Genomic DNA, 60,138 nt, shown 5'->3' on the forward strand with positions numbered 1-60,138 from the left:
CCTTCAGTATACAAATAATAAAGCAAATGCAGGCTCTCTTTCAAAATGCTTGATGACTAAGAACCATAATGAGGCAAATTTAGAATCCTTCAATCTTCCAGTGATGTCCAAGGGATCAAGAGGTTTTAAAGGCAAACTGTTGTATCCTGGGGCATCTTGAGTTACGGGATGACTCTCTAAAACTTGTTGATTTTATGCTTTTTTTTCCTCATCTAGCTTCTTTTTAAAAGAATCGGAGAGTGAGATAGAGGAGGTGACATGCTTGTTGGGACTTGCCGCTTCTGGAGAGGTACCGAACACAGCCTATACCGCTTGTCTCTGCATTCCTGGAGGGGGGAGAAGGGGGGAGAGATAATCTCTAGCTTTCAAAAAAAAAAGTGAGGGGAAAAGAAGAATTTGATTTACCTCTGTTACTGCTAAAAACCTTTTCAGAAAAGCCTTTACTCCTGTCACAGCAGGACACAGCCTGACGTGAGGTGACCAAGCCAACTACACAGCGCAGAGAGGAGGAGGCTGGAGAATGGGAAGGCAAAAGAGAAAGCAGTCAGTAGGCGGAAAAACTGAATTTTCAGTTACGGGAGATTACAGGGAGCAGAGATCAAATTCCAGATCCACTCCGGGGCCCGCGCTCTGCCCTCAGGTACAGGCAGGTGATTCCGCTCGGCGGGCGCGGACCCGGAGGGAACTGGCTGGGCTGGAGGGACGGTCTGAAGGGGAGAGGACGGAGCCGCGGCGCCTCCTCCCCCTCGTTCTCCTCCTCACGGACCCGCTGCCCCGCTTGTCCCCGTCCCTGTGGCCGCGGCCGCCCCCGTTCCCATCTCCCCGGCCCCCGGGCGTCCCCTCCGCCCGCCGCCCCCTCGGCCCCTCGGCCCGCTCCGCTCCCCCCAGCGCCCGCCGGGGGCCGGCGGGAGGCGGCGCCGGCCGGGGGAGGCGGTCCCTGCCCGGGAGGACGGGCCGAGCCGGGGAGTTTATCCCACTAGAAGGGAACAGTTTCTCCCGCTGAGACTTGACAGCGCCAGGTCAGTGCGGGCTGCGGGGACCGTCCCCCGAGGTGAGGGGCCGGCGGGGGCGCGAGGAGAGCGCCGGGCTAAGGGAGCCGCGGGCGGGGGCGGTGTGAGGGGCCGAGGGGCCGGGGGGCTGCCGGGCTCGGGGCGGGCAGAGCGCGGAGCCCCGGCCCGCCGGGGATGCTCGGAGGGCCGGGGCTGGACGGCGGCTCCGCGGGAGCGGGGCGGGGTTCGAGGCTGTTCCTGGAGCTGGAGGAGAACGGGGCGCTCGGCCCGGCCCGGGGGGAGCGGGACTGGCGGGGCCGCTGCGGAGCCCGCGGGGCGGTGCGGGAGGGGAGCGCGATGCGGGGCCCGGAGCACCCCCGGCTGCCTCCAGGTGCCTCTGCCGGAGCCTCCTGCCCGCGGGAGCGTGGGCGCTGTGTCCATGGTGCTGTACCGGGGCCGGCGCGGGCGCTCCCGGGGAGGATGCTCGGGGGCTGCGGGGGGGATTCCCCCGGGCAGGGGGAGCTGATGCGGCTCCGCGACCTCGGGGACAGGCACCCACAGGGCAGTGCTGGGCTCACCTGGCTCCTGCTCTTAATGAATGAACAGCCTTTTACTTATTTATTTATTTTAAATTTCTCAATCGCAGAAAGTCGGGGAGCCTTTCTGAGCCTGCAACAGCTAAGATGCTATGTTGAAATGTATTGTGTCTTGATGGCATGCCTCAGGTTCGCAGGAGCATTTTGTAATCTTCCTGGTGTCATTTCTCTCCAGGGTATTCTGCAGCTAGAGAGTGCAAGTTCCTGTGGTGTTGTAACTTTGAGGCACTGTGTACACACGAGAATACAATGCTGACTTAACAGGGATGCATTTATTAATATTAGTGATGTAAGGCTGGTATTTATTCTGATTGAAAGCTCAGGAAATTATCAATTTCTTCATGTACTGTGGAATCTAAGTTCCTTTAAATCAGATGGATCAACTATAATTCTTCTAGGTTTTGACATAACCTTGTATTTGTGACTCACTACCCCATCTCTGAATGAGCTTTTGATGTGGCACATGATTCCATTTAAAAATGTCTATTAAAATTTTCTTTTTCTGGTACCAATTAGTCTATAATTTAATAAGTAATTTACCTTTCAAAAGATTACTATGAGTTGTTACTAGTTAACTAAAAATTCCCAGTGTACACCAAGTGACTTTGACATACGATACTCAGCCCTCTCCTTTGAAAAGAAGTTGCAAATGTTGTGCTCTCATTAATATCAGAATTTGTTGCATGAAGTCATGTGTTTGACATCATTATTCTCTTTGGCTGTCACAAAAAAAATTGCTGCAGAAATTGCTTAGAGATTTAATTACGAGATTGTAAGGAATTGCTGTTAGCAGTGCGTTAAGACATGGCACAATATAAGCATGGACTTGTCAGGGGGAGAGAGAGTTGAAAAAACAGTTGGCATGGACTTTGATAACTAATCAGAAATATAATTTAATGGTATTTTACACAGGCAAGTTTTGAATTTTGATGTTCTTAGACATCAGTTTTTTAAAATACTCCACTAGCTGGTAGTGGTTCAGAGACTATACACTTGTAATTAGCCTTAAGATAGTGTGTGTTTCTTAGAAATGCTTCAATGTCAAATTCCTGGATAATACAATATATTAAACATCAGCATTCCATGAAACTTCCATTACAACATAGAATATATAAATAATTCTTGTTTTCCTCATTTATATTTCATATAATGAATTCTCAGAAAATTCTCACCAAAACAAGGTGGCAAAACATTAGAATTTAATTGAAAAATACTGAAGCTATGCCTTTTAACCTTCCTTATGGTACCTATAAAAACACCCACTATCAACACTGCTTCTAAATCTGACTCTATCGTGAACTTCTTTTCATAACCATAAGTCCATTTCTAAGTCAATAAAATAAATTTAGGTGGAGCTTCAATTACTGTCAGTAAAATTTTCTGCTTATAGCAATGGCTAATGAATTTTGAGAAAAGATGTATTGTAAAAACAAGGGAAAGTTTAAAAGTAGAAGAAAAACTCTATCTTGTACAAAGCCGGACTAAATAATGAAAAGGGCACTTGGTTGTTTCACCTTGATTTCTGAGACCCTTTTTTTTTACATATAATCTGTTCAGAATGGAGCTGGATATATTTACTGGGCATTTTTGTAGCCTAATTGTGCCTGTATTTGATATTCAGAATCTGCATTTCTTTTACAATCTTTTGTCGCAAGGATTATTCCCATGGCCACCAAAGTCATGCAGTAAAACAGTTTCCAGTGCAGTTTATTTCTCAAGAGAAATTATAATACAATTATAAAGTCTCCATGCTGGGTTCTTTTGGAGTCGTGGATACAATACTTCCCATTAGTTATTGCTACTGGTTTATTTCTTTAATCACTGATAGGCTTATTAAATGTAGGATATTAGATGATGAGTCCTAATCGTTCCAATCGTTTCCATAATGATGTATTTTTTTTAGCAGCAGGGATCTATTTTTCAGGTACTTTATGCCAAATGTTCTTTATGTGTCAGATAACTTTATGTGAGCTAACAAAAGAAGAAGTTAGAACCAGTCCAAAGCAAGAGAACATGGTTGTACTCAAGTCCTACACACCCATGACACAAACAGAAGTTGGGGTTTCCCATTAAGAGGTCTGTTCTCAAGGATTTGATTTAACTAGTACAGAGTACTTGGGGAAAAAATCTCCTCCTTGCCCCCATCTTTTTCCCTATGGAGATTTTTCCAAGGCAGAATGAAAAATGAAAGAGCCATAAGATTTGTCTCCAGATATTTTGATTCTCAGGAATATGAAATGTAAATTGATTCCTACATTAAATGGTAAAGCTTTTACGTTTCTTTTGTCTGTTCCCCCCTCCCCTTTTTATTTTATACAAAGGAAAGTCTGGGGCTTTTTTTCAGTCGTGCTTTTTTTAAATGTAGACTAGTCCATCTTTTCTCAGTTGTACCTGCTTTCAGGTTCCAGTGACAATGTAGAAAATGCTGGTGATGAGCAAATTGTCACCCCAGTATTAGAACCTGTGGTGAGTGGGGCTTGGGATACTCCACATCTTGCAGGTATAAGGAGATATATAAGGAGAAAATACACGTGGCAACCCTAGGAAAGACTGAGTTTCTACTTCAGCATCAGGTCTTCTACCGCAACGAGGAATTCTCTTCTGCCTGTCACTTGAAAGTTGTCAGCTCTTCTCACAAGGCAAAAGTAGAAGTAAATCTATCGTAGACTCTTGTACTTTAAATTTAGAGTGGGGAAAAAAAAAAAGCAAGGCCTGGTTTTCAGTCTTCATATCTGAAAACTTTCGCAGAACTAAAGTCAATTTGATAAGGTTCACATTTTTCTCCCACTCCACCCACACCTTCCATTACATTATTTGGCCTGTTTGCCCTCTCATAAACCAGTCTATAGAATTGAACTAAACAATGACATCATTCTCCAATTAAAATTCATGATATGCGAACTATATTTTTAATTACCTGTGTTGCAGTAGTACCCAGCAGCCTAGTCAAGATTGGGGCCATCTTGTTACTCACTCAAATGTAATAATTGCCCTTATCCTTAATACTATATGATCTATGACATGAGAATGCAAATAGTTACACATGGACACACAATATCGGGGTGCAATTGATGCAAAGAATTAAATTTAAAATTCCAGTGATTCATGCTTACAAAAGTAAATGATTCTTACAAAATTATGACAACTAAGTTACGTATATATGTAATAAATCCCCACATTTACAGCAAAAAACTCCTCAACTTCTAGGCAGTATCCTATTCTCTAAATAGAGCTGTTCTTACTTAGCAGTTTCACTAGCTTTCACTGCAAGTAGAGAAAATACCCTGCTTGGAAAGGGGAGGATAAGGCACTACCTCAGGAACTGGGCAGTGCATTTCTGGAATGGACTAGCAGGTGATGCTTTGTGGACTTGCATCAGCCACCCCCTTTCCTCATGACTAAGCAGATCGCCTCCATGCCATGCAGTCTGCACTTTGAGGACAAAGTCTAGGAATTCAAGTCTATGAATCCCAAAGTCTACTCTGCTGGTTGATAATTAGCAATTTAAAAAACACAAAGCTTACGTAGCTTTGTCGATGTATGTTCAGGCCCAAGTGGGCTCCATGCCTGCTGAGGTGAACGTATGTGTGTGGTTATGGACGTGCTTGTAGGGCATGTGTGTGTGTGTAGGGAGGGTATTAACCTATTATAGAAAGGCTTCCTACTTATCCCAGCAAGACTGAAAGGCTATATATAACTTCTGATAACACAGTATAATAAATATTGGGTAATATCCCAGTAGAAAAATATACAGAACACTCCACACTATTAAAGAAGGGTTGGTTTATTGGAAGGTGCACAGAGTATAGAAAAAAGATCCCAGCTTCTGTGAGGTCAGTGGTGGATCTGCTGTTTCAGTAGGGTCAGGTTTGCAATCTACGTTCAGTGATAGAAATTTTGTCCTATACACTGTTTGCTTCCACACAATTGCTACTGAATTACTACCCATGTGTGTGTTTAATATGCTGAAAATACGGGGTCTGACTCAAAAGGAATTGCTGTTTGCTCAGTGAGACTAAGGGCCTGAAATTAGATAACCATGAATATATATTATAGCAAAAGTCCTACCTATTTTTCTTTAAATTTTATAAGAAATGCCAGTGTAACAGGGGGAGTATATTTATCTGGAGTACTGGTGTTTGTGATCCATTTCTTTAAATGAAATATTACTGTTTAGATACGGACACTGAAGTTGGTGTTAGTTTATTCCAGACCTTCAAATTAGGCACTAGTTCTAGTTTTGGTCTTACAGCAGCTGTCATGGGAGGAAAACAGTGTACTTTGTGCTGCTTTATGAACTGTTGGAATTTCATGAGCTCCATGGAGACTCCAGTCTTTCCTCTTTATCAGAGATCTGATTGAGGCACATTTGAGATTCCCTTTTGTCTGAATCCTGTACTTTTTTATAGGCCTCCATCTGCGATTCCTCTAACTTACCCATACATATGTATAAAATTCTAAATATGTTTATTTTCATCCAAACACTTTTAGCTGTCATGGAACATTCATATAGGATAAGTTAGAGCAATGGAGGTTTTCTTATTGTATCCTGTGTTTTTCCGCTGGGTTAAAGCCTTTCTTTTCAGAGGATTTCGTATTTGCACAAAGTAGTCCTGCCCAGAATTATGATCTCGTCTTAAACTTTTTACACAATATGTGATTACACTGCATTGCATAAAGTGGAATTTTATGTTATAATATTGCATTATAAGTCCATAGTACTTGTGTGTTTGTTTAGATTTATTGAACACAGATGTTGTGTAACTGCTGTAACTATTTGTGGCTGTTAAACAGCAATTCTGAAGTTTGAGAGGCTTTGAACTTAGGTTGCTATCTATATACAAATAGACTGATGTAGATTTGCACTGTCTGTGCTAGGGCATTATTTTAATATTGCTGTGAAGTAAGTACTCAGGCATGGTGGCTTGAGAGATATGTCAGGCTACCAAAAGAGTCACTTTGTTACACCAAAAAAAAGGAACTATGAAAAGAAAAATGTTAATTACAGGCTTTAACACTCACACCAAGATCTTCTAGTAGGGGTGGTCAGAAAAACAGGTTTTACTACCTAAACCTGGTGCTTTGTGGTGCTATCTAATATGGGGGCTTGTGGAAAAATGCAACCACGTCTATTTACTGCCTTTCATAATGTACATATTTCCTCATGATAGGTTTAGGCACTGACTTTTTATGTCTACAGTAAACAAAGTAAATAAAACTGAGACTTTATCCTTTCATCTTGAATATGTTTTCCTTGGAGTTACTGTTCCCTACAGTGGTATTTAAGCTACAATATTTTGTGCTGAATCTCAGTTTTTAAGCTCAATAGAAGCATATTATTATGTGGTATATTGCTAAATTGATTTTTAATCCTACCTATGAATGTTAAAAAAAAAAAAAAAGGAAACCAAATTTTACTTTCAGTCACACTCAGAGAAATCTATAGTTAGTGTACTACAGAAGTACATGAGGGCAAAAAGTTATTTGCACAGAGTTTATCTGTATTCTCTAACCTTATTCGGGACCATATTTAATGGAATCATGAGAAGTTTGGAAGAGGCTACTGGCTGAGGGTCTCATTCTGAGGGTCTCATTCCCTTCAGAGTAAGGGAAATATATGTTATCTATTTGCTTTCTAGCTTGTAGCATGTCTAAAACAAGGTTCTTGCACTGCCCTAACGATGCAACCATTCCTCCGACCCTGCTAAAGTTAACCAGGAGAGTGGATGGATTTACTTCATTGAGTCCCCAAAGTTCTGCCAGGATTTTACTGCATTTTGCTGGATTTCTTCCCTATTGTCACTCCCAGATGCCATCATTTGCACTTAAACTGCATATCTGAGATGCCTGATTTGTACATCAAGGCATGCTGGTGTATCTGAGTTTTAAAATTATTAGAAATATTAAGAGAAGAGGCTGGTGTTTTATTTATTTTGAATATTCCGTAGTAATGGTCTACATAAATAGAGTGATAGATGAGTGCATGTTGCAAGATACCCATATAAAGGTATAGACTTTTTGAGTTTTGCTTAGAACATCATTAAAGAACGTGGAAACAAAAATTCTGCAAATATGCTTTCACTTTCAGAATTTCCAGCTGTTGCTGAAGATGGCTTGAGATGATAAACAAGATGAAATGTTGAGCTTTATTTAGAACAAAAGGGTTTCACATTAAAGTAGTTTTCTGAATGAAATAAGCACCATTTAGGTTTATTTTCCTGCTTTTTTTTTTTTTATACATTTACACTAAAGCTATTGCCAGAATTGCTAAATTGGCCTGGAGTAGAGAATTTAGTAAAGATCTCATCTGAGTTGTTATAATTAACTACAGAATAAGTTTCAAAATCAGTATTATAAAAGTTTATTATGACATGTCTTGAATTTAAAATAGGAAAAAAGCAAATATTCCAGAATTACTTGGAAAGGTTCAGGTTTTTAGCAGTGGCTTGAATGTATTTTTCGTTATTAAGGCAATGCAAAATAATTTCCAAAAATCCCCTGGAAGCTTAATTAGTTCCTATCTTGCCTTTTTCTTTTTTTTTTTTCTATAATTATTTAGGTGTTTGCATATAAGAAACGCTATTGGAAACAAATTCCACATTGCTCTCCAGGATTACCTTGCCAATGGATCTCGGGTGTGTTTTGCAAGCCCCTTGGAGTGTTTGCTGTGCTGTGAGCTCCCAATTGTCCTGAATTGGTTAATTGTTTTTGTGATGCAGAGAAGAACATTATGGCACATGAATAGGAGACCCAAGAGGGTTCCTTACACAGTTTCCTTTGGGCACTACCCAAAGACTTGTTCTCTGGGCCTGCCTCACGTGATCAGCCTGGACAACTTGACCAATTAAACTGGGTGCGGTAGATATTTATTATGTTCACAAGATCTTGTTTAGGGTCGGGATTTTTGCAGTAATCCAATCCCTTGTATAAAATATACACTTGGAATCGTTGCACTGGCTTAGGTTTTATCCTGGTTAGATGCGATAAAACATCAGGTTATGCAAGCTACATTCTGACACAGGTAATGACATTTGAGGAATTATTTTCTGAGATCAGGATTACTGATTTATTAAGAAATAGTCGTTACAGCACAGTTGGCGTAGGCAGGAATTCTTGACAGTGCTTGAAGTACTGGAAAACCCATCAGTATCTAGAACCCATTTTTTCTACAACAAAGATATTTTCTTGTAGACGTGTCTTCTTGAAAATTTTAAATCTTAATCCAAAAATAGAATGTTAAAGATATATTTTCCCACAAACGTACCTTCATGTTTTAATTTCTGTAACAAACCCGTTCACATGCTCATGCCAGAGTTCACAGGAGCAGCTCTCCTCATGGAATGAGTCTGCCTCTATCACTGTTTTCATTGTGCTGGTCACTGGGGGATCGTATCTGTCAAATTTTTAATGAGTCACAGTTTTGTTAAGGAGGGCATTTTCATGCAAGGGAAGAGTTGCAAGCAGTACAGTGGCTCTGAGCTGGACATAATATGCTGTTTCATCCTTCATGATGTAATACTGAGGATGTGGAAGTCATGTGCACTTCTTTCCATTCTTTTTCTGGGTCATGAGGGTGCCAATTCTAAGTAGGTGAGAGATCAAATAAAAACCCAGAAAACTGCTTTCTGTAGATTTTATCAATTCTGTTTTTCAAAGATGACAATATTATCAACAGTGTTCTGCTTCTTTACAAATGAAAATATTAATAAACCAAAATTTATGCAGAATAGGTGGAGTAATGTGCAATGTTAAGATTGACTCTGGCTTTTTAATCTTGTGAAATAGTGAGATTATCTTTAATCTTAATAGAGACTGCTGGTGTGCAGCGTGATTAGATTAATTGCAGTGGTGGATTAAGGCAGGGATCTAAGGCCGATGTGGGACTTTGGAGGCCCAGCAGAGAAGTGAGTTGGGAAAAAGGGAAAAAGCTGTCCGGAGTGAATATTAGGAAAGGAAATGAATTAATGAAATTAATTAATTAATGGAAGTTTCAAGAGAAGGCAGTGGGAAGATTGGCTATAACTGCTGTTTCTCTTTATTAATTTAGTCCTTTTTATGTTTGCCAAAGAAAGTATTCAAACTCAGGAAAATTCTTTTAAAAATACAACTGTTTGAATTTCTTTTTCAAAGTTTAAAGTTTACTGCTGGAACCTTCTTGATTTTGAATTCTTCTCTCTGGTCTCTTACGAGATTTTCAGCTTTTCTTGGTTTAAGATATGCTGACAATGCCATAACGTGGTCTTTCACTGTATTTTGGCATTCCTACTCATTGTTCTTTTTCTGCCCAAGTTTGCTCTGTTTTTTAAATCTAGCCTTATTTATTACTCCTTTGAGAACAGGAACTGTCTAATATGCTAACAACAAGTGACAGCTTTCCTGTCACTGAGGACAGGAGAACAGGCAGTGAATATTGCTGAAGCTGAGGTAAGTTTAGAATAACAATAACTTGTGCATCCCCTAAATTTGATATACTGTAGTGTGACCACGTTCTCTGACGCAGGCTGGGCAGCAGATTCCTGTCTCCTCCCCCAGCCACCAACAGGAAGGCACAGCACAATGTTAGACAGCATGTGGCAATTTTCAATTTCTGCTGAAGGCTGACCCTTAGACAGAAGGGTGATTCTTTTGTTGGCACTAATGAAATGCTGCGAGTCTCCATAGAGTGTCAGAATAAATGCACTTAAATTAAAAAAACAAAACCACAACAAATTAGTAGACATTAAAACAGTGAGACAGTAAGATTGTTTCTTCCTTTCCTCCCCAAATTTGCCTTTTGAAGGGAAGAGTAAAGGGAGGAAAAGGTTTGAGGTGAATAAGGTGAGAGGCACAGTGTAAGAGGAGAGATAAAGCAGAGAGAAACTCTAATTGTCCTGCAGGAAAGCAGAAAAAAAGCAAGAAGGAAGAAGAAATTGATGCAGGTATGGTTGCCACTTTTGCTGACAATTACTCCAGGAAGGGCTAATTAATGTAGTAATTATACCTGACACTCTGTGGAGGAAAGGAATTCTCTGGAGTTCAAACCAGTAGGAGTTATAGAGCCTCCATTCAGCCATGAATATGGAAATTAAAGAAAGACAGTGTAGACTAAATACTAAATGGCACTGTTTTCTGATTCCAGGGCTATATAAACTGTTGTATAGCTCCTCAAAGAAAACACCTTCTAAATAACAATTTCTGAAATTAAATCAGAGAAAAAAAATATTGGAAAGTCTCCTGCAGAGATGAGTGTTGCACTGGGACGAGTTCCTGACAGCCCCCAGGGGACATTTCCCTCCCTTCATCTTCCAGGAGCCTCACTGAGAACAGGTTCCCATGTGCCCTTTGGTGCTGGGCAGTCCATCTGCTGAACAGTAAGTTTTCCTCTACATCCCTAGGGCATGTGGATTATCTTAACTCCTAGAAGCCAGGAGTGACTTATTGTATCTTGTTAATTTTTCTCAGAGCAGAAGATGAGATAAATAACTAGCAGTGTCCAGCTTGCTGTAGTATTGACATCTTTATATTGTGGAGTCTCAAAGCAGCAAAGTATTTCTTCTGTTTTCATGAGACACAAAGATAGATGGGTAAATGCCCCTGCTAGATATCAGTTATAGGAATTGGATCATTTTACTTGCCTTGTCTGACTGAGTGTCAAGAATGGAACTTGTATCTTAGAGGTTTCCATCTCTGCAGGGGTTTTTGCACACGAGTGCTGAACACTGTCAGAGCTCCATGCCTCCCCTTTCTAAAATCTGAGTACCCACTACAGGTCTTGCCAGGCAGAAGCTGGGGCCACATTTAGGAAGGAAAGGTTATTCACAATTAAATAACTGTGTGAATTCGAGGAAAAACAAAACAAACCCCTGAGCAATTATATTCCCTGGTCTCAGAGAAGCCTAATTGAACCAGTAAATCAAAAAGTGCTGTAACTTGGGCACAGGAAGTGGATGGGGAAATTGTTAAGTTCTTAGAATTGTCCCTGGTCCAGTTTTAGCTCATCCAATTAAGAACCATTCAATAACTTCCCAGAAATACTTTGGGGGTCAGCATGGGCCATGGACCATTTGCAGCAGGCCATTTACGTGTTGCCACCCAGTTTTGACAACTGGGAGAGTCTGATCATGAGTGGAACAGGTATGGGCAGAGTGAGAGTCCTGCTGCTCCTCAGTTCATTGATATAACTAAAACGGAATCGGCTTAAATGCCTCTCAGATTTGTTACTATTTTCTTTTAAGTTTCTTCCTGCCTACAGAGCAAGATGATCTGTGCTTCATGTTCCATTCATAAATTTTTAGCTCTAAAAGATTAATGTTGTATAACCTGGAGATCTTTTTAAGTTTGAGAACTTCTGGCATACAAGAAAGAAGTGGAAGTTGTATATTTGGCAGAGTAGAGGTTGGAATTTTATGGAAACAAAAATCTCTATAAGTCATTTTAGTCTGTTCTCTGGTCATTTGACTGTCATGTAAATAAATCAAAGGACACATAACAAAAAGCCCCAAATCTTTTGAAATACTCCTAATTTCTTTTCTAACCACTGGTGAAGGAAGAAGGCATTAGTGTGGTAGAAAAATTCTTTCTCTATTTATACATCTGTCCTGAGCAGATGTTAGTAAAATACTTGTATATGATAAAGCTGTTGCTCTGAAAAATACTTTGAAATTTTTACTGACCTGCTGTCCATTCCAAGAACTTTAGACAACTAACATTGTAACTCACCTGTAAAGTATACATTACAACTTGTTTGCTCTGAAAATTCCTTTTGGCTCAAGTGAAAGCGCGCAGGGCAAACAAAGTTATGAAATGTGTACACAAGGTGTGAGAGGAGATGGTTACACTTGGGTATAATTTATGGTCCTGAGCCTTCAGGGTCGTCAGTGCAGTCTGACCTGTGCTCACCATCTCACTGGTTTGAGTGGGATCACAAATGAATATCAGGGCCAAGTCAGACTGACTGATTTGCCCCAAATAGTGTCAAAAAATAAATCATAGATTTTTAATTTTTCTCTTAATTAAATAGAAAGCCCAAAAGATGAACTCAATGATCCTTGTGGGTCCCTTCCAAATCAGAATATTCTGTGACTCTGATTTTAAGACTTGAAGATTTGAGATCTAAAATATTTGACAGTGTAGCCACTATTTTAAACTCCATTTCTGTTGTAAAAGTTGATAAATATTTTTACTGTTAAAATCCTTTCAGCCGTGTGATCATTGATTCAATTAAAGGAGCAGAAAATACCATGTTTTGTTGAGACTTAAAAAAGATACATCAAGAACCTTTGTAGGTATTTAAACAGGTGAAGCATTCAGGAAGAAATGTAAAGGAAGTTATAAGATTTTTCAAGAGAATGAGACACAGACTTCCTAATAAAAGTATGACAATTCAGAGACCCAAAGCACCATTGAAGACGAAAATTCTAATATTTTAATTTCAAATAACTGACCAGCAACCTCAGAAATAGTATAGAGAGAAGGACGTTGTCTTGAATATGGGAAACTGGAGATGGGGGAAAGCACTGCATGGTATTTATTTATATAGGAAAAATATCCCAGGGCTCCTCAATCCCTTTTGTTATTCTTAATTAAAGAGTAATTTTTAAAGGAATTTTTTTAAAACAAAGCGGTGTCATTTTTAACCTTCCTCACACTGGCTAAACTAAAAGTGGGTAGGTTTAGATTAGATATTAGGGACAAATTGTTGGCTGTGAGGATGGGGAGGCCCTGGCCCAGGTTGCCCAGAGAAGCTGTGGCTGCCCCATCCCTGGAAGTGTCCAAGGCCAGGTTGGACGGGGCTTGGAGCAACCTGGGCTAGTGGAAGGTGTCCCTGCCCATGGCAGGGGGTGGAACAAGACAGTCTTTGAGGTCCCTTCCAACCCAAACAGCTCCATGGCCCTGTGGAGGCAGCACGTTGCTCCATGTGGTGTGGGCAGCGCACGACGCAGCCAGGCCCCAACTGAGGAGTAACCCAGGAACGCAAAGTTCTGCAGGAGCATTTCCTGTCTGCTGAATCTTGAAGGCATATTTTTCAAAATTGCTCCACCTTGGAAAATCTTAGCTAAAACAGGGATTAAACCCTAACAAATGGGTATCCAGTGTGTTAATATCAAAGCCAATTTTTAAACAAACTTAAATGGTTTGTAACGAAGTAGGGGTAACACAGAAGGACAAATAAAGGAAGTAGTGTGTGAATCATCTTGCCTGTTAAAAAGTCTTGTTCTGTCCTTATACAAACAGTTCCTTGAACAGTAGATCCAATTAACTTAGTTGCCTATCGATATGTCCTTTTGGAATTTTGGAATTTTTCGTTTGGATTTGCTGATGTGTTTTACAAGGTGAGGTCAAACTCTCTCAGTGGTGACACCAACAACAATTTTGGCACATTGTGTTAAAACTCCTCTATACTGTAGTCAGTTCTGGCTGGAAAAAACCAATGTTTCCAAAAGCTCTTGGGATGAAGAGAAAGAGACCAACAAAGACACAAGAGGTAACAGTGAATATTATAAGCCTTGTTTCTTTAGAATTACATTATCAACTGAAAAATTAGTTTTTTAATGGGCATTATTTGAATCAATCTGCTAAATAAATATTGATATTTTATAATATCTTTCCAAATTTCAAGTATTCCACATACCTTTGGGATGTGCTGGCCAAATTTAGGAACCACTGAAATATAGAACTTCTTAGAAAGACCTTTCAGAATGAGGCTGTATCTTAATATTTTAATACAGGGAACCAGAAGCACGAGAAATCCCACAGGGAAATATGTTCCTTTTTGGTAAATTAATCACGGCTTCCAGAGCAGAAAGCCCAGAAAAGCATCTAAACATTTCCAGTTTAGTTTTAACTACTTTGTCAATCATTTAAATTTCCTTCCTCTGTATCTGAACCACGAACTGCTATTCAAAATGGTTTAAAATCATAAGTTCATATAGCCTGAAACTTTTTCAAGAAAATAAAAAAGCAGTTTGTGGCCTCTGGGAGAGTAAATTCCAGGGTTAATTTATAACTAAAGCAAATGTATCTATAAAAAGAAGAAAAGCTCCATAAGAAATATGTTAACAAATGACAAGAAAAAGGAGGCTCGATAAAAGATATCAGAACTTGTTTGGCACCAGTGATTTTATGACTGAGGAATTCAATTATAGGTGTGTTGGGAGTACCAAATCACAATTCTTTAAATCACTAATGGGAGACAAAGCTCTTTATCATGGTCAGAATGTGTTCGCATGAAATGTTCAGTCCTGCCCTCTGTAAATAAACTTTTAGTGCCCACACTCTGCATCTGCAGAGTCTGTGTCACACGGAGCAAAAGATACACAATTTCTGTTGAATCACTTGTCAGACACGCCTGCTGATACACTTTTATTAGAAATGATGGCAACCAAGACATTTCTTCCCCTAAGTTTGTAGTGCTCCTGTAAGTTTGTAAGTTGTTTCAGCTTGTAATTTTTCCCTTTCTGTATTAAGATTCTTCTAGAATCGTGGCATATTTGTTTTCAGGAAGGTTCAGTGTATGTGACATCAGTGTGCTCTGCAGCGATAGGCAGCAAATCGTATCAGCTTGGATTTGTTTACTCCTGTGGTAGATACATGAATGTCATAGAGGTCTTGGACCGGTGATGTAGATAATGACTTTGTACTTACCCCAGAGAGATGGATTAGCCTCGGATCAACGACAAATTAACTCCTGCGGTCTGCCTCGAACACTTGTTGTAGAGCAGTAAACCCCCGCCTCTTGTCAGCCACTAAAAGAGAAAGGGCTGTTTCTGGAACTGCAAATGTAACTCACGGGGAGATCCCCCTGTTAACAACTGTTGGGGGAAAATTGAAAGGACTCCCTTTTGTTTGCACGGCTGAGTTACAGCACACGGTGTGCATCGCTCCGGGAACCGCAGAGCCACAGCACACGGTGTGCATCGCTCCGGGAACCGCAGAGCCACAGCACACGGTGTGCATCGCTCCGGGAACCGCAGAGCCCGGGAACCGCAGAGCCACGCAACTCGTTAAGGTGGCGGGAGCTGATTTAAGAGTCCTTTGAATCTTTGTACAGTTTTGTTGGACGTGTCATCGCTGTGACCTTCCAGTATGATCACGCTGAATTACACTACACTGTACTCTTCCTGTGGCACCATTGTACAGATGTTATATGCACAATGCCTACCCAAACTACCAAGTCAGCAGACTACTTATAGGAAAAGTTTAACAAAAAGTTTTATTTTCATAAATTTCTTTTCTTCTTTTGGTATCTGTAGTTGAGCAGAAATGTCATTGCAAAGGCTTATGAGTAAGAATTTTACACCGAATATCCAAAATATTTAATTCCTTTCGATGATCTTTTTATTGACCTACTGATTTTACTTGTAGTGAGAAAATTATTCTCTCCTAAATAAAAACTTATTAACGACTGTTAGTTTTTACCATCTTGACCATTTGAATATTTTAAAATATAAGCAACATCATTCAGCTTCTACTTATTTAACTAATTATCTTTGTGGGCTTTATTGACATAGACTTAGTCATAAAGACTAAGAAGTGTTGGAACATCCCCATCTTAAACTATTAAGTGTTTACTATACCTAAGTATTTAAACACTGTGATTGGTAGGTGGTAATCACCCCATATCACGAAGATGGAGAATAGTTTAGAGCAAGAGGCTTCTTTAGCTGCTCTGAATCAGCCTCAGGAGGAGCCTCTCTCGCTGCCCACCAAGGAACCCAAGATACTATCCTCGTTAGCCATTTCCAATACTTGCCACACAGGAATATTCTGAGAACCGATTTTTCAACCTCCTGCTTTTAAATCAGCTTCCTGAGATCCAGGAAAAATTACTCTAATATAACAAGCATGGAAATGCAGATGTGTGCGAATTTGAGAGAGCAGATCTGTGTTGTGGAGCAGAAAAAGAGTGCTGGAGAGGTAGGAATTGCTCTCTCAAAGGAATAGGACTCTATTCCAGAAAGAAGCCCTTGTCTCACAGCCAGTGCTACCCTGATGCTCTGAATGCAGGGACTCCACAGACCTTAAAATTCCCTAAAGCTGACTCTCAGATGATGTTGAAAAAAGAAAAGGTGAAAGATTCAGGGAAATACCTTGGTTATGTTCCTGGGGTTTTTTTAGTTAACATACCACGTGCTTTTCCTCTCAACCTCTAGGAATGCCTTGGATGTCTGTCAAGACCACAAAGTTGTCCGTACTGTAGAAATGTATGAAAGTTGTCTCTAAACAGAGTTGCCGTTTCTCTTTTCCTTATCTGTGAAGGAAACACAGCAACTCCCACTGGGGAAATTTCATCTTAACTTGATCTTAAAATAAAAAATCAAGGGAAAGGTCATATCCTAATAAGCTGTGCAAATCTAAATTCCCAGGGAGCTTCAAAATGACATTGTATGACTAGGGCATTAACAATTTTCCAACAATGTATTTTTGAACTGCTTACAATAGTGGTTTTAACATGCGGGGGCAAATAGTAAAAGAAAAATACAACTGGCAAGATCCAAGACACAGCTGAGTGCTGTGATTCACAGCACCCCTTGATAATCCACGGGCTTTGCATCTGACAAACATCATGGAATGGGCAACTTTTCTGCTTTCATTGAGAAATCTTGGGAGGAAGCTATTTATTGCTCAGTTTATGTATTGTTGTGATCTCAGTATCGATAGTTTGTACTTTTTCCCTAACCTAGGATTATAAAGCAGTGATTTCCTCAGAATGTGCCTACTTAGTGTGATCTGTATGTTTGTCTTGGTAGAGATTTTGAGTTTGGTATGTTCATATTGACCAAGAGGTCCAGCATTCCTGTTCAAAATACATGCTGCCTTTGTTGTCCTGCAAAAGGTAAATTAAATAAACTGATTCAAATTTTACAGTCATTTTTAAAGGAGACAGTATTTGTCCCCAAATTATCTTGTCTGACTCAGTGACCATATACACGTGGAGCTCTAAAAAAATACTCCATACTTCCAAGATAAACTAAGTCCAGTACCAGTTTACGTCTGAAACAGTTTAGGAATTAGAATTAGACCACTGTCTAATTGTATTAGTTTTACACAGCATTCCATACAGGTTTTACCAGCCCACCCTTTGCATTGGGAAGGTGTGGCATGAGATTAACACTGTCTTCTCGGAGCCCAATGAATACCAGATTCTGCTTTTGCAAATAGTTTGGTGGTTTGCCTGTTTTGTGAAGCTCTAGTGATAGTAGAAAGTGACAGTGAGAGATCTAAACCAGGCTCTAAATCCACAATCTCTACTGGTTTAGATGGGTGAAATGGAATTAGATTATAGTTGTGCTTGGTTTCATCCTTGTCATATCCCTCTACACCAAGTATATCACTGGTGGTGATGGATCCCCTAAGCTACTGCAGACTTCTTTGTTAGTTTGTCCCGAGTGTAGTGATAAGCTTTAAAACAGACGTTCACACCTTTGTTCTGCAAAGCACAGGAACCACAGGCTGTGGGAAACCATTGGCTGCTGAAGACCCCTCCTGATCTTTTGGATTAGAGATGATTCAAAAGGTTTCAGTGGGAGTTTTCTCATAATAGTGTCTTATCCTGACATTCAGCACTACATTACACTGGATGTAATTCAGATGTCCCTTTAGAATTTTTTTTATCATAATCTCAGTAGTATTTTAATATCTTTTAAAATACAACTGAATCTTTGAAGAGGTTGACCATGTTGTGATCTTGCTTCAAAATCAGCATATAGAAATTTGCAACTGTTGATATGTGTTTAGAAGTTAAAAAAAATTAGAACAGTAAAAAGTGCCAATAGCTTATCCTCAGTACATACCAGAGCGACATGCTCAGTTGTTCACACGCCTGCTTGAGGGGTTACAAGAAGTCACAGCAATGACTTTTAGTTCCTCACACTAAACTTGCTTGCCTAGAAAAGGAATCTCCTTAAAAGAACAACGAGGTATGACAACAATAATTTATTGCAAGGTTAACTGTTGGTATTTATCTTCCAATGGAAGATAAATAGCTGATTTAAAAAGAAACCAATCAAGTTATCAAGTATCCCAGAGTATTGCAGTGTATGATTTGTGGTTTGTATGTGAAGATGACACATGTATTTAGATCAAAGAAACATAGTTACATATAATTATTCAAAATAACACTTTTCAGAAAGTTAATTAATATGGTTTTCAGTATAATATCTTATTCCATTAATGTTCTAGAAAAAATACAAGAAGTTACATAATTATATTATATAATATATATATTATATATTATCTATTATAGTATATATTATAAATAATGTATTATAAATATAAGTATTTAACTGTACATTTTTGTCTTGAATTGTGGCGTATTCCTCTATTTATTACAACAGGAAACTGAAAGGTTTGCTGTTAGCTGTCCTCTTAGACTACTTGCAGAAGAAGTTCTTACAGTATTTTAAATATAAAAAAAACCAAGACGATGACAAGAACACGTGACAGAGAAGGGAACTGAAATTTTCTCAATCTCTTTCTTCCCTTCTTTTTAAGGCTGTTAAAATTTAACATAGCTGCTTTGCTTGTCCCACTATTATTAATGTTGCATAACCCTATAATTATTAATCTGACTGAAACAGTGTTAGAACTTGATTATACACTTTTCTCCTCACTTGGAAGCAGAAAATTCTGTCAAAGACAGAAATGGAATGGCAGTTCAGATTTTTAAAGAAAGCAGGCAAGTTTACATGAACTGGGATCTCAAATCCCAAATCCAGTGGAGCAGAGGTGACTGGGGCACACCAAGATTTTCTAGCTTAGATCTGATAGACACTTCATACTCTCCACAGTACTTGTGTGCTAAATACAAAGTGCAATCAGAGTCTTTACTGATTTAGTAAAGCATTGGTAGATTCTTTACAGCTGGAAACACATTTACAAAAATGGCTGCTGAGGACTAGCTGTTAAAAATAGCAGAATTATGAAATTATACATAAATAACTTTTTCCTAACAGTAAATTTTTCTTAGCTGTGGATGCTCCACTTTCTGCTTGTGTCCTAAAATGATGTCATTTTAACTCTCAAACATTTCTTGTCAAAAATAGCAATGCCAGTTCCCATCTTCCTTTACCAGAATGCTCTGGACAGTTACACATCACTGGGAGATCAAACCCCTGCTGCCTTGGGCTGCCCACGTGTCCGACAAGGGTGACACATTCTGTGCGTGGGCACTCTGGGCCAAAGGTCACCAACACTACAAACTGCAGAATAACATCAAACACAACTTTGGAAATGTTTAATTTATTGCAGAGGCAAAGAACAGTAGCAAAAGCCATGGGATGCTAAAGGGGTGCTGTGTATTGCCAGACAGGTAATTTTGCTTAAATACAAACATCCCCTGCTTTTGAGAGGAATGACATTTACAGGACTGCTGTGGGACCTGTGGGAAATAATTTTCCACACCTTGGCAGCTCAAAATGTTTATTTCTTCATGGGGAAAGCAAGACAATTTCAACTGATGAATTGGAAAAACTTGTACTTCAAAAGAGAAAGGTTGACAAAAGTAGGGCCAAGTCAAAGCAGATGTATTCATAGGATATTAATAACACAGAGGAAGAATAACCCATTAGAAAGTAAGATCAAACAAATTTCAACCTTTTAATTTTCAGGCACATCGTAAAATCCAAACCTTGCCATATCGTTTATTAGAAAACACAGTAGATTTGTATCCCAGTAACAAGGTCAGGACTTTGGAGAAATTTACATTGCTGTATCATTGTGCAGGTTATATTTAAGTTATTTTTGAAAGGCATTAATGATTTCAAAATTAAATAGAAGATGAAATCGTGTTTTTTTCCCCACAAATATTTTGTGTATTTTTGCTCATAAAGAGGCTGTAGGGAGCATATTCATCTTTTCATTCAGGTTCAGACAGCACTTTCCCATTGTGTTTTTAGTAAGTTACTTCTGTGTTTTTAAGAGAATGGCATCTTTTATTTGGGTTTTTTTTTCCCTTGAAAATTACATTTGGAAAAGAATTAACTATCTCCATCAAATTCTGTGCTGCTCCCAAAGACTTTTGTCAGATTCTCAGTAAAATAGGGGGGGCCTCTTCTCAGAAAACTGTTAGGGGTGGGTTCAATAACCTTGTGTAACAGCTGAGCATGTGCCCTTCTTAATTATCAGATAATGTTGTGCTGATAATCCTTTATTGGGTGCATGTATTGGGGGATTTTCTTTCTCAGTGGTAGAAGGAGTTTTGCTTATTAGTATGAGATGGTAGGAATGACATAATTCAAAATAGTTTGATTTGTCTGATGTATTAACTGACATGCAGGCCTAGTTAGAGCTGGTTAGGGAAGCTGTTAGCCCATAAAACTTGCTATTTTAACCCATTCCATTTAGTTTAGAACACAAGACAATACAGTTCTGTTCTAGGGCTGTCTAGTATCACTTATTGCACAGTAACTCAGATCCTGGGTGCTGCATCTGAGGCTGTTTTGGGGTTTTTTTTCCCTTTGTTCACTACTTCCTATAGTTTTAAGCACCAGCCTGCAAGAAGTTTTTCTGAAGTGTGTGAACCAGAAAAATCCTGACGAAATTCCTGTATTTTTGGTTGAAAGTAAGAAATACAATAACACGAAAGGAGGTGTGTTGGTACTGACTTAATGCTGAGTTTTTATAGTTGATGTTTTAGTATTCTTTTTCTCAGGTTGCTATTATTTAGTCATACACAGGCTTTAAAATTAATATCTTATATCTAGCTCTTGCAGAGATTTTAATCAGAGAGTTTCCACTCGTTTTCCTTCTGGAATGAAACACTGAGCACAATGTTACTTTGGATTGTGTTTTATACTGACCCCCAAAAAACAAGAACAGGGAAGATTCTCCTGATGCTTGTAGCCCAGTAGAAGATTCAGAAGTGAAACTGTTCAAGGTACTTAAATTTAGAGCACAATTCAACATAAATTTGCTGGTGTTCGTTAAATACTTCTCACAGGGTTGCAATTGCAGTCACAAAAGCAAGCTCACCCTGCTTGTGCCCTGAATCCACACTCCCTGTGGAGGCAGCCTGAAGTCACCTCCACGGGAGAGTTTTAAAGCTACGTGGAAAAATTAATATTTCGAGAGATGGGAGTACATGAGATGCAAAGAACACTGATCTAAACATGTGATAAGTATCCAGCACTATTGAGAACAACAATTATCGAATCACATGTGAAAACATGTCAACATGGTTTAGCTGGGAATTTTTTGGAGGGTCAAAAGTGCAGCAGTCAGATGACAAGAGATTGCTCTGGTGCTGCAAAGTGGCTGAGCAGGTTGTGTGCTTTGCAGCTCATACAGTTGAGAAGGTTAATTTTTTTTTGCTCGTTTAAAAGATGAAAGATACATTTGTGCAACAGATGAGAGGTGTACAAAAGTTCATGTGTCTTTATTATTAAATGATTTAGCTGAGTACTCTTACTGTAGGCAGGCAGAAAGCTGCTGTTACATGGAATCAAATTGGGATACTCCTTTTTCTCTTGCCTGGTGTTTATCTTGCCAGAGCAATGGCAGCAATTGCAGTGGAGTAAAGAGCAGTGTCTTTCAGCTCTGCATTGGGCAGCACTGGGGTACTCTCCGAGCTTAGAAAGGTCTGGTAGAAGAATTTTAGCAGCTAATGAAAAAAACCCTTCAATAAATAAAAATTCAAATAATTTATTAAATTTTAATTTTTAAAAAACTGCATTCCCCACAAAATCCAAACATATTTTTGTTCTGATTAATTCAGGGGGCATTAAAAAGGGGAAAATGCTCAATGATAAACCCTCTTTGGTGCTATTTATCTGCTTTTTTGAGCTTTGATGTGTTCAAATTGTCTTGACATCACCAAGTTTAGTGACTGTACACACAGATAGAGTATTGTCTTGTACTTGGCATGTATCAGAAATGACATCTAGTTCTATATAGGGAAATGTATTTATTGTTAAACTGAGATATTCTCTGTATTTAATGCAGAAATTGTGCTAAGCATGTTTATGTTAATGAATGAGTTTTGCAACATGGTGCTTTTTAACTTTTACAACTTGGTGATTGTCCAAGAGATTAAAATATTTTGCCAAAAAATAGCACTCACTCAAATCATGTGAGCCCTGCATATAGTCTTACCACATCCAAACGCATTTTACATTTTTAGTATTTTGAAGATGACAGCTTTGGGATTGAAAACGACTCATCCTGATACGAGAGAAGCATTTTTATGGATAATTTTTTTCAATGTGTTTGACTGCCAGGAAAAACTTTAAAAGTGGGATTTAATTCAAGGAATGAGTTTAAACTCATGTGGCATTTTTTCCTCCTCCTCCTCTTCCTGTGGGAGTATTCAGTATTTTGCCATGGCAGGGAACTGCCTTTAGGATATTAAAGAATATATTTTACCCTATTACAGTTGTGTGTCTTATTAGCTCATCTCTTGGAAACTATGCTGAAGTTTACTGTCTTGTGAACATTAAAAAGCACTGACATGACAGAGTCTGAGGAGAGGAAAAAATCCCAGGCTTTTTACCAAGAGTATTCTGCATCCGTAAATTCTCTACTACTGCAAAGTGTATTGAGAAACCTTAATGTGGTTATTTAAGTATTAATGTTATAAAAATTCTTCAGTGTTAGCGTAAGATTTATTGCACCTACAATGTTTTAGATGAAAAATATTAACTGGATATTGTGCACATAACATACATTTGCTATTAAAGTTATTAACATTTCAAAAAGAATTATGAACTTGGTGTTCAGATCTGAATTTCATAAGGGAGTACAACTGTTCTAAAGTTTCTTGTTAAATTGGCACCTTACTTGATAATTATTGGCTAAGCACCATTTTCAAAGAATGGAGTCTATTATTAGTATATTAAAATACTTTAAGAGACATGGTGATAATGACCTAATGAAACCAGATAAGCAGTGGAGCATAAGATTGTATGGTAAATAGTTGCAGTGCTTACACATCTCTTGTGTATGTTTTGCCACATTACTGCTGAAAGTTTGATAATCTCACAAGGGTTTATGAAGCCACAGAACAACTGTTGGTATAATGCATCATGGGTGAGCACAGCATAAACTTATTGAACAACCTTTCTGCTGCCCCTGAATCCTGAACAACTTCAGCCAGTGCTGGTCCCTGCTGGAGCACGCAGCAGGGCCTGGCTGCACAGTGCCACTGCTGCTCCATCCCAGCTGGGGCTCTACTGTGGCAACTCTGGGCACAGTGCTTAGTGAGAAACAGGGATTTTACACAGGGCAGATGGCATTTTATGAGAATCTAATTTCTTATGGATCTCTATTGCAACATACATTGATTTATTTGTGTGTATGTATGTGTACAATGTGCAATTTAATCACACTTACGTATCTTCCTTAGCCAGGAACTGAGTTTTTAAAAATGCTTCGCTTCAAGCAAGTGTTTAAATACCATTAACACTAATGCACTATTCAAAATAAAGCATATAAATGAGTGTTTTGCTTAACTGTGGCCTAACCACTGAATTTCTATTGAAGCTGTAAAACTTTCTGTTGACTTCAGAGCGAGTTTGACCTCTGAAAGCACAGTCACAAGTTATGCATAGGTCTGCATATGAAACTTCTGAATGGGTAATTTGCTCTTACAATACTTTTAATGGCAAATTGAACACTTCTGAATGATATGAATTTCCTGTAGTGGGTACAACTTTTGCTAGACCCCAGCAATACAAAGTCTGCCCACTATAGTAATACCAGTTATTAAAGGTGTGGGTCAAGCGCAGTCCTGACAACGGTAGCGCTCTTGTCAATTGAACTGTGTTGTGTTGTTGTAGTTGATAAAGCTTTGCTATCTTGTGTCCCACACAGCATTTTTGATCTATTTTAAAATCGATTACTTCCTTCAGTGTTCGGAGGCACCTCCACGCCAAGAGCAGCCTTCCCCTCAACTGTCCTGCTCTGCCAGAGGGGGCAAAGGGCTCTCCCAAGAACCCAGCTTCTGCTGATTACAAAATGCCCCATGATTCATTGCCTATCTATCAGGATCCTATTTTAAATCACAATGATTCATAGAGAGCAACGCCTACATTTTATATAATGAGCTTGTTTTACAATACTGCCAGCGCCAGTTGGAAATGTGCTCTTTGGTTCTGCTTTCCTCAAATCCCTCAAGCCCAACATGAGCCAGGTTTAAGTTCTACTAAGGCAAGTAGGCATGTTGTAAATGCCGATGTATAGTCTTTGCCCACTAGAATTCTGGAGAGATTTATTCTGATTTTAAGTTACCAGTCAGATGATACCTTATTTTTCAGATTTTTATGCTTCTCAAGGTGATTTTTTTTTTTGTTCAAAGAAGTGGAATGACAATCATTTCTATTTCGAAGAGTGGGAGGTATTTTTAAGACATTTTTAAGCAAAAAGCATTGGAAGGTCTTTCATCAGGATTAATTTCAGTTTTAGTCCACGGTGCCTCACAAAGCCTGATTGCAGCTACCTGTAACTAGGAAAGTGCAGCTTTTCTGCTCAAGTATTTCTAAGAACAATTTGAGGATCCTTTCCCACAAACTTTCAATCTGATTTAGCAGAGCAGAACTGATCTCCTCAGCTCCATGTGCTGCCAGTCCTGTGCCAGTAGTAGAACACTTTTAATTCCCTAGTAGTCAGGCTTTTACCACAGGAAGTCCAACACACTGTCAGTTCCAGGATCTTGTAGTTATGCTTTCCATGATTTTGAAGGGCTGTTCCTCTTAAATCCGAGCCATCTTTCTATGAACTTTCCAGTTATATAAATCAGAGTTTCTTATACAGAAAATTTCCATTATCCAGTAGTCTCAATTCCTGTTTAAGCTATCTGAGCACAGCCTTGCAATCAGTTCTTTTATGTCCTGAAATAACTTGAAGTTTCATCAATATCTATCCAGTATTAGAATGCAACAAACCCTACATTAGCTACTTGAAATGGGATGGTAGAATTTGTAGTATATTTGAGTAGCCCATGGCATTTTTGAGCTTGTCTCTCATTTGCATTTATATTTGCAATGGTTTAGGTTGCTGTAAGGGTATAAAATGCTGCTATTTCAAATAAGAACCCAGGCCACTTACCATTTTGTGTGAATTACTTAGGCATAATATAGAAAATATGTTTAAAAGTAAACAGCTCTATTATTCCCTGAATGGGCTTTTCCCCCCCTGTTTCTATTAACAACTACCTCTTAAACATTGTAGTAAATTTTATGGCCTGTGTTTTTAATGAACACAGCCTGTAGTTATAATTCAGTTATAGGGATAAAATACCTTTCCCACTGATTTATGAGTTGGGGGTTTTTTGCCTTTTCAAGTGTTTGGATTTATATAGTTTCTCCTGATGTTTTACTGTGCAGCCTTGCTGACAGGATGAATGGGTTGAGTCCTCCCTTATTTTTCATTTGTCTTCCTGAAGGCTGTGGGTGTCACTGGTCTCTGCAGTCCTTGCACAGTGCACTGCCTGGATTCTCAGCCATGCAGCCTTCAATGCTCCTCTGGGACTGTGGAGATGAACAGAAATGTGCATCCTCTGGGGGGGTTTCAAGCTGTTTCTGGGAGTACCTGGTTTGTTGTGACCCCTTGAACATTGCACTTGTTGTTTCTCTTTCTACTCTCAGAATTTGGGCCCTGTGCTGGTTCTGCAGGTTGGTACAGTGGATGGAAAAGGAGACTTTCTCAAACTCATCCCCCTCCTACTCAGTGATTAACCCCTGAGGTGTGCCCTCGGCTGCACCCTGGCACAGCCCTGCTCCTCCTCTGCTTACAGAGCTGACCAACCCTCCTGGGCTAGAACCACTGAACTGGTTTTATATGGAACGTTTATTCCCTTTCTGTCAAAAGTATATTCTCTATGTGGCATTTTTTGGTATTTTCAGGTGTCTTTCCTAGCGGAAATGTTGATTTTTTTGGGCCACTTTTTGGTGGCTTGAGGGTTGGACCTGAGGAACAGTGGAGAAAATGTCATCTATTATCTTGATGTGCTCGGAGTCAGCAGTGCTTTTAACACCATCTCTGCTAAAAGGTGACCTTATCAGTCATCTGTGAACTTACTAAGCCACTTATGGAGCTGATTTTGAGCCTCAACATTTGCTAGAGACACTGAGTATTTTCTTTGTTTTTACAGGTAAATTATAGGCAGAGATCTTTAGTTTAGAGTTCTCTGATTGAAACAAATCCAGAGAAGTTTGGTTCTTTTGTTCTGCGGTGAGATCAGTTTTAATTCCTGTAAATATTTTTGATAAATTCATGCTTGAAAAGCAAAGCAGAAGATCTAGTGAGACAGTGGTACCCACAGGAGAGTGAATGAGAAGTGCTCTTCTTCCTGCCACGACACACAGTCCTGGGCTGGGAGCGCTGAAAGGCAACACTGAGGGTTTAAACCCATTTGAATTTACAATACAAACAACTGTCAATACTTACTCTATCAGTTGTCTAAGTAATCCCGGACCCTTTCCCCACTTTCATAGTGATTTCTACTGTGTAATTTGCTTGGAAAATGACTGATTTGCATAACTATTTTAAGTCCTACAAATATACTGCTGTTCAGTGTGTTTGTTCATCGTCACATAATTGAAACAATTTCTACCCTGAATTGTAAAAATGTTTTAAATATATGCATGGATAGAAAGAAAAAAAATTCTTTATGTCTCTGCTTCTTTTATAACAATAAAAATTCTGTAATGGATTTTTGGAGCAAGTCTTTATAGGTCTTTTGCCCTTTGTTTTTGCTGCTGCGGTTGGAAGCATTCTGATTTTGTCAAACACAGAATTGTGGGTATCAGCCAACAGGGCTCTTTTTATGTACTTTTTTTGCTTGTTTGTTTATTTAGGAGCATCACTGATTGTGTCAGCGGAGTTCTTGGAAAGAGGGGTTTTCTTAGTTATGCTGTGCTCCCTCTGCTGACTCTGCAGCAACAGAACACAGAAAGGTGCAGGTCCTGCCACGGGGAGTGGGGCAATATTTAGGAACCTGCAGGCCAGGAATGTATTAAACGACTGTGGGCAAGAGCTTTGAGTTATTGTTTGAAATACAAAAAAAGATTCACACACTTCGATTTATCCAAAACAAAATTACCTTTTTTTCACGCAAATGTTATCGATTAGACAAAGTCCATTATAATGACAAATACTGTGAATGAAAAAGATATATTTCATTATTGAAGAAAGTATCTCCTAAAGACTGAAAAGTTCCTTGTACTCGGGCATAATCAGGAATATTAAAAATATTTAGATGAACACAACCCCTGCTGAAGAGTGATGTTTTAATGATAACACAGAGAATGGGAAGGGATGGAGGGAAAGATATTATTATTTCTTTGGACACGTAGAGAACTGAGAGAAAAGTCTGAATAGTTCCCTTTTAATTTTCACCAGGGAAAAGTAAATGCAGTGAGACGGTGCAATTTTCTCTAAATAGTCCCAAGTTCAACGAGTAGGACCAGGTGATACCATTTTCCCAAGTGTTACTGGAATTGCTGACCAGCTCCACCTCCCAGAGGCGTCAGTGAATCACTCTGTGAATGCAGTGGATCACCAGACCCTCTGCCTCACATTTAGGACCTGAAAACAGCAGTGACAAAAATGTTGGCTTCAGCTACTTGACAGTTGCCACACAGAATTTCTGTGTCAGAGGCAAGGAAAGAACTGAGTTTTTGGAAGAGGAATGCAATTGTGTTATCACAAGACTGTCCATTCTCATAGTCCTTCTGCAGCGTTCTCATCTAGAATATCAAGGGAGGTCTTTAAGTCAGTGGGTGTGGTGCCATCACTTAGGGTAGATGTGTTTTTGCAAGGCACACATAAAGCATTTTATTGCTCCTCCTAATAGATGAATTGAATATACAGCTGCTCCTTCACTATCTCTAAATTTTTGTTAAAAGCCAGGACTGATTGTATGATCTTAACCAACTTATGTAGGGCATCAGAGAAGTCTGAGCTGGCCTTAATTAATCAGTAAAAATACCATTAAGTTCTGCAGTACTTGCTCGAGTTTACTTGACAAACTGACACATTTATACATGAGAATAAATTCAGACTATTCCATTAAATATCTTTTAGTTAAGGAAAAAAAAATCGGTATTTACATCACATATATATTTGTCCGTATTTATACCTAACCGTGTCATATAATAATATCATTGCCTTGAATTTAATAATGTTTCCAACTGAGAGGCTTTATCTATTCAATTTTTTCTTCTGATTTTCTGTAACTCCTATGACGTTAGGGTGTTCCGATTGCTTCATTAAATACCTCTAGGGTCATATTTTGGTAGTTTTGTCTGGAAAGAGCGTGTCTAGAATGTAGTGTAACAGGCCTTTCAGGTTAACTGAGCACAGGTAGTGTTTATGGTAAAGAGGAGCTCGTGATCCAAGATGTTTTTCATGCCATGGTAATCTCTTATGTTATATTTTATGTTTTCCTAATATGAAAAATGCAGCAAATAATTGTCTTAGAAGCTGGAAAGCAATTCAAGTTCAGATTGCTAGGGAATGAAGTGACTTAATGATATGATATTTCTCTAATCAGCACCAGAATAATCAATTGTGAGCTGTCACTGTGGATCCCAGTCAGAATAGACCTGCATCAGAGGAGTCCATGTGCCTTCTTTCCCTTCCTTGCACACAACACTCAGCAGTGGCTGCAGGAGTTTACATGCAGGTGAAGGGAGTTCTGACAACTGGTTTCCTATCTCAGTGTTATCTCAGCAGCTTTATCTCTTTCGCTTCTGGTCTTTTTTGAGGATTAAATGGTAAAGCTCCTCCATCTGACTTCCTGTGAGTAACGTCCCTGCTGCTGTTCTGCACAGCCCTTTGCTGGCTGAGAATGAGCTTTGCACATGAAAATCGTTTAAACCAGATAGAAGCTTATTGGTCTCTTACCTGGATGTCACAGGAGCATATGCGAGTTTTATGAAAGAATTCTGTAATCTGTTGATTGAACTTACTGTGTTTTTTGGTGTTGGTTTGGGGGTTTTTTTAAAACCATGAGAAGACAATTAGTTGTTGGTTTTCTCCCAGAGAGAAATGTTGGTGTTTTGGCAGGGGGGGCTGGGTGGAAAGACAAAATACACAGCAAAAATCAAGTAAAGCTATATGCAAAATAGGGATATTTGTAAACTAACTATTAAACATAGGAACACTTTTCACTTTCTGGTTTTCAATAATGAAAGAATAGCACACAAAAGGTTTTCTTTATTCTAGTATTGCTAATATGAATCTGTCTGGAAAGTGAAATTCATTGTTTCTACTGTAATAGCAAATTTTATTAAACTGAGCAAGGTATCCATAATTTGATTAAGTTGTAGGTGAAGATTTGAACATAAAAACTGTAATGAAATGATTGGTGTTTTGTATCCAAAACCTGAGCAAACCTGAAAATTCTCATAATTCAGAAATATTTATGAACAATATTAATTTGGGATTATTGATGCCGAGCTGTTTTGTTGTTTAAAGAAATGCTATAATGTGCAACTTGTTATCCAGAAATAGAGAAAGAAGCACAAAACATCTCTCTTGTGATTAGTTTGTACTTTTATATTCTTATGGAACAGAAACGACTGCACTGACATCTTCGAGATGCCTTTAGCAACCTTGAATTTACTGACACCTTTAAAAGATTGCTATTAATTGGTATTTCTGTGCACCAGGGTTGTTTTATTTCTTTTTGGTTTTTTTATCCAAGCAAATATGTGCATGATGAGGAAGTCAAATTTAGTCCATTTGTTGTCATGAAATATGGTAAGAAAATATTCATTTACCCCCTCCTTGAACAGACATCATAGTAAGTCCTAGAAATAGAATCCTGACAGCTGGAAAAGCACAGAATTTGCTTTATTAGATTTTATTTGTTTAATTTGCTTTATTTGATTTTACTTTAACAGAAGACTTCAGATACACTTGGGTGTATGTCTAGTGTCATCTCTAGGTACCTTTGTGGACATCTCAGATGAAATTATAATACAGGCAACATAAGGATTTTTAAAAACTAAAAGTAGATGGTTTTTGTAGTAGAATGATTTAGCAAGGCCTTTTTAGTTGCCTGAAGCTCAGAAGAACTGATATTACCAGTCATGGGATATTAACCTCTGGAAGGGATGGAGTTTATAGGCTTTTGACTAAAAACTTGTAAATGGCTGTTGACTCCAGATTTTATTACCTTAGAGCAGAAGTAGGAGGAGCACAAAGCAGAATTACTTTGTGACCTGGTGAAACTGAGAAGTGCAGCCACAATTGCCAGGGTTTCTCTTCAGGGCAATTTCAGCATTTGTATTTCCTCTGCTCTCAGTATGTACAATGCATGTTTGACGTGGACGGACACACAGAAAACAACAATTAATAGAGAAAAACCAGCATACATGAAACACAATCCCTCCTATTCAGGGATTGTTAATGACAGGTTTGGTTTTTTTTTACTTTTTAATTCTTTATCTTTAGTTTGCTGCTTCTAAAACTTCATACAAATCTGAAACATCACAGATTCCAGGCTAGAAATACTTTTACTATGAAATCACTCTGGTGTTATTGGTAGACTTTGCTGAAATAATTTAGCTGTGCTGACTATGAAGCCAAAGGATTCCTGCTAAGGAATTCCTGTGGCCTCTTCGCTTTTGGGGCCTGTGCCCAGCAAGCCAGACCTCTGGACTTCCCTGCTTAGCTGAGTCTTTCTGAACTGTAGTGTATCTGCTCATAGGGAAATTCTGTATTAGAATGATTCGGGACTTTCATTGAATTAATCCCATTGAACATCATCACCTTCTCCAGAACATCCCAGTCATTCCCGAGTGTGAGGTGAAACACAGCCTGGCTTGACTTGTTGTTCAGCTCACAGTGCTTGGCAAAGGACCTTTGAACTTGAAGAGACAAAGTGCTCAGGCTGTAATGGGGACCTACCTGGAGCCATCCTTCTTCTTCACCCCTGAGGCAGCAGATAGAAAGTGGACATAACCCTTGATGTCACTTGCTTAAAGGAATATAAGCCCTTTAAATGTTAGATTATATATTTCTTTTTATATTTATTAAGGATTTGTCTAGTAATTACAAAAATGGACTCTTAAGGAATCTATTCTATTTTGTTGCTCTGTTTGGAAATCTGTTTAAAGAAGGCAACTCCCAGAGTTGATGGCCAGGGACCTGTACTTCCTGCTCACAGAAAAATTGACTGTGTGGAAGATAATATATAATAAGATAATACATACCGAGGTACTCTGACAACCTGTCATGTACTTTCCCCAGATAATTGTCACTTGTGGTAGGTAGAAATTCTATCCTGTACTTGGAGACAGATCTTGCTTTCATTGTGGATGACATGAGATAATATCCCATCCATGATAACATGAGAACATACAGAACAGGATAACAGACAGGATAACATGAGATAACATCCCATGCAGAAGCCTTTGGGAGGGGGAGTGGCTGGGAATACAGGAGCATCTGTTTTGTCCTCACTGCAGTGAGAATTTCTCATCTGAAATTTAAGAATAAGAAAGATCTTTCGCAACCTTTCTTGTCAATGTGCAAGGTAGAAGAATTAAAGTGTTGTGCTGGGAGTCCCAAAAGGTGGAAGAACGATGGTGACTTTCCTGAGGAAATATTAAGGGAACTGTAGCCACTGCTGGCCATTGCTCCCCTGGCACTCCAGCACAGCCAAGGGGGAGCACAGTCACTCCTTTGCTCACCAGTAGCTCTGTCAAAACAAAGGATGAGCTCCAAATTATGGAGCAGGTCTGTTCCACTGCAGTCATTTTGCAACAGCAGTTTTGGCAGTGCGACAGAGTAGCTTTGATTCAAAGCAGATCAAATCGAAGTTTCTGTTATCTGGAGGTTAAAGGCTACTTTCTTGATTGGGTCTGAAGTCCAAATTAAACAACCAAATTGACCAAGCTATTTTAGTTCTGTAACATCTATTCTATTTTTAGATTAGAATGTTCTTTTTATAAATCATGGAAAATTAAACACAGACACGAGTTATAAAATAGTCTTTTGCACTTGCTGTAACTTACAGACTTTTCCATATTTAAAATAAGTCTAAATCAAGGATTTCGGTCCAGGTATCTGTCAGAAGAGAGGCCTTGGAAAAAAATTTTATATCTCAATCTAAATTCACTCCATTTGCAGAAGATTTTTGCAGCTTGAAACTTTTTGTTTACTACTTCCAAGATTTGTATAAATACATATGGAATTTGAAAAGTCATGAATTAAATTTCCTTGAGCCCTGGGTTTAAGATTGGGATAAAACCTTTGACAAACTTGAATGAGAGAAGATTTCAAGTATTTCTGTTATTTCGAGGAAAACCACCACTATTTAACGCCAACTACTTTTTTTTTTCTTAATATAAAAACCCTTAGGATTTTCAGGCACTTGGGAAGAATGATGATTAGAATTTGCAAAACTGAAAAATTAATTGTGAAAGACTTGGGATTCTATTCATGTGCATGCTATTGAGAGATGCAGTTAAAGTCAGTGTTATCTGTCTATTAAAAAAAAAAAAAGTGATTTTTTTCCCCACTTATACTGCTTTAATTTCTTTATACCAAAGACAACCTTTCTGTTCTAAGGCTGAGCCCTGGCTGCCAGTTATTTCATTTCCTGTTATGACATGAGATGTCAGAACCTTCCTAAGAACCTCAAAGCTGAATTAACTGCCCAGTGCCAACCATGCTGTGTCATTATACATCTAATGTGTTATCTGATGACAGGCCAAAGGGTAGATGGGGCCTAAACACTCCCCTAAAACCTACACCTGAGCATGAGTTTGCATCTCAACCCTCTGGATGTGAGACAGTTGGGCCTGAACACATTACAGAGATAATGAACTTCTTTTAAAATGTCTTTGTTTGTTTGTTTTCAGGGATTACAATGGTTGACACAGAAATGCCGTTTTGGCCCATTAATTTTGGAATTAGTCCTGTGGATCTGTCTGCAATGGATGATCACACCCATTCCTTTGACATAAAGCCATTCACCACTGTTGACTTCTCAAGCATTTCTTCCCCACACTATGAAGATATTCCTCTAGCGAGAACTGAGCAGTCAAGCATTGATTATAAGTATGATATCAAGCTCCAGGATTGCCAAAGTAAGCTTTTACTTTTTTAAAATATTTTCTTCATGATCAGTCTGCTTCATTGTCTGGAAGATAGCAGAGATGTCCACAAGATATTCTTGCAGGGCAGATAGAAAAGACAGAATACCTATGGCAGACCTTCACCCTTCCAGGGCAGCACCCAGAGATTAGGCAAGGTATCATCAAGTATCCAAAATTACATGAAACACATTTTACTAGAAGCATGAACCCCTGCATTTGTTTCTGATACGGTCCTTTTCCTGTCCTTTGTGCATAACCTGACCTTTGAAGCTCTATGCACAAGATGCAGAATAAATCTCCTGGCTGTTAAGGAATGCCCCAGCATACACAGCATATTAATTATTAATGTGTGCAGCTTTTAAATTCCAAATGACCTAAGAAATTGATGGGGTAGAAATATTGGCTACATCTGAGTCACAGCATTGGTATAGCTGTTACCAGTGTTCCTGGATTATTAACATACTATGAAACATGCTGCTCTTCCTCTAGTTAAGGTAAAAAACCTGCACTGAACTCTCCTTTAAAGAGAGGAAGGAACCTATTCTTAAGTAAGTTGTTACTGCATTTCTGCTCAACGTAGGAATGTGAGTTTGCTGTGCCTGAGATCCACTTCTACTTAGATCTGGCATTACTTTTGTTGACAGTAATCAGTACAGGAACTCTTTCAGGGAATTCTTGCTGGGAAAATTGTGGTATTTCATTTTGGTTGCACAGCAAAGCAGGTGCTATGTATCTATGAGTACATTTTTTCAGGTAACAATTTGTATTCCTTTTGTTTAATTAGAAATATTCATAACACTTTAATAACAAGCTAGAAGGTACAGTAGAGTTGAGGTAGGATAAATCTCTCTGATCTTTACATAGATAATTTTCCACTTTTCTTTTTCTTCCCAGTTTATATAGTAAAGAAAAGTTTCTAGTTTATATAGTGTAGCCAGTCTGGAAAAAGAAAAACATTTACGTTGTTGTAATACTGTGTCTGTTACATCACTCCTGAGACGAGGCCCGATGGAATGCTCTGGTGTCAAATGTCACAGCTCTCTCCTGTGGCCAGTAATGATTGATTTAAAGATATCATAGTTACTTTTTGAGCTTGTTCAATATTATAAATTGTTCTCTTAATTAGAAACTTTCAGAAGAGAAAATGTATCTCTAAAATTAAACAGTGTTCCCCGGGAGAGAGCTAAATTTCTTTAAATATCCAATATTATATTATCCTATATATATATATATATATATAATCCAATTATATATTATTCAATGTATAGGTCTATTAGACACTTAAATATTTTTTAGCCTAGGTTCAACACTCCATCCCATCTCCCTGCAGTAGTTCTCAACACCTTAAAGGAATACAACCAGATTAGATACTGAGAGGAGGAAAACCTTTCAAATATGAATTCTCCATACATAAATTTTTAATTTCCCTGTCTTCAAATCATTCCACACTACAGAGCTGAAAACTGGATCTGGAATACACTTTCTACATCAGAATCTGCCCTTCCAGCTTTTTCAGCCCATATACTGCCAGTGAAACAGCAGCTTCCATCCCTTTGCAGCCTTTGTCTGCTGCTCATTTTTTGTCATGGAGAGACCTGGGAATCTGGATGTGTTTACTGTGATTGCTGGTGATTGTTCCTCGCTGCTTCTTCCACATATTTCATTATACTTAGAGTTTACCATGTAAATCTTCTCTGTGCACAGGTGCAATCAAAATGGAGCCTCCTTCCCCACCCTATTTTGCAGAGAAGGTTCAGCTGTACAACAAACCTCACGAGGAGTCTTCCAGCTCAGTCATGGCCATCGAGTGCCGCGTGTGCGGGGACAAGGCCTCGGGGTTCCACTACGGGGTTCACGCCTGTGAGGGCTGTAAGGTAGGGGGGGCACAAAGGCACTTTTTCTGAAGACTCAATACTATTTTTCGTCTGAATAATCACTCAGTAAAATCACAGATCTGTGCTTTTAAGAAAACAAAGTTTCAGGTCTTTAAGGAAATTGTTCTGCATGTACTTTATGATTTCATAAGTGTTTTTTAAATGAAACTTGCTTTTTCTTGTCTACCTTACTATCTATTCAATTTTTTTGTGCATTTCCTTCACTTTTGTCAATTATGCAATTATATTTCATTCCTGCTGTCCTGGAGGTCACATGCAGAATCTGAATTCCCAGAACGCAGCAAAAGCAAACTTGTGCCCGACTCCAAAGCACTGAGCAATTTAAAAATCAGGCTCCGTTATTCTGATTGATTAGAGTTTCTTTACCCAATTCACAATAATATGCCTGACTCTCACCTCTGCGACCCGGGTTCGATTCCCGGCCCCCTGGGCAGGTGGAGCTCGTCAGCCTTGGTAGGCAATCCACCTAAGAGAAGGTCACTCTAAACAAACCTACATCCTGGGGACCTCACTGCCACTGTCCAAGCTTTGCTCGGCCCCGGCAGATGAACCTCAGGACTAAAGGGTGGGCTCAGTTCAGCGCACGCTGTGTCTCACCTAAAAATCCACTGCGCAGGCTGGAAGGGTTAATGACCTTTCCCAAAAATCTTCGCTCGCGAAGACTGGCCATTACCCAATTCACACATTTAGAGAATTCTAATGGTATTAAAGAATGTGGCTTTCTGCTTTAAAACTCCACTTTTTTTTATGTCAGTGATATTTAGTGTTCATAGCACATAAAGGAGAAGTGGATGGTGTAAAAATTGCAATCCTCAAGAGTGAGAAAAGAAATGTCAGGGAAAGAAATCATGATAATTTATTAAGTTCAAAGAAAAACATTAGAGTTTAATGTGAAACTTCCATGTTCTCTATTTCCAGTATCTTGAGGAAAATAACTAATAGGAAAGACCCAGTCCAGAGCTTAAATAAAATTTGTAACATTGAATTTGGAACACACATAAAGCAAAAAGTATTAGGTAGATTACTTAAATTACGGTGAATTATATAAGAGTTGGCATTATGCTTTTATTATTCCCTGTGAGATAAAAATGGTGATAACTTTGGATAAACTTTATTAATTGATTATGAGTGATCTGAGAAAGCACCTTTAGACTGTAAAAAGAGAAATAACCCACAACCTTTTTTATTTGCTAGAGATCAAACTGCTGTTGGCAGAATTTTTGGTTTGTTGTGGTTTATAAAAAATTTTCTACATTGGTAGTGAACTTTAAATTTTGAAAATGTCCTGTTTATTTCATAGTAAATTGTCCCATGAGCAGTGGAGCAAATGGAGCTTTGCTTCCTTTGGCATTGTGCTCTTCATGCTCAGCTCCCAACTCGCATCCCCAGTGTCCTTTAAACCCCATTGATTCCCATAAGCTTTGCCAGCTTTCTGAGAATTTTAGCCCTCTCTCAGTTGAAAATGCCGGATGAGATCAGCACAGGAGCAGACAGGATGGTCACAGGAGCTTTGTTTCCTTTGGAAATCCATCTGACCCAAAGGTCAGTTCGCTGTGTGTGTAGAGAAGGGAGATGGTGACACTGGCAGTTCCTTGCATCCTTTTACATGTTTTTATGTTTACTGCAGGGCTTTTTTCGAAGGACAATCAGATTAAAGCTAATTTATGACAGATGTGATCTTAACTGCCGTATCCATAAGAAAAGCAGAAATAAATGTCAGTACTGCAGATTTCAGAAATGCCTCGCTGTTGGAATGTCACACAATGGTAAGTGCACAGAGCATATTTTAAAATAGCGGTGTTTCATCTGAAAAATAACATGGCACATGAATAAGATTATTGAATGTGCTGCTTTAACACCTGGAGTCTTCAGTTTCTTTACACCAGGTAGATCAGAAATATATGTTCGAGACATTGCCCCTGAGTTTAGGAGGCTGCATGTGACTGGAGATGACTTTCGACATAAAAATCAGAGAGGTGGAGATTTGCCTCTCTTGATGCAATACATAACGTAACATATCCATTGGTTTTACTCTCCATTACACCACTGGTAGTTCTCCCTGATCATATTTCCAGTGTAATTGTTATTTTTCAGTTCATGGTCTTGTTTTCTGACAAGGTTTTTTTGCATGCTGTAGCTCAATGTGTCTTTCCTGTAAGCTGAAAACTTAATAATGAAAAATGGACTACAGAATGTGCTGAAACTTTGGAAATAATAGCAACTTGAATTTGCTAGTAGAATTTGTAGTCTTAGACAGGCAAAGTGTTTGCAGTGCTCTCTGGTTCTGTGGTTGCCTTTACCATAGGTAAGTGGATTACATGAAGCATATCATGGTACTGCTTTCTTGCATAGAATTTGTAAGAAAGTCCCTCTGAACTTTAAAATTAACGGAGCAATTCATGTGGAAATACTTATGAATGTTTGGACAGAAAGATATAATGAAGATTCTTTGTTGCCTTGCTTTGGCAAAGCTGAGTAAAAACAGGAATTAACTGTCATAACAAAGAGACTTATGTAATTCTAAGGGTAAAGAATTGCAAACATGACTGGGAAAATAATTTCTCTGTGGTTTTTTTAGAACTTTCATTATTTTCTATATAAAAAATGAGTGTACTGTCCCCAAGAGGAAAGTTTAACTGTGGTTTGCAAAGTTAATACATGCACTGAATGTAAATTGGTATGGGAAATGTTTTTCTAATAGAAAATATGGTTTTCAAATTCCTGGGATGCAACAGTAACACTCAAAAATAAATCTAATTTTGAAATGCTACTGTGGGTATTTTTATAGTAATTCAGGAGGTTTTATTATTATTATTTTCAAGGTGCATGCCAAATTCTCCCATAACCCAGCAGTTGTGTCAATGGGAACCATGTGCAGTTCCATCGAGAAGGGGAGGGCCAAGACCATTCTCTCTGGCTTAGTAACATAAAGAATAGCTTTAAAATTAACATTTCACCTGCCATTCTTTCCTGTTCAGCCACTGCCAAGGCAGAAGCTGTGGCACCGAAGGGGCCCGTGGTTACAGGAGCTGGAGGGAGGGATGGAGAGGAGCAGGAAAGGGCAAAGCCACTTGTCCTGGGGCTCAAAGGAACATTTTTCTTTGCTCCAGCCGGGAGTTCACCTAACAGGGCGTTGGTGTTTCTATTCCAGTATTGGCTTCTACATTTGCCTTGTTTGGGTTTTTTGCCCACTCTGGTTACATTACATTGCATGAAATGCCCTCATTCCTTCATAATTTATATACAAATTTATAACAAAGAGTGGAATTTCACCTTTGAAGACACAAGCCTTTATGGAGGAGCATAAAGAAATGCAACACTGCATGTTGTCAATGACACTGAGACACTGTTATATCTACAAATTAAAGTTCATCACATCACATGGAAATTGTAAAGGCTTGGAATCAGAATGTGGATTATTTGTGCCTGAGGGTTCCAATCTATGTCTGTCTTTGTGTAGATATATTATTGCAAAATGATCAGGGCACTTGCAAAAATGGGGAATGCCAGGAGACACTGAGCAGCTACAGCCACATTTTTTCATGTATAAATGCTACATACCATTTGGCTAAAGGTTAAAAAAGACAGTAGTGTTCTCATGCTTTGAATATTGTTTTCCTTTCCTTCTCTAGTCACAGTGCTGCTCTGTGTTTAACCCTGAGTTGCTCAGATTGTATTTTGAAGCACCACTAAGCAGAAGCTTGGTTCTCTTATTTTAGAAATGTCATTCACTTTTTTCTCTTCTACTTTACTTTTATAAACCTAAGTACTGTAATGGAAAAGAGACATGGCAATATGTCTTTATCATCAGTTCTGGGAGCAGTGAATTGCTCAATCTGGGCACATGCCTCTAGTAAGGTCAGACAGGTACCCACCTTGGTTTTATCTTGTGTTTTCTAATGTAAGAAACTGTATTTATGATCTGTGTGGGGACTCCTTTATGCTCAAAAACAATCTAGACAATCAGAAGAATAGAGTGTTCTACAGAGTAGTCTATAAGCAATCACGGTGACTTCTCCAGGCAGTAAAATCTGTAATTAAGGATAAATATTCTAGTTTTTCCACAGAAAGCCGGAGGATGTAAAGTAGCATATTTCACAGTGTCTTACCATATTGGTTTTATATTACTGATATTTGGAGAACTGCAAATGCAAGTAAAGGAAATAACTGCCCAAGGAAAGACAGAGATCTCATGTTCCAGCTGCGGGCACATGCCCAAACTTGCAGCATCTTGTATTGCTGGGAAAGAAGCTGCCACCTGAAGCCCTTCCACCCTCTCAGCAGGAGCAGCAAGCCCTGATTCCAGCAGCTCATGGGCTTGTCCCTGCCCTTGCCATCCCTACAGATTTGGATTGATCCCCTTCCCAGGCTCCTGGGAAATAAGGCAGTGGCTGAGGGCAGATGGAGGAGAGAGGAGATGAATAGAAAGGAGGATCAGTGGTCCAGGGTACAGAAGATGAGGCCAGGGGCACAGGGAAGGTGGAGGGCAAAGCAGGAAAGGATGTCACCCATCCTTGAAATTTTCCTCAACCACCAGAAGTACTGTGAGTTCTTATCCACCCTCTGAACTCTTTTTCCAACCTAACCTTTGTAAGCATTGTCATCAGTCCCTCCTTCTTTCTTCTCATCCAAAATCTCACTTTCCAAACTCCTTCCATAAACCTCCTGGGGCCTGACTTTTGTGTCAGTCCCTCGAAAATGACAATGACAATGATTTTTCCAAAAGGAAACCGATAGGCTGGTCTCACAAAACTGAATTTTGCCCCACATTTTGCCCACAATGCTATAAAACATCTAACACAATCTGCTGCAACCAATATAATATTTTAAAATATATTCTAAACATTAAAAAAATGTAAGTCCTATGTCTATGAAACTGTAAGATAAGAATGCTTGATTTACAACTCTCCATGTTGTTAATGAATTGTTATATTTAAAATACACTTTTGAGTCCTGATCACCTTTTCTTTAGGAACCTTTACTCTCATCATTCATGAATTAGATAAGAAATCTTCCCAACACTCATGTTCATGAAATAGGGACAGTGTTTAAAAGTGGGTCACGAAAGATCCACTGATACTAATGCACCCCAAAACCACTCATTTAGAAAGAAACAACCACATGTGGGAATGACAGATTGCTAATAAACAAAAGATCCATCAAAAGATAAAGATGCATAACAGACTTCACCCCAAGTTTGGGGCAGTAAGAGATAACCCCACTGTGGCACTTGGTTTTTCCATTTCCACTTACAGAGAAGGAATTGAAAATCATAGTTTTTAAAAAATAAGCCAGGAATATTATCTTTGTAGAAAAATTTACCTCATGAGCCCCCATGCCAAGTATTCCTCAGAAATAAATACCAAATGTCTATGCAGCTTTAATCATGTGTCATTTGAAATAGTCTTTCTCTGCCTCTTTGGCCTTTCCATCCCTAGTACATTATGCATAAAGGTGTTTGCATTCATAAAATTTAGCTCAGTGAAGACAATTCTCTGATTTAACATTAATTTCTCATGTGGTTTTGACTGTATGTATAAAAATTATACAGTGTCTCAAACAGATGGAAACAAAAATAAGACATGATTCCAATAAGGAAGAGTACTGAAAAATAACGCAGTAATGGATAATATTCAGCTTTTATAATATTTTTCAAGCAGACATCTCAAAGCACTTTTCAGGAAAATAAGTATCACCGTCACGAAATAAAAATAAATAGCAAGTGAAAGAAGGTATCTACTCTAAAACTATTAACAGTAAATGAAGTATTTGCAGTATGATGAATTCCAATGCAATCTGTAAATTAATAGAAAGAATTTTATATTAGAAGCACTGGGGCTTATAACACCTGGCTGCTTTGCACAGGTAATTTGATGCCCTTTGCTGGGGATAAGCACACCAGAAATGGGATTCTGGAACACCCTCAGTCAATCCTATTTTGCATTTAAAAAATAGGTTCAGTGTAAGTTGTTATTTATTATTTCCAAGGAGACAAGAGACTGCACAGGGATCCAGCTATAGGATAAGGGGCATATTTAGAAAACATGGCATGCATAGTATGCTGTCACTTTGAACTAAGACTGTTTGACGCTGACTTGCGAGAGTACATCAATACATGAATGTGGAAAGCTTCTGTAAGTTTTAAAGAAGAAGCTATCCCTCGCGATTCCAGTGAATTTCCTTGAAAAAACAGGCACTAGTTGAATGTCTGAATTTCTAGCACAGTGCTTGTTACCAGTCTGGCTTCTGTTCTTTAAAATAATACAACTATAGAGCTTATTTATTCTCTAATGACAAAACAATCTCTGTTTTGGAAATCCCTGATCTTTTCAATAAAATCTCTACATTGAACAATTGTGTGTCAATAATCAGGGGCACAGCTGGTATATACACTGTGCCATATCACTAAGAATGTTCCAGGAGATACCTGATTAAAAAGGGGAGTGGGGAGAAGAAAAAAAAAAGGTGGAAAGATGAAAATTAGTTCCTGATGATTTTAATGCCTTGGGGAATGTACAAGCTATTTTAGAGCTAAGTTAATATTCAAACAATGTGTGTCCCCTTTTTTTATCCCTTGTTTGTAGGGATAACCTTGGTGAAAAGGAGTCCTACGCCAGTGAGATTTAGGACTCCCAACTACTGGTGTTCAACTACCCAACAATAAAGAACAACCAAGCAAATCTGAAATATGCAGCACGTACATCCTGAGACTGAGTTTGCTGAAAGGGAAATGTAGTGCAGTTGCAAAAATAAACAACCTTGTTTCTACAGCCATCAAATAAGACAACTGATCAATAAACATAATGTATGAAAAATGGAGAGGGGGGTATGTTTTCTGGCATAATTATTCTTGAACAAAGGTGTCATTCTTGCCCATGAGTACATTGCAAGCAAACTCATAGAAGAAAAGTGGCTAGTCCTTTCCAAAATAAACACCCTTAATATAATCATCTATATGTGTGATCTTAACAGCACTTTTGCTTTATCCAAGGAAGACACTAATCACTGAAAAAATATTCATAATGTTTCTATTTCCCCCAAGGCCAAAATACAAACTTTTTATTTCTTCTTTCTGTGTTTTTGTTTGTTTGTTTGTTTGTTTTGATGCTCTTTTGTTCTGTTTTGTTTTCATAATATAAAATCAATTCTGTTTACCAAAATATCATGTGATAAATCAGTCTTGGTCTTGATGGCTCATCTGAAATATGACCCAGTTCAGTCCCCATATGAATAAATAGTGGCTTGGATAGTGAGTACATGGGTGTAAAAGTAGGAGATTTAGAGTCTACCCTGGGTTAGTATTGAGCAATTTTGAGATCACATGATGGTAGAACCATTTTGTGTTCTTTGAACACTTCACATACATAGAGGTACCGTGAAGAACTCAGTCTTTTCTGGCTGTTTTTTTTCACGGGACAACCCACTTTCTCATTCCATAATTCTTATGGTAACATTTTTTAGCACTTGCTACATTAAGTTCTGCTGAACTATTTAGGAATTTATTTCTGCAAGGCATGTGAGGGCTTTGTTTCTAAATAAATGAAGAATCTGAGATCTATATGGTGATTTGCCCTGAACAATACAAAGCTGAAAGGTGGTTCCTACCCTAAGCCAACAGAATTTTAATATCTTAAATATTCTTTAGATTTTATTTAGATTGGAGGCAGAATCAAGGCGTTTCACCAACCCTGTCAGGTGAGCTGACAACAGATTTGCATTTCCAAGCAAGGTTTGGGCACATAGATTATTTCCTCTTAGAGGTTTGTTTGTTTACATTTCTTTAAAGCTCTTCAGCTGGTTTGCTTGTACTTCTGGAGAAGATCCTCCTTTCTCGCTTGCCTTACCGCTGGTTTAGTACAAGCTTCGAGAGGCCACAACAAAAGGTGCCAGCAAAGGCTCCTCAGGTGTGCTTTTGGAGGGGCAGGCACAGCCCCAGTAACCCCTTGTCCTGTTCTTCAGCCATCAGGTTCGGGCGGATGCCGCAGGCGGAGAAGGAGAAGCTCCTGGCAGAGATCTCCAGCGACATTGACCAGTTAAACCCCGAGTCGGCCGATCTGCGAGCGCTGGCTAAGCACTTGTATGACTCATACATCAAGTCCTTCCCCCTGACCAAAGCCAAGGCGAGGGCGATCCTGACAGGAAAGACGACAGACAAATCAGTTAGTTCCCTCTTTTTTTGTCTTCCTTTCTTTTGAGTAAATGATTTACCACGCTGACAACACATGTCTTTAAAAAAAAAAAAAAAAGAACAACTTTGCTGTTGGCAGTTACATATTTCAAGCTGTGTCTGAAACACAGGAAATGTTTTTAGATAGAATAAGTAAACATTATTTGAAAAAACTCCAAGTTCACCTAATAAAATACTTGAAACCAGTACAAGAATTTGAAGGTCATCTTAACCTTTTTGTATTCTCTGATCCTCTCTTCCCGTTTTCCTTCTCCTTCCCCAAAGGTTATCTCCCACACTATCTGTTTGAGGTGGACATCGAGCTGTCAGGAATTGGTTGCTGTCCTACTCAAACATCCATATCACAGTGTATTATCAGCAGTAGCTGTACCCAAAGGAATATTCCTTTTCCTAAGTGTCAAATGATTCCCAGCACCAACACCATCACCAGCCTGAGCTATGATGCTCGTTCTTATGATGCTCTGATGACTTCCTGCTTTTAACTGGGTTATCTCAGGTCAAATTGTGGTTCTGTGTGGGCGCAATTTGAATTTTAGGAGAATGTACAAGAAAATCTTGGAAAAGTAAGAAATAATGATATGTGTATTTGTGGGTTGCCTTGGAAACTTCAATGGCAATGCATAAAACTCTTCTGTATCAGTGAGAAGGAGGATAAATAAGAATTGATCATTTTGGTAGGTTTTAACTTTTCTCACTATTTTAATACTGAAAGAGCAAAATAGTTTTCCAAAACTTATAACTCCTAGTTTGATATATTTTCTAGAATCATTGTCAGAAATTTTATTGTCAGGATTACAACAGAGATTGTATTTTATTTTCTTTAACAAGTTCAAAGACAGGAAAGAATTTGGAGGTATTTCAGGCTTTCTTCCTTTCTTTAAAAGCAGTTAAAATACTGACTTCAATGTTGTCTGTAAAGTGGTTGCACCCCTCCCTTAAAAACTTTAAATATGGCAGACACACAATTTGAGTAACTTTCAACATGGAATACATGAAGTTTGAACTACATGGTTTATTTATTCTGCAGAAACTGCTGTGCTAAGCCCACTTGGAGGTCATTGCTTTTTCCCTGGCTTTCTGCAGTTCCCTCTCTGTACCAGAAACTCAGTTACTGGGAAAGAATTAATGCAGCAATTTAATTTTTAATAACTATGTACCTGCATTGGGAAAAGGAATAGAAGTGAGGTGTGTAATTATATATCCTGTTTCCTCCTCTTCATCCTAAAAACGTCACCAGGCCTGATCCTTTTTTCTGCAGCTGCCCACCGTGGAAGGTGACAGAAGTTTGGGCAGGGCACCTACAGTGTTTTCATCTTCCATTTTCCAGACGTTTCCAGAAAGTTTGTTTCTGAGGTCCCAAGCGCATCCACAAACCCTACTTGTGTCCTGTAAGGGTCTGTAAAGTTGTCACAGAACTCAATCAATGTGTGCTTTGCTGCTCTGCTGTGCTAGGTACTTAACAAACGTCTGTGCCCGTGAATTACATATATAGATAGATAGATATAGATATATAGATATGTGTGTGTGAGAGAGAGAGAATTTTTATATGTATGTGAATTTACATATATATGTGTGAATTTATATATATATATGTGAATTTTTATATATATATGAATGTATATATATATGAGTTTATATGTATGTAAACATATATATGTGAATTTAAACCTCTATATGATTTTTATAAATGAGTTTTTATACATATATATGAATTTTTATATATATATTTGAGTTTATATATATGTGAAAATATATACGTGTGAAAAAAAATATAAATATGCCATCAATTACATTCTCCTTTTTTATGAAAAGTTTTTAAACTGTGCCAGATTAGATTTCTTTGACTTGGTGCTCTCCTAGAAACAACAGAAATAAATGCCCTACTATTACTAAAACATGCATTTTAAAAGCCTCTTCTACAGTCTTGGTATTCCCCTATGTCACATATGCATGCAAATACACATATGTATATTTGTATATGTGTAAAACTTTCCTGCTGCCAAAATGTCATTACCTCTTGAAAAATGCCTTGTCCTCCTGGCTTTCCTTGGTGTGGTGTGTTTATTTTCTCAGTTTCACACTCAAATCCTTAGTGCAAGTGGAAAAATAATGTCACAGCTCCCCCCGTTGAAGTGAGTGCCGTGGGCTGAGGTCGGAGTGCCCTGGGGCAGTGGCAGCCCTGGGGCAGTGGCAGCCCTGGGACTGGCAGCCCTGGGACAGTGGCAGTGCCACTTCCATTGTCTTGGAGCAGCAGAACACGGATTTAACTGGCAGTTGTGGAGGCTGAAATTCTCCCCTGGGGATACAATTATTTCAGCTCACAGACAGCTCTGTGCACTGACTGCACTTCGAAACTGGTTTAATCAAAAAGGGATAGAATTTTAGGAGTTTCTAGAACCTAATTCTGTGGGAAAGGACCACTGACTATGTATAGGAAGGGCTGGGTTATTTTTGAATCTGTTCTGCAATATAAAGTGAATATAAAACCATGGGAATGATTTTCATTCATGATTTATTCATACAGGCACACCTGTATGAATAAGGCATTAGAATCTATAATCAGAAATTTTACAAAGCATTTCTCTAGTCCAATTGTTGGTCTCTAATTCCTTGTATTTTAATTAACTAATCATGTAGGTTAACAAACCTACTTATATGAGTGAATATTTGTTCAGTGCAGCGATGAACTAGTCAGTCATTCATCCTGTAAAGAAATGATTCTTTAAATAAACTCGAGAAATCCTCAGTTAACCAATTCTTTAAAACCAGGAGCTTCTTTGGCATATTCCAAAACAGATTGTTTCCAATGAACATATTCTGGCACTACTTTTTCTAATCTGCTTTCAAAATCGCTTCTTTCCAGTTGAGTTTATTTCACAAACTCTTGCTTGTGTTCTGATTTGTGCTGCTGTAGTTTGTATCATGTTATTTGTGTTTTCTTTTCCATAGGCAAGTTGTGTGGGTTTAAATATATCCTAACTTAGTTGTTTTTAAAGGAATTAACAGCAAAACACTACATTTATCAGATAGTCAATACTGGAAAGTTAATATTACTTGTAGTATTTCCTAGAAGAACTTGAAAACAACATGGCAGTATATGAAGGAATCAAAATATAATTTAAAAAAGTAATCAAAAAGAAAAAAGAAATCAAAATCTGTCTTTTTACAAAAAAGAAGTTATATACTCAGAAGTGCAAACAGGTCCCTGTGCACTTACCAAATTCTGTTGTATAGAAGCCATTATAATTCAGGTAAAAGGAGCATCATTTTATGTTTTGTTAAGAATTCCAAACTTCCAATTCTGGAATTATTTTGTAAATCAAAAAGCAAATAAAAAAAGAAAAAGCTAAAAAGCATGAATTTTTTAAAATAGTGTTTCTTGACACCCCCCGCAAATTTTTAAAATTATTTTTAAAAATATCAGCCAAAGTCCAAAGCGGTTTTTTAACATAGATTCACAGACCATGTGAGAAATCTTTAGGAACTATTAGGCCTTTCATTTTAATGCTGTGAGGAATGTGTTTGAACAGGTTTAGGAAAATTTCCCTATTTAGGGGCAACTTCCCTTGGCAGCTCCCTCGTAGATCCCTGAGTGGTGCTGATGAGTTAAACCCCTGTTTGCCACTCCTGTTTCTCAGGAGCCAAGTGTTCCTAGAAAGGACATGTGAAGTAAATTGCCTTTTCCTTCTGTTTTTAGCCATTTGTAATTTATGACATGAACTCTTTGATGATGGGAGAAGACCAGATCAAGTGCAAGCACGTGTCCCCTCTGCAGGAGGAGAACAAGGAGGTCGCCATCCGCATCTTCCAGCGCTGCCAGTTCCGTTCGGTGGAGGCCGTGCAGGAGATCACCGAGTTCGCCAAGAACATTCCAGGTTTTGTCAACCTCGACCTGAATGATCAAGTAACTCTCCTGAAATATGGGGTCCATGAGATCATATACACTCTCCTGGCTTCTCTGATGAACAAAGATGGAGTTCTTATATCTGAAGGACAAGGATTCATGACACGGGAGTTTCTGAAGAGCCTGAGAAAACCTTTTTGTGACTTTATGGAGCCCAAGTTTGAGTTTGCTGTGAAGTTCAATGCACTGGAATTAGATGACAGTGACCTGGCAATATTTATAGCTGTTATTATCCTAAGTGGAGGTAAGTGCTCTCTTATTTAATATGATATTTTATATGATGTAATTGACACTTTTCATTCCTGTCCAAACAGGAAAGTCCTCAGCACTACAGGGTGGGAGTGAGTTTATTTACACATAGGTTTTTTAGTAATTTTCAACTTTCTTAAAGTTGTTTGCTATTTTTTCAGTTTCAGACAGAAAGTAAAAATGTAAATGACTTGCTATTAATGATGGAGCCAGAAGTGCCTGCTGAATCAGCAGTTCATTTAGGTAGAAAACAAAATCAGGCCTGTCTTTGGGAAAACAGGAAGGGTGGAATTTCACTGGCAAGAGCTAAAATTCTGCATGAGATTTTTTTCAAACCTGCAATTAGATTGTGTGGCTGGCTAATTGTACAGAAATAGCTTTTACTCCAGAACAATTTCAAAATATGCGTGGTATTGGGCTTGCAGGATTGTTATGGTGCTTTTTATTGTTTTTTTCATTCATGCAAGATAATGTTTTCCTTTAAAAGGGAGGGGGAAAAAAATGCATTTTTCAGGAAAAAGATGGTCTCCTGATGCCTGAGGAAAACTGGCATTGTGTGTCTGCCTAACGTGCTCTGTTCAGGTTTCCTCAGCTGCCCCTTTTGTATTTTCTTTACATATTATGCTTTCAGCAAATTATGAATCTGAAAGCCCAGGTATCAGACTACACACATTCCAACACTTCACTGAAAAAGACACTGAATTTTCAGCTTTTTGCAGCCAGTCAGTGTGTTCTCTCTGTTCCTGAGCTGATGTCACTATTCTGGTTTGGGACTTTAGTTCGCTTAGACACCATTCTGCTGAGAATTTGAGATATCAGACCTACATTTCAAACTCTTACTTTGGCCAACGCTATCAAGTTAGTGATGTTGCATAGATAAAATTTTACCCCACTGATTTGTGTGTATTTTGGCTTAACAAGGAACTGCAGAAATCAACGGGAGGAATGTGCTGAATATTCTGGATTCAGCTCCTCTGCAGAGCAACGTAGAGGATTCTGTTATTAAATTACATTTAAGCAATCAAACACAACCACATGCTATTGTTCTAAAAACAAACATGCTGCTGAGAGCACATTGTTATGTATAGCTTCATTTAAAATCACCTACAATTCCTCCTGGCATTGTGTTTCATTCAGTAAAAATGTGGTATCACAATATGGTTTATTCGACTAATTCCACTTCAAACAAGGAGAGTTCCCAGAAGACATTTCCTGGTGCAAACCTCTGAACACAATGATCCCTGAGGACTCTGCATTAATTCAGGAAGGCAAAACACCTTACTGGTATATTTTTTTGTTGGCTTTGATGGGGGAGGAGAAATTACACAAACACATTAGGGCACTACACAAAACATGCCAATAATTTGCCTTTTTTAATATATTGAAATTTGACAGACGAGAAAAAGGCCTCTCAAAATTCACTCCTAATTGAAAAAAGGGAACTGGCAATCTACAAAGCCATGTCTTCAGCAGTGTTTGGTTTATATTAGAGGAAACAGATATAATGTGACTAATCTTCCAACTTAGAATGCAGGAGGACAACGATCCACATAAAGTAATTGACTATGTGGAACTGGATTTATCAACCAGTCTTTTTTTTTTTTTTTTGAGAATCATTTGTAAACAGAGATCTGTAAAGAACTACTGATTTTTAATCACTAGTTCTTAAGTCTCTGAAGCAAATCTGTATAAATATATAAAATCAGTCCTTTCTAGGAAAATCCTTTAATTTCTGGATAACAAAGATCTCACTATTTTTATTTAGAACTGGGTTTTTTTTTCCAAAAAAGCATGGTGGCTACTTGTAAAAACTGAGCTTATATTTTGAAAACAATTGAGCTTTGTTGCCAATTATAGAATGGCTTTTATCATGAATTTTACGGCCAGATATGAGATATATCTGAACTGTGGGACTGTAATATCTCATGTGGTATGAAACTAAAGTCCTATTTCTCAGCTGTCTCACATGCTTGTGTTTCTGTAAGAGCTCTGTCCTTGCAAAACTGTATTTCTGTAAGAACTACATGAATATAGAACCAGGAAGATTTCATTGAAACCAGGATTTCAAAGCCAGTTCTTATTACCTCTAGGACTTTACTAGCTACAGGAATACTGCAATGTTTAAGTCCCTTCAAGAAATCCTGTGTACAAATATCTTTATTAAAAAAAACCAGTTTGTGAAACCAGAAAACACCCAGGCAGGTGCTGTCATTGTAAGTGAATCTGTCGTTACCTGGGGACATTCTGCCAGTGCTGCTGGCTCAGGGGTGCTGGCCCTTGTGCAGCTCTACAAAGAAGAAGAGAAGGGAAAGACAAAGATAATTCCAGCTGGAACATTACATGTAGAAAGCTTTTCATTGTGAAGTGTTTGGAATTTGCCACACACCCTATAAAACAGTTCAACCTTTTGATATCAAAACAGCTGTATTTGCCTGTGACATAAAAAGGCAAAAAGCCCATGTAACAACAATAAGAGGCTGACAAATAAACTGCAATAGCAACAGAATGAATGTACTTCCACAGTTGCTCATTTTACTGTCTCTGAGCTGCTCAGTGCAGCATCACTCTGTCTCAATGACTCCAACTGTGACTCTGAACTCATTACTGCAAAACTGAAGAGTTCTTCTTGCTGTTGGTGCTATAAAACAACAAAAATGGCAAACAAGTTCTTGTATTCTGAATTTAATGCTGATGAGGCAGAGACACTGTGAGCAGTAGGATATCACCTTGTTTGTACAACAGAAATGCTTTCTGCCATTAATAGCAATGGCAAACTCTTATTACAACATTCTTTTAGTTGTGGTAACTTTGCAAAATACACTTCAGCTAAATGAGATTTGGAAAGCTTTATGGTAGGACATCTTCTTCCTTCCCATTGGATTCCTCTGTGCCACTGAGACACATCCTCAGTGAGTGCTGTGCTATACATATTGAAGAACTTGAGGCATCTTTAAAAATGTTATGTATCTCTGAGTCAAAATAATAAGAATATCGTAAGAAGAAGGCTTAAGGAGAACAAGTTGGATGTCTCTGTTTGGGCAGAAAAGAAAATACTCCAAACCTTACTGGGATAACCCAGACTTATAAACAGAGTAAATTTCTCAAACAGGTTGTTGTCAAATACAGAAAAAGCTCCAAAGGGAATTTTGTAGCATGTTTACACGTCATGGATGAACTTTGGTGTATTATCTTCTGCAGTGTTTAGGATCCCACAGTGTTTGGGTACAGTAGTGTTTGTGGCAGGATATTCCTGTACAGACCCAGGTGCAATAAAGCTGGGATGTGAATTCAGAGATGCTGCTGCATTCACTTTTCTCGCTTCTGAGTGTGTTCTTTACAGGAAATTTTAAGCCTCAATCCCTGCTGCTTGTTCAAACACTGCATTCCAGAATTTGGCTGCATTCTGAGATCAGCAATATTTGCGGTTTTATCACAGAATAATAGCAAGAAATAGTTCATATTTGACTGCTACACAAATCCTGCTCTTTGTTAGAGCAATGAAATGCTTCATAATCAGCTCAAGAACTGCAGATAATCACTGTAGGTATTGAACCCAAATCCTGATGACTACAAGACATGTGACAGTCTCAGAAGAAAAACCTCAAACTGCTGACTCATATCTGTCTCAAACTGCTGACTCATGTCTACCTCAGCAAAAACAGGAGCACAGTTGTTCACTCAGTCATATCTTTGCCTGTTTTACCATAATAAGATTTTAGTACGTGTATTTAAATGAAAAATGCACTTGTTCAAGGATATTAAAATGTCAAGACATGCAGATGGCAATTTCATATGTGAGGAGCACGAAAAAATATTGTAATTGTTGTTAGGAAACAGGAAAGAAGCATCCAAATCTGTGAGTAAATAAACAAAGTATTTTCCCCTGAGACAGAAAAGAACATCAATTTACACAAACTGGGTACCGGTGGTACTCAGAACTCTGGGGCAATCAGCCTTTCCCAGTTCCTGTGAACATTTTCTTACTTAGAACAACAGCTTCCTGCAGAATTTTCAAACCAAATGAAGCAGCTGTGTGACAAAGAATTAAAACATAAAGAAAATCTGGATTAAGAAACATAATAATAAAAAGGGAAACATGGTACTCTCCTGGCACATGGTTAAAAGGCAGGTCACAAACAGCTCACAAAAAACCACTAAACTTCAAAAAACCACTAAACTTTGTGTATCAGGGAGGATTGAAAGTGGTGTTGAATCACTTTTAGTTATCTCTCACCTGAATAATTTCAACTATTTGGGCTTCTGTCACCAAATTTCATTGTATCATAAGAAACTCCTTGGTTTTGTCTTTCCCTTCCCTCATCAGTTCCCTTTGCAGTTTTCTCTGTGAGCTTTCAAACAGCAGTTTTTGGTCTCGTTCAGCCTCTTCAAAGGCCTCCACCACAGTGTCACATTCAATTTCCCATTCCCATTTCTGTTTCTTCCTATTCTCTGGTTGAATGTTTCCCAAGGTTTCCTGTTAATCATTTCCTTTGTATTTTTTTTCTACAAGCCACATCTTTCTACAGCTCCCTACTGCACAAAACACACCTTTTGGTACATAACCAAATGCATCATAAGAGCTTGAAATATACCATAATAGCTGGATGTTAAAGCTTTTGCCTCTTCTTTCCTTTTTTCCTGATATGTTTCTTGGAACAGAAACAGCATTTTCCTCTGCAAGAAATTTTTTCTGAGAAAGTATTGCAAACTGTCAACACCCCAGAAATACGGTCCATATCCTGAAGTTCTCATTCATGAAATATCCCTTTTCCTTCAATGGGAATTTTCCTTCCTCTTGAATTGGCTTATTTAAAAATAACATCTGATGATCTCGTAGGCTTTTGCCATAGTCATCTTTTCTGACTCTGGTTCCACTGGGTCATTATAAAACCACCAGACTGGGTTTTCCAAGGGATTTTAAGGATTTTAGCCAGTACACTCTCACTGAACTTCAGTTGACCTCGAGCACCCCAATTTGGGGGTTCCCTGGTAAGTTCTGGACTCAGCAGAGTTGCCTCCTGGGCTCTAAAGTTGACTGGGGAGAAGTGTTTGAATGGGGATTCACTTCTGAAAAACACCCTAAAAATTCCCACAGAGAAGCAGGGGGCAAATGGAGATTAATCTCAGAGGAAATCAAGGCCACAGTCTTTGTGCTTTCTGATTTTTCTCTCCCTGCACATGAGTCAGCCCCAGCTGGTTCAGAGTTCAGCTGCAACACATGAGGCAAATTTAAAGCGATCGCAACCCAAAATTATCAACAACTCTGAAGCTCTGAAATTTGGGGAGCTATGGAAAGACATAAAGAAGGCAACTAAATTCTGCAGCACATGCAGTGCATTCAGGTAATCAAAAATAAATATCTAACACTGATCAAAAATTCTCCATCTAAAAAAAAAGATTTCTTGAAAATATTGCCAAAGGAAATTAATAAAAAGGAACCATTTGTTTGGAGACAACTTTCTGCTTGCAGATGCTTACTTAAAGACTTTCCGAACCATATTTTATGGTGTTATCGGTTGAGTGGGATAAATAAGTGATGTCTGCAAGACAAGTACATTGGCAAACAAATATTGGGATCCAGATTCAAAGTTACCATCATTGCTGTTTGTGAAAAGCTATCACCAGAGCTCACCTCTTTGAGAACTGAGGATCCCTTCCTAATCAGTGACCTTTGTTTTCATGGCTGTGTATACTCATTTGTTTTCCTGCCAACTTTGCCTTTTAGTTTACACTGCAGTTTTTTCCCCGTGAAGTAAAACCCCAATGTATTTATAAAGAGCTTTGTTTTCTCTTGGCCTTTTTTTCTAGTGTACAGCACGAGTCAAGCTGAGTTAGTAGAACTGTCGGCACAGAAAGGTTACTAAAATCATAGGAAATAACTCCCTATTTTTAAAGTTTTTAATAGAGATCAACCTCTTGTCCTTTCTGAAATGAAATTATTGCTTTGGGGATGTAATTTAAGGCAAGATATAGGCACTGCTTTTTATTGATCAACCCGTCAAATTAGTTTCATAGCTACACAGCAAATGTTATTTAAATTATTGATTCCTTTTTCATGGAGTGTTCTTGCAACCAGGATGTGTTACCAGTATAAAGTACTTTAGCAGGAACAAATTCATGGTGGTCATTGTCATATGTGAGGGTTTAACAACGTGAAGCAACTCTGATTGCTTAGACATCGAACATTTTGTTAACTTTCATTGCTGTAGAATCAGATAATTTATTACCTCAAGTTAGAAAACAAATGTTACAAATTCTGTTAAACAGTAATTGCAGCCACTTAAGAATGTATTTTGGGACAGACAGAAATAAGAGAACAGCTAATTATGATGAGGATAATAGTGGTTAAAAAAGACAGACTCTGCCTCTTGCTGAAGGAGCAGCTGTGCCAAGGCTGCCCTGGGCCTCTGGGCTGTGGCAGCACAAGGTACTGACTGTGGCTGGAAACATCCAGCCCAGGCTCCTCCAGCTGGAGCACAACTGGCTGTTGGCATGAGCCCAGAAAAGGCATTTTCTGCACAAGCCACATCTATTAGTCTGTGCCTAAGCGAGGAGCTGATGCAAAAACCAAACTCCCTAATAGCAGCTGCAGTGGGGTGTGGAGAAGAACTGAACCTGTGGTGTTTGAGCGTCCCAGGTTCCTGCGACTGCAGAAGTGGAATTTCTGCCCCTTGTAAACGTTGATGGGTTCACACCCACGTCAGCAGGAAACACCTTTAATGGGAGCAGCTGCATGCAAATCCATCAGAGTGGATGTTGATTACACACACTGTATCAGAATCCTGGGACTGCTTATCCCCCAACAGTGTCCCACTCTTCCTTTCCACAGACACTCCCAGTTTACTGTGGAAAATGCACTGTAGTGGAGTATAAACCTGTCTCTGTATCTGCGCTGTGCAAAATGCTTGAACCCTTTCTGAGACTAATCCTAAAACTTCTTTGAGCAAATTCCAGTAAAATCTGACAAATGAACACATTAATTGATTGTCAAACAGTTCTCAGGAAGTGCCATATGTGAAGGCTTAATATACTGAGAAATGTTTAAGAAATTAAGACATGAGGTCGATGTTTCCATATTCTTCACAAACTCAAAACTCCTGATTTTTTTCCCAGATCGCCCAGGGTTGTTGAATGTGAAGCCCATTGAAGACATCCAAGACAACCTGTTGCAAGCTTTGGAGCTCCAGCTGAAGCTGAACCACCCAGAATCATCACAGCTCTTTGCAAAATTGCTCCAGAAAATGACGGACCTCAGACAGATTGTAACAGAACACGTGCAGCTCTTGCAAATCATAAAGAAAACCGAGACAGACATGAGCCTTCATCCACTCCTACAGGAAATCTATAAAGACTTGTATTAACGACCAGAGTAGTTCTAATCCGCTGACATAATGTATGTTCTTCAGATTGCACTATTTCTTTGAGGGAAAACTTTGCATACCTAAGAAATTACTGTGAAACAGCATTTAAAAAGAGAGAGCTTAGTATAGTAGATCTATTTTATGCATATTGTTTATAAAGACACATTTACAATTTACTTTTAATATTAAAAATATCTATATCATGAAATTGTTGGCAGTATTTTCAGAATTAATTTTTTAACTATCTTATTTCTTAAAATTGCTTGTCCAGTATGATTGATGCTTCACTCAAGTTGGTTAAGCATGCAGTTAAATTTTCAACTAAATAAAAGTCTTTCTCCTTGAACATTTCTAGGGAAACATTTTAATGTTACAGTCGACTTTGTGCTCCCGAGGCAGCAGTAAAATAAAATTTAGTCACAGCTTAGTGCCACTTCCTGTGAGAGTTTAAAAGGCAAAAGTTAGAAGTGTCAGCTGTGACAATGTTTGTGCCTTCCGTGACATGATTTGACACCAACAGAGCTGTAAAGAGGGCTTAGTGGCAGTAAGACTTAGGCCCATCATTTGTGGGCAAACCCAAAAACTAGATACTATTTCAAGAATTAATTAAGGAATATGCACTACTGACTTGGAATAGGTTGGTACAAAACTCTTGGCCTGAGACCTTCCCAAATTATTTGATGAACTATCACTGAACAACATAGTCAAAAACATAATAGAAAGTTGGAATAACGTGACTCCTCCTGAATAAAAGCAAGGTTTGAATTAATTCTTGAGAAGATACAGCTGTAGTGGAAACCCTGCAACGTGAGTTTGACTTCACTGGCAACAAGAATGCTGGGAGATGTTCACTGTTGTTGAGATTGTGAGTTTTCTTATATATGTTGCCCTATAATATCACCTGAGAATTCCACTGGAGCAAAGCACAGGAGAGTGAATAAATTTAACAATAGGTAAATTTGCTTACACTTAGAATCACATTTTGCTTGCCCACATTTGATAGTTTGAGAATGTGACACCCAAAGTCAGGCAGGTGTGGTCCGCAGTGGTGAACCAGAAGAGATAATTTTGGGGAAAAAAGCCACCAGTTGTGACTTACATATCAAAGTAAGGAGCAGTCTTCAATTGAATATCCTTGGTTTCCTCCCCATGTCCATATTTTATTTATGTAGCAAAAAGCGTGCCTTAAACTTAGTGAGACAAGTTGAGTGGGGATACATAAGTGGACAAAGATGTAATGTAGGGGTCTGTGTGAGTAGGATCTTCAGGGAGTATAAATTGGCTTTACTCCCAATGTAGACCTCGAAAATATAAGTCACTGCAAATTATGCCATAAAGAAGATGAGAGAGATAAATATTAAAATAAACCCTTCAGCTCATGCCTTCTACACCTGGAAAAGTTTCCTAGTCTTTATTTCAGGTAACCTCTGGGCCTATGGTCAGTTGTAAGTGTTACAGGGGAGTTGGATCATTCAGCCTCGAGGTTTGAAGCCCACAGGTGACATTGCACTGGCATGAAGTCACTGGGAGGCCAAAGTGAACAGCTTTGTTCTTCCTGAGTGTGCAATGAGCTCCTTTCAGTAACTCAGACAGGATTGCCCTGAAGCAGGTGGAGCATTGCACGTTAATGCTCAGGATTGCAGGGTCTCTGCACAGTTCAAGACAGGCAAGTTGTGCCAGCTGAGCATCAGATCCTGACAGGAATTCCATGCACACTAATTTATGGCTGTTACAATTCAAAAGAAATTATTCTCTCTCTTCTTTAAGTTATTTTCCACTGGACATTTGAAAAGTTGCCATCTCTCACTTGGTGGGAGAACCTCTATTAAATCACAGAGGTCATCCCCTCCTGTAGGAGGACCTATCAAAGAGGAACTGGCACTGAGGTGGACCACAGCTCCAACACTGAATTCCTGTAACACACAGCAAAAACTGTTACTCTGAGCCTGCATTTCTCATACAATCCAATTTCCCACTGGCTTCAGTAGAAATGGAAGTTCAGAAGTAGCTCCAAAGAAAAAAACAAAGAATCTAGGGCATGGTCTTTCGTAAGTAATATTGAAAATTGTTTGAAAAGGAGGGTGGAAGAGGTGCTCTGACAGTGACACTGAGTTCAGCACTTTGTTACAGGAAACAAATCTGTGTAACCCAGAAGCACATTAACCCAAAGAGCTTCATTCAACTATTGCAAGGGGCAATACTTTTGAAAGTGGCAGTTTAGCAGTGATAGTGTCTAAGCCATTCAGTCCAACAACCCATATATTTGGAGGCTCGTGGTGTAATCGTTGTCACAACAGTCTAAGATGAAAGAGAGGACAGTTTTGCAGGAACGGGTGTTATCCTTTGTGAGGATGAAGGGACTGAATGCCCCAAAGCCTACACTTTTCTTTCAACTGTATAAGCTGCTCTAATAAAATATATTGCTCTCCCTACATTCTGTCTTCTCTTACATATTGATAGTAATTCATCACGTTTTCCTCAAGCCATGGAAAGTGTTAATTTTTTAAGGGAATTACTAATCACTGAAATGTTCTGATTCTAAATGGTTACATCATGGTTAACAAGTTTTGCCTAAAATACTTTTCTACAAAAATAGGTCTTAAGGGAAAAATGTTCATTTAATGGACAATTGCTGTGTACTAATTTAGAACAAATGACTGTTATGAGGATATGAAAACATTTTCTCAAAAAATAGCATTTTCTCTTGTGAATTCTATTCAGAATTTTGATCTAATTGTAAATACTTTCTGTTTCTATGGGACTTTATTTATTAAAAACAAAAACTTGCTAATGGGAGTTCATAAGTAGGTTGTAACACTCTCTGGAGTTTTGGTTAGAATGGGCTACGCCATAAATGAACAATTTGGGTTTTGATCTTCAGTGCTACTAAAAACATTTAACAACCCAAAAATAGAAGCAGTCGGCTGGTACGTGCCTGCCTTTGAAGAACTTCAGTTTGCTTGTGTTGCACTGTCATTCCTTAGTTCACTACATCATAACATCTTCAGGGATGATGTGCTGAGTGGGGTACTGGAGCATTCCCACAGGCTTTACAGCTTCTGACCTGTTACTCTGTCTTGTGTCTTACACTCATCTGCTTTTCCAATAGAAAAATGCTGGAGGTAAATCGTGTCCAGAGAAAGTCATTTGGTGTTCCTGCACACATCCAGCAGCTCCCTGCCCATTTCCCTCACCAGGACAGGCTTCAACCAGTCAGCAAAACATTTCTTGTAGAAGCTCAAAAGTCCCCATTAAACAGGGAAAATTACCTTCTTCAGACAAAGTTCATTGGTGACCAGTTGAACAGTAAATATTGCTGTGAGCAGCCTGGACTGAACACTTAGAGATAAAATCATTTCCAGCATCACCACCCTTAGAGCAGAGACAGCTGAGACCACTTGAATCACAGCAGTTTCCATGCAGGTCATTAATCACCTTCCAGCCCCGTGTGAAAGATGTGGTTGGGCCGTGTGTTCCCGACATCACTTGTTCCTGACACACACGGCCCTCGGCAGTCCTGGAAAATGGAATTCCTTGTGACTCCTGTCATTACTTGTGTCACACACCTCAGAGGTGCCACGGGCCTGCCCTGCCCTGCTTCACTTCAGCACACCCACTCTGGGGGTCAGTCACTGGGGGTACAGGTCAGCAAGCCCTGGGGGATCGGGATTTCGGATTTGATTTGCAGTTGTAAACTCTCTCTTGATGTTGAGCATGTTTTAAAGGGATTTCCTTCCTGTTAAATGAGAGGTAATATCTCTGCCTTAACTGGACCTAACATCAACTTTGTAAACAGAAGCTATACCAAGCTGCAGCTAGAGATTAATAGAAGGAGGAAAACAAAAATTTGGGGAAACCCCCCCCAAGCCCCCAGGGTCAGTCATACACTTGGCAAATGCTTCAGGTTTTCATCCAAGCATTGGAGAAAATGAAGTGCCTCATCATAAATCCCATTCCAACTGCCTTTCCTACAGTGATTAAAAATCAGCTGCACAGGGATGTGTCCAATATGTCAATATATGCAATATACTTTCACTCTTATCAGCACTACCTAGGCCTGAAAATGACTATAGGGAAAACAATTTCTGAATTTCCAATTTTTCATTTTGATATGCAGGATATGAGTGTGAAATCAGAGTGGCCAGGCAGCACATCTTCACTGATAAGAAAAGAATCAGGAGTCAGTGACTGACCCAACAACAGAAGAAAGAAGGAAATGATTCCAAAACTCTAGATGCAATATAGTATTGTGTTATATGTGTGTGTGCACCTGAGCAAGGACGTACACACCATTCAGTTATAGCACAGCTCCCAACCAGAAACCATTACCAGTAATCTACGGGTGGAAGAACTGCAGACACTAAAAGCTGCTGTTCATCACCTTTTCCTCATACATTATGACAGTTGCCTCAAAACATAAAGGTCTCATTTCCCAGTACACAAAGACTGTTTAGATATAAGTATTTTTGCTTCTGGCCAACCTACATTGCTCTCTGGTCCTCTCCCTCATCAGTCCTCTTCTGCCACACCCCTGCTTTCAAGCACATCAATTCAGCTGGATTTTCCCCCATATTTGAGCTGTCAGACATCTCCTCGAGTCCCAGTGCTGAGCTGGAGACAGGGGTGAGCAACTGCAGCTCAGGGTATGGAGATGGTGCAGGTTCACCGTGCTCATTCATCAGACCCTGCAAACACCCTCTCAGCTCCAAGGATTCCCCAGAGTATCCCTGCTGATGGTATCCCAAGCTCTGTTCTGTATAAAAGCTGCACACTTTGCAAAGATATCAAGCCTTCTTCCCAACATGCACAGTGTGTCATCTTGGAAACATATCCTGATCCTACTTACTTGTCTGCAAGGCACCTGAAGTTCCTAAACCAGACTAGAGGGTCCAGCTGGACTTGGCCTAACAGACACCAGCACTGTTCCAAGGA

At 38.8% G+C, this 60,138-nt stretch overlaps 1 protein-coding gene across 2 annotated transcripts; it reads left to right on the top strand.

The window, feature by feature from the left end:
- Positions 1-910: 910 nt before the first annotated feature.
- Positions 911-57,638, top strand: PPARG (peroxisome proliferator activated receptor gamma). Of its 2 annotated transcripts, none has more exons than XM_027748524.2 (7): positions 911-1,019; positions 33,373-33,600; positions 35,314-35,483; positions 37,132-37,270; positions 43,464-43,663; positions 47,390-47,840; positions 54,959-57,638. In XM_027748524.2, the coding sequence occupies exons 2-7, from the start codon at positions 33,381-33,383 to the stop codon at positions 55,204-55,206; spliced, it is 1,428 nt and encodes a 475-aa protein (XP_027604325.1). In that variant the 5' UTR covers positions 911-1,019; positions 33,373-33,380; the 3' UTR covers positions 55,207-57,638. The 2 variants fall into 2 exon arrangements, with proteins under 2 accessions (XP_027604325.1, XP_027604326.1); XM_027748525.2 differs by having other exon boundaries at positions 992-1,051.
- The last annotated feature ends 2,500 nt before the right edge of the window (positions 57,639-60,138 follow it).

This window comes from Pipra filicauda, unplaced genomic scaffold (genome assembly GCF_003945595.2).
Source record: "Pipra filicauda isolate LSUMZ 115617 unplaced genomic scaffold, ASM394559v2 scaffold309_size868695_pilon, whole genome shotgun sequence".
NCBI classification, from domain to species: Eukaryota; Metazoa; Chordata; class Aves; order Passeriformes; family Pipridae; genus Pipra; species Pipra filicauda.

Bases quoted from the DNA above. Each gene is read 5' to 3' on its own strand.
- PPARG (XM_027748524.2), top strand. From the start codon at position 33,381: ATGGTTGACACAGAAATGCCGTTTTGGCCCATTAATTTTGGAATTAGT. The intron at 37,271-43,463 runs GTAAGTGCACAG...CCTGTTCTTCAG, and splicing joins TGTTGGAATGTCACACAATG to CCATCAGGTTCGGGCGGATG. The intron at 47,841-54,958 runs GTAAGTGCTCTC...TTTTTTTCCCAG, and splicing joins TGTTATTATCCTAAGTGGAG to ATCGCCCAGGGTTGTTGAAT.